The sequence below is a fragment of the Nipponia nippon genome, unplaced genomic scaffold, assembly GCF_047370975.1.
Source record: "Nipponia nippon isolate SJK-2023a ecotype South Korea unplaced genomic scaffold, ASM4737097v1 scaffold_4, whole genome shotgun sequence".
Lineage (NCBI taxonomy): Eukaryota > Metazoa > Chordata > Aves > Pelecaniformes > Threskiornithidae > Nipponia > Nipponia nippon.
The window spans coordinates 84645402-84717490 of record NW_028262358.1 but is presented as its reverse complement, the minus strand read 5'-3'; positions in this window follow the sequence as shown (position 1 = coordinate 84717490).

Genomic DNA, 72089 nt, shown 5'->3' with positions numbered 1-72089 from the left:
TGTTTTCTATCATTGCAATACACTACGATTGCAACTGGAAGTGCAAATATGAAGACACTGAATATTATGGCTTTTCCAATGTCTTGAATACCTCCATCTGTTCCTTTGTGAGACTGTAGTGCTCAGACCTGCTCATTCTGCATACATTGTATACTGGCCCACCAGGTACCCATGAATTTGCAAATATGTGCTACAAGATGTAAAAAATGAACCTATGATCTGCATCTTTTTTATTTTAACAGACGTATTTTTAATATTTCTCAGACATTGCTTGGAATCATATAGCTCAAATGTGAAATTCATAATCCTTTGTCATTGAGTAAAATACCCCCCATTGGAGAAAACTCAACACTGTAGATGAGAACACAGCAGATAGCTCTGTCTTGCAAAGGGGAAGAGAATAGCTCTCCATTAGTAGTATTTATTAGTAATTAAGTACTAGTTCATTATATTACTGGTGTCTGGAGAGTCCTGACAGAGGACACACATCAAAATCCGATGATTTAGAGAGCTGATGGGAACAATTCTGACCAAACTTTTATAATCTGGTGTAAGCAGACTTTAATATATTTTGCAGAAATGACTCTAAAAGGCTTTCAAGGTACAGTTTCCAAAATAGAAAGGCAGCCTCTTTCTCTCCCTGTCATAAATGCTTACACCCACTCTCTCTCACAGGTTCACATGCTTTCTATTCTTTATTTTTACAAACGTAAAAATACCCTGGACTTAATCTGAAAGTAATGTCTTATTTTGCAACCAAAACAATTCAGAAGATCTTCTTTCTTGTCTTGTCAAAAGCAACTGTTCAGCTTTCAAAAGTTTATACAAAGGAGAAGTGACCTCATATTCAGCATAAGTCACCTACATCAGATAGTTTGGATATAGTGACCTTTTAACTATTCCAATGGACGGAAAAGTGGCATGAAATCAGTCACCCGTTCTTTCTTTTCCAGATGTGTATGCTGTTGATGCAAAGGTTTGAAAATGCAACGTAAAAAAAAAGGAAAAACAAATACAAAAACCTTTGGAATAGAAAGGCAGCATTCTAATTATTTTCCAAATTCTGATATTTTAAATTTTATTTTCTTCTGTGTTCAACTTGGGCAACTGAACATGACTAATGAAGGAATATTATTTATCACTAAAACTGAAATTCAGGACATCTATTTACTTTTGCTATTTGCAGATCTTAAGAAGACACCCTGATACAGGTTTTAAAAGGGCATCATCCCTCTTGTCCTTGCATGCTTTTAAATGTGTAATCTCAAGCATGAAAATCAGCAAATTGATAGCCGTATGCACTATGATTATATGTTTTACGAACTTTCACATGCAAGTGGTTTTAGAGCTGTGATGTTGGCCAGGTCTTGTTTAACCCCTTTTTTTTGGTGGGGAAGATATTTATATCAGCTGGAGTGAACTCTGTTAGAAGTCCTAACTAACAGGTCAAGACTTTCTAAACTTTAACAAATAAGACACGCTTTCATCTTTAACTTGGGATTGATTTAGTAATGTTATAGATACTGCTTCCTTCTCAGGCCTTTTCTTTCTGTTGCAGGCATCTTTATGAAACACAGCTCAAATTCACAAAAGGATGCAAGGATAGCTCTGTTGACCATCATTGCATCCAAGTTATTTGTGCTCACCTGCCAGGGCACAGGTAGAGTCTACAGCTCCATATGTGGTTGATGAAGAGGGCAGAGTCAAAGCCTAGAAGTTGCAATCCATTTACACAGCAAGCATGTAAAACCATCAAAGGAAAATACCAAGTGAACATGACCCTCAATCCCCACCCAATCAGGCTCAGAGTTGTGTCACTGAAAAAACAAAACAAAACAAAAAAAGATTCACAACCCAAAATATTTCATTAAGTAGGAGTATCTGACACAGCCAAGCTAGGCTTAAATTTTCCCTCAAGCTGGAGTGGTACAGCTCCTGGAGTCAGGCAATGAAACATGTCCTACCTGGTAGACAAAGAACCAGGAGGAAATAGAAATCTTCTGCACTGGCGTCTGAAGCTGAGTATGTCAAATTAATTGTAAAAATCATGATGCCAAAGAAAGAATATGCAAGACAGAGAATTACATGAGAAAGAGAGCTCCAAGATGTAAGGCTTCATATGTGTTTTCATTCAAGGGTCACTCAAGGATGCTGCTTCTTGTTGCTGACCTTAAAACTTTGCATTGAATTGAAAACACGGTGCCAGGAGCATCAGAAGTTCAGGAAGATAATATCCCAGGACGCTGACTGTCATATGTCATTTCTTCCCACTTGCATTGCTTGGTTTTGGTATTTTTTTCTAATCGAGGCTTGAAAGAAGTGTTGCCTGTCATAAACTGAACCCCAGGGAAGTTTCATCTGTCTATTAGTATGCACCTATTTAACACAAGTAGCATGAGGCAATAGTTACCTATTTTCATCCTGAATTTTCACAAGTCTTGACAGTTTAACCTTGCATGAATATTTTAAAATGCATGTTGAACTTCTCCTTAGAAATTCTACTGGCCGTGGTATAAGCTTCAGTATTACAACTGCTCTGCTGTAATTAGGAAATAGATATCAAAATCCTAAGACAGGAACACCTGAGGTAGCATATTAAATATTTATTCAGAGTAACACATTAAGCACAATAATTTAGACAGTGAGTTATTCTAATTAGATGTCCACAATAACCAGCTTTTCAAATCTAAACATTAAGCACTTCATGTGGCACAAAGAATGTATTTATGAGGAAAAGAATGGGGCTTTTTTTCAGAGAAAGATTGAGAAAATTAATTTTCCCCTTTTTCCATTGGTAAACAATCTAATTTAGCTGGATCAAGGCACAGCAGCTTGCCAATTCGGGATAGTAAACCTTGTTCATGTGCCATGGCATGTTACTTTTTTAGATTTAAGTACTATGCAATTGATAAGAATCAGCCACCAGAGTTTCTATTACCTTCTATCAAGTTACTCTATTTTCTAGACACACAGAAGTTAGTTCTACCTCATATAATATTACTAATGACAGCAAATACGTTCTGTAATTTTTTTTTCATGTTCAGTTACTTAAGGTTCTTATTACCTACTGTAGATTTACAAGGTCCCTCTGTACCCTCAGAAGATAAAAAGAAAGTTTTAAGCAGACCTCAAATCCAGTAATGAAAAGTCTGTCCATTTTCAGGGCATCTCCATATACTTGCTACTCTGTGCAGATCCTTCCTCAAGTCTTTTGCTATCTGTGCCTTTTTGCATTGTAAGTCTTTATTGTCAAGGGAAAATTGGCTGTTTTTTCAGGCCTGTTTTTGATGAAGAGTTCAGAAAGTCCCTTGCGCAGCTTGCATCTTGATCCAAATAAATTCAATCTAAATGATAAATTAACCTTTGTCAGTACTCAAGTTAACTTTACTGCACTTTTTTGGTCAACAGCCATAGAGGGGACCTAATTTTCCCCAGGTTCCTTCAGAAATTTTCAAAAAAAGACACAACGTTTTGAAGTTCTCATCACAATACTTGTGTTTTAGAAGGAGAACAAAGACCATTGCCCCTCATCTCCCCCAGTGCACACACAAACTAGACCCTCAATTGTGGATAGTGTTCTGACAAGAAATTATATTTCAAAACGGTTTCATTAATGATACAAGCACAGACACAGGCATGGCAGAAATAGGCACTTGCTACATGCACTTTACTGAAGACCGAAATTGCCAACCGTTCAGGCTGCTGCTTCTGCTGTGCCTGAACTGAGAGAAGCCTCGTCATGGTATATGGGCTCATTATGGTGCACCATGACTGAACAGTTCACTGTACTTGTGGAAATGCCTGCCTTCCTTTTAAAGCTAAAATTGCAATTCACTCGCACACATCCATAAAATACTCATAATAATCCCATTTCTGTCCTTGTTTCAGCTGGGATAGACTTAATTTTCTTCTTAGTAGCTGGTATAGTGCTGTGTTTTGGGTTTAGGATGAGAACAATGTCGATAACACACTGATGTCTTGGTTCTTGCTAAGTAGTGCTAAGTTGTTGCTAAGTACTTGCTAAGTAGTGCTTACACTGGTCAAGGACTTTTCAGCTTCCCATGCTCTGCCCGGTGCACGGGGGGGCTGGGAGGGGGCACAGCCAGGACAGCTGACCCAGACTGGCCAAAGGGCTATTCCATACCATATGACGTCATGCTCAGCATATAAACTGGGGCAAGAAGAAGGAAGGGGGGGACGTTAGGCGTGATGGCGTTTGTCTTCCAAAGTAACCGTTATGCATGATGGAGCCTGGCTTTCCTGGGCATGGCTGAACACCTGCCTGCCCATGGGAAGCAGTGAATGAATTCCTTGTTTTGCTTTGTTTGCGTGCACAGTTTTTGCTTTATCTATTTAACTGTTCTACTTTATTTTACTTCAGTTATTAAACTGCTCTTATCTCAACCCACAAGTTCTCTCCCTTTTACCCTCCCAATTCTCTTCCCCATCCCGCTGCGGGGGAGTGAGTGAGCAGCTGTGTAGTGCTTAGTTGCTAGCTGGGGCTAAACCACGACAATTTCTTAATTAAAAAAATAAACCAGGAAAATGTTAAACTGTGATTTTTTTCTCCCATTACTTTTCCCATTACTGCACAGACTGGTACTTACTTTACCATCATATACTAGTTTATGCATTTCTGTATGCTCCATGATAGTTTGTTTGTGCATACATATTTGGCTAAATAAATAAAAAAATAATCACAAAGATTATATTTACTTTTAAATGGGGAAAGGAAACAATATGCAACATTAAAGTATTTTTTATTGCATATTAATCAGAAAAGCATTTTTTTTTATATTCTACTTTAAGATCCCATCCTCCTTTCCCAGAAACATGAGCCCTTGCACCAGCATCCAAAGGAGGAAAAGTAATAACCAACTGGGACAGAGACATTCTGTCATTCAACACTATATATCTGCATTAATCTGGTTTTAATTTGCTTATTGTTCAGTCTGAGCACTGGGGACTAAGAGTTTCAATTTTTCTTTTAAGGAATTCCAAATATGGTCAAAAGTCAGATGGAAAAAGTATCAAGGAATGTAGGTCATGGAAATTCTTAACTGGAAAATTCCTGTCATCTGTGAAAGCAAAGTATGTCATAGAACCACTGTATAAATACATTGATTATTTTGTCCTTCATTTGCTTCCTCTGTCCTCCTTTATCCTTAAATTAGAAGCTAGATGCTAAAAATTTCATCAGAAACTTAAGGACCAGACTTTGCTCTGTGAGGAAGTTTCTGAATAAGACATCAAGTTTCTAGCCATCAGAGGATAATTTATTGATACTTGTCAAAAGGAAGTATCAGTCTAACAGAAATCAAGACAAAAGGAATGCCTGGTGAATTTCCTTTGAAGTGCCTTTTATAAAAGTCCTTGGTAATACATATTGATGAACTCCAAATTGTCTTGCCTGAAGGGAAAAGAAAGTAGACTGCTTTACACTGTCTTATAAATATTCATCAAAAGAACAAGACTTATGTTTCCAGGCGTGAGGTGAATGATTACGGTTGTATGATTGCCTTGAAATCTGGATAATTAGTAAAACAGCCTATGACAGTGGGAAAATTTTAAACTTGGTATCTTGCCATCAGTCCTTTTGGATTTAAAGACAGTGCCTGCTATTCTGAAAGGGAGCAAATTTAGGGCTTGATGGATAGATATAATTAAGCTCTCCATTAGTTTCATCTACTGTTTGTTTGCCTGTTTGTTTAGCCAAAAATTAACGGCAAAGTTGTGTAGCATGTCTATTCTGACTGGAATGAAAGCACAGCATCTGCACTGTGAATGTCTTTCTGGAACAAGCTAGTGGAAAAGCCTCTTTAATTAAGAGAGGGAAATGCAAAGAAAAAGAAAAAAGCTATGTGGTTGACGTCTCAGCAGGTCTTTTGCAGAAATCTGCAGACTAGTATCTTTTTTGCTTAGCTCAACTCAATCTTGATTGTTTCATAACATAACAGAAAGTCAACAATTTACCTTTCATACTTACTTAGTGCATGTGATAAGGATATGAATTGTATGGGAAAGATTCACTGTGAGTTGTTTGGGAAAAAAATGTGCCGGTGCTCAGTGATCTGTGAATTTTCAGCTGTTACTCTAACTGTCTGTAGCTTTCTATTGACCCTTGTAACAGGCAGCTAGCCTTCTATTAGCAAAGACCCAAAAAAATGCCATTCTCAGGAAACATTATCCTTTACAGTGTTTAGCACTTAAATGCAATTAGGCAAATATAATATCCTCTTCGAAGGGAAATAGTTGCTCAGTTTAAGTAACTGAAACTAATTATCTCTGTTGAATGAAGGACACATTCTATGAGTATTTGAGTGGTGTGCTGTTTTTCAGAAGCTGAAGAGGGCAAATAGATTGTATTTCTGGGTGGAAAGCTGTAGGAGAATCTTACAGGAGATTTATACCAATTTATAGCCATATTTAAATGCAGAGTCCTATGAAGCAAGCCAAAATGAGGTGGCAGTCAGCCCAGAGCAAAGAAACTCAGCTTGTAAATAGCATTTTCCAAGAAACAATTTATTATGGAATAAATGGTGTAACTGCTTAAAGTACTGGCATTTGAAAAAGATTTTATTACCATGAAAATTGACTTGACCAGAAACATTTAGAAGGATTTAAAGAAATCATGTAAGGCTGAGTTAGGTTGAATACCTAGATGATGGTGGCATTACATTTGCACAGAAAACAGGATGATTTTGTTGGTATATTTTCCTTGTGGGATAGACTATGAACTACTTCCTTTTATTTTGTCCTGTTCTATTTAATGTTTTGTATGATTCATACTACTTATCTCATGAAAACTAGTTTGATAACTGGGCCTACTCAAAAATTAAAGAGTTAAGAATGTCTAAATATGCCACATAGAAACTCAAGAATTCAGCTGGCAATGAAACAAAATATAGCAACCTTGCAAATGTGGAGAAACACTGAGGAAATGGAATTTTTTCCCTTTTATCTGTAGGGCATTGCTGGAGATTTCCGTAAATGTTAAAATAGCATCATTTTTGTAACAACTTCCCAAATCTCTGTATGGGAACAGCACACTATTTAAATAGTAAAGGGTGCAAGATATACAGAGCAGAAAAAAGAATAGCAGTAAAACATCTCTGAAACTTTGCACTACATGTAGCATTAACCTGAATCTCTGTAATGTCAAACACTGAATTATTGCACTTTAAGAAAAGGGAGAAAAGACACACAGTGACATTACAGGTAGTGTAAATGACATTCAAAGTCTACTTATTTATACATGAAAAGCTTGATGTCAGAGCATACAAAATACAGCCATCAGCAGCAGAGAGAGACACATATGTCTGTAATTAATCAAATGACTGCTATACCTTTAAAGTAATACAAAAAAAGCAAGGTGCTGAACTGAAATATTCTGACTGTCAAAAATTGTTCACTGAAACACTGACATATCTACTTCACATGGTCTTTGCAAGATTTCTTGCTAAGAGGACAGGTAGTCAAATTATCTTTTCTCAATTATAATACCAGGCAACCATTTACTTTTAAGACTACTTGTCACCAGCCAGGCTTCTCTGCTCTCTCTTCTATAGTTGATTATTTCCATACAAGGGTTTCTGTTAAATAGTCAGCAGTTGCTAACAGTTACTACATTGTGATTCCCTCAGGAACCCTGGCTTCCACTGCACGAAAAAATATTGATCTGAGGAGATAACCACATGAGTTTGAATGGCTTTGTCTTTTTTGGATACTATGCAAACATGCTTTTTAAAACTCAAATCAAACCTTTGTTGTACTGCAATTGCACTATATTCTAGCTCTTATCCATGACCATAATAAGGCATTTCCATTACATTTTTCTTCCTGTGTATGAGTTTCAGTAACTCTGCAATGTTCATGGACAGAGCGTGAACAGAAGGGTAATGGTCAGGACCTGTGGAGTGCCCCATTTTGAGCTGGACACAGCTCAAATGCACATCTAGCGTATGTTCAAGTAGACTTCCCAGTCTCTTGATTCCTTTTTTCTGTTTCATGGAGAGAATGATTTCTCTGTCTTACTAATCAAGGCCTTCTCCTCCTTTAGTGTGTAATAGCCTGTTCAGAATTTGTATTTTTAACACCACTGTCACTGTATTGTCATATATGTTTCCTCACAGTTGAGTCATAAGGATTCTGTTGCCTTTTTGAGTCCAGTTTTGGAGAATTGTCTCATCCAAGAGGTCCTCTGTGCTGGAAACTCTATACAACTATTGTATAGTTGTTATAATTTTTGTTTCATTCTTGCTCTTCTTCACAACCCCATCTCCTGGTTTCATATTGCATGTATCCATGGCTTTCCTTAATCCTTTTTAGTTGTTGTCTTTGGCTTTAATGGCTGCCAGATTTTTTTTTTTTACCAATGCTTATCTTATTCAAAACACATCTAGTGAAACTAGCTATCAGGTCCAATATTCCTTATTTCTTTCTCATCTTACTATAGCGGTTTCAGGTTCAGAGCTGGTGGAGTCTCTGAATCTACTCAGACACTGCCAGGTCACAGATTTCACTAGACAGTTAGATCTGCCCCATCGAATTTCATCATAAGCTTTGTAGAATTCGATCATCTTCTGATGATACCACAGTTTTTCCAACTAATGTAGATGTGGAAAGGTCTATAAAACTGCTGATTTCTACCACTCTGACTTCTATGAGGAATGAACTCCATTATTTCCTGAATTTTATTCTTCAACTACAGAAACCTTTTCTGTTTCTCAGACCATTTAGTAATGTTTTGGAGAAAACATAGGAAGAAAGGTTGCATACTATTTTTGAGATAACATTTTAGAAGACAAAAGCTTGTAAGCTCCAGAATGGAATTTATCATTAAAAAAAACAGAAAGAAAGATTCCTGTTGAAACAGTCCCACGGTGAAACCTATACTGACCTGGAAAAATGTATTTTTTTTCCTATGTCTTTTTTGCTTTCTCCTGCTGCGGCTATACTCACATACTTACTGAAATAAGGCTTGAGAATAATTGCCAGTATATTAGAAAAATTAAATATCAAAAATATTCCACGGGACAGGTGAAAATATCTTATGCCAATTTTTATCCAGTCCAAATTTCCTTTTATAGGGAAAATAATTTTAAATGAGAATGGAATTTCTAACTACCCACTGCAACAAAGCGAGTTAAAATATAAAATAATCCAAACTCTTAAAATAATGCCAGTGAATATTATGGGGATAAAGAAAGGGCACAATATGTACATAGTTATAGATTTTGGGGTTTATATATTAAAAGGGCAAAGGGCTATTTAAGCAAAGATTATTTATTCAGGGAGTAGCTAAAGCAGGGAGGAGCTAAAGGTAGAGGCAATGATTAAAAAATATATTTATATATGGGAGGGTTATTCCTGGTTAGAACTAATTGCCAGGCATGGGAGAATCCCCAAATCTGTTGCTCATCTGTGACAGATGTAACTTGTGACTTGGATGTCCTTTCCCCCTCCTCCCAAACATTCCTTGCTCATTTAGATAAGTTGTAAATGTTTACTGTATGTTTGTGTAGTTACTAACACAGTATTTTTATAAATTTTTCTGTAGTAACACAGTCAACGGGAACTAAAGCTATCCACAGATTTTGATGTCTTTCATTCATATATTTCATGAAAGAACAAAGTAACGCCTTGGTGACGCCTTCAAATGGCATGTTTTAAAAGTTCGCTAGATATGAAAGAGATTTCTGAAGACTGAGAAGCGACAAATATAAGTCCATTATTAGAAAAAAAGGGTCTTAAGAGACAAACCCAGAAAATGTAGGCCATGTAGTTTAACATGAGATTTAGGGAAGAAAATCTTGATAGAGGTCAGTAAGAGAATACCTGTTAAAGTAGAGTTCATTAAAGGTGGCCAGAATAGCTTCAGTCAAGGAAGGTTGTGCTTACATAACCTATTAGAATTCTTTGAAGATAACACTGACATGACAGATAAGTGAAATTTTATAGATATAATACACTTGGATTTTCAAGAAGCATTTGGCAAAGTTCCACATCAGAGATTACTAACTAGGTAAAGAGTCACAGATAAGACAAGATGCTAGATAGAAAACCAGATAAAGAGCAAGAGACAAAATGTAGCCATGCATGGAAACGTATTAAATTGGAAAGGAATAATGAGCAGAGGACACAGGGGTCAGTTTTAAGACTACACTTAATTATGCAGTACATATTACTGGAAAGAGGATATTGAAAACAAGATCTCTAAGGGTCTGATCCAAAGGCCATTGAAGTTAATGCTTTTGGATCAGAAATCAAGCCTGAACACCAGTCTACCAATCTATAGCTGTACTCACAGTTTGGAAAGAAAAAGTCAGAGTCAAAAGATTCGCAGTTATTTAAATATTTGGACGAAGTAATGATAAGTAGTTACGGCAAAAAGTGTGTAAAGTTTGAAGTTCCATAGGTTTGGAGTAGTCTCAATTCCCAGTGCAATTAAGTGTTCATTAGGCTTAGTTTCCCTTCAGCTGTATCTTTATAATACTAAATATAAAACTACCCAAAATATTTACGATGAACTATATTTTGGATTTTTTCCCAAACTGAAACTGTTGTCCCGTGATGCTCACCCCCAAACCAAGTAACATTACGTCAGGTAAATTACAAACCAAAAGTGGTAATGCAACAAGAGTCTAGACCACTTATTGAACTGTGCCTGATTTGTAAAATTTAATCCCAGCTTCTGAAAAAAAAAAAAAAAAAAGAGGACTTCTAACTCACCAGTGGATTTCTGTTTGTCTTTATAACGGAAAGGTTTTGCAGGTGTATTAGAATGCTATTGCAGTAGTGGAAATACAATCACATTGCTGTTTACTAGAATGGACATATGTGGTACTATTAACAACAGTTACATACCAAAATCTATGTGTTCTCTTCTGTGGTTCAAATTACTTACCAGGTCAGAATATTTTTCTGTTTGCTTCTGCCATCTTGAGTGAAAGGACTATTACACGGATAGGTTGGAAATATGCCTGTCTTGAGTACCAAAATGTTGAAAGAGAGGATTCAGAAATTGGTTAACTTAAAAGGCTGATGCAGAAGAAATTCAGGGTAATAATAGAAGATTTCTAAGAAACCAAATGGTTTCTGCTAAGTTTTAGGCTCCTATTAACAGCCATTAAGAACACTGTTATCAAAGCAAAAGAAAGTTTGTGTGGGCCAACAGTAACACTGCTGAAGTTGAATTGATTTCCCCAGGAAAAAGATATTGTCTGAATGGTGGAAAACCATGAGAATCCCTTTTAGAATTTTCATCACAGTAGGGAAAAGGAATTCCAGACAGCTTGCATCTGAAAGTGATTTAACGAAATCACAACCATATATAATCTAGACTCACTACCACTGATTACCATGGTCAGAAATTGTGGGTGGTGTTGATTGCAGAGGTGATGGGTAATGCAAGGTATCTCAAAGACCTGTTAACTCTGAAGTTACAAGTGAAGGTTTTTGAGACACTGAAGGTTTTTTTATGAGTTTGTTTTTGTGTTTTTATTTTTCCTGAAATAAATAGTATAAACTGCTTCAAAACAGTTTTTCTCCATGGAAGCCACAGGGCCATTGTTCTGAAGCAGTAAGTGAGGAAAATTCACCAGGAGGACTGCTTTCCCTAACAACAGCTTCATCAAGTCTAAACATCAAGAGTATTAGAGTCGTACTGCTGTGATGATATTTGCTGAATTTCATTTCAACATTCTCAAAAGCCTGGGGATCGTGAGGATAAATGGAAATGCACATTTCAGGCCTAATGTCCAAAGGAAAAAGAAATGTTCCTGAGTATGTGAGAAGAACATGTATCAACCAAATAATTATGTAAGTGTCTGTATGGAAATGCAGACTGATTGCTCCACTCACAAAAAAATTCAGCCCAGAATCCTTGCTTGTGTAGAAAAAGCATTGATCTGAAATCCTCGTCAGAAAAGAGCTCACATCTAAGTATGTCTTGCTCCCTTTCCAACATTGAGTTTGAACTAGGAAAGTCACCTGTGCACATTTCTTGCTCTGACATCTGTTGAAGAAGCTAATTTTTACTCATCATCCATAGAGGTTTCAAGATCTACTGCTAGTAAGGATAAATGTAAAGTAGCAAGGTACATCAGAAAGTACCAGGCTGGGTCCTTGGCTGTATGATACCAAAGATCTACAGATGACTGTAACACATTCCTCCTCAGATTCTCAACCTGCTCTTGTTGGGGAAAGTTAGCAATCGAGTAAAGACTGTTGTATTGCTTTGAAGAGCTTAAAAAAGCTAATTTCTCTTCAATACAGTGAACAAAACAATTAAGCACTCTCAATGTAGGATAATCTACGACAGGTGTCAAGGTGTTGCAATAAGGATCATATTTGCTTGTGGCTTCTTCCATGGCTGGATACGTAGATAACGGATTTCTGTGGCAGTGTCGTTTCTCCTCTCTCATGTGACTGGAAGTGCATGTACTCCACAGTGTTGGTGGAGAGTGTTTGTGATTCTCTCTCCCATTTCTTTTAAATGAACCCATCCTTATCTGTTAACCTGACTATGATTCAAATATTGGTTCCACAGGTAATTTAATTGGTGCCAGGAGTTGCTGAGGGTTAGGTTAGAAATGATGGATTAATTGCTGCTGTTTATACTAGTTGTCTCTTGGATAACAGCACAGGTTTCTTCACTGTCATAGCAATAAATGTAAAGCTATGTAAGACCACGATATTAAATGTTATAGATGAGCTCAGTTGAGAACTGGTATCAGACTGAATACAGACTTACATTTATGAAGTGGATATTGATATGAATTTCCATTTGACTATAGATGTCTTAGTAAATTTCTTTGATTCCTTGCTTTGCTGGAAGGTTTCTTCCTCCTGAGCAGGCAGACCGTATACAAGCCTTGATATAACACATTCCTTGCATTCCATTTTCTTAGAGTTAGGACAGAATTTAAAATGGCTGGTGAGTTTTTGGGAAACCAGAGCACTAAATAAATAATTCAATCAAGTGGCAGTCTCTACGGCCACTTGGCTGATCTGATAAAGTCCCTACTGACCATATTAAGGAGATGCAGCTTCTCTCCAGCTTCCCTTTTCTTACAGCACTGTTCTGAGAACAAGCTGTGTTGTTGTGGTTTAACCCTAGCTAGCAACTAAGCATCACGCAGCCGCTCGCTCACTCCCCCACCAGTGGGATGGGGGAGAGGATCGGAAGGGCAAAAGGGGAAAGCTTGTGGGTTGAGATAAAAACAGTTTAATAACTAAAGTAAAATAAAAATAGAACAGTAGTAATAGTAATAATAACAATAATAATAAAAACAATAATAGTACAATAGTAATACAAAGCAAGCGATACACTTTACAATTGCTCACCACCTGCCGATCAATGCCCAGCACGACCCCCAGGCAGCGATCGTTGCCCCTCCCCCGGCCAACTCCCCCAGTTTATATACTGAGCATGACGTCATGTGGTATGGAATAGCCCCTTGGCCAGCCTGGGTCAGCTGTCCTGGCTGTGCCCCCTCCCATCTTCTTGTGCACCCGGCAGAGCATGGGAAGCTGAAAAGTCCTTGACCAGGGTAAGCGCCACTTAGCCACTACTTAGCACTACTTAGCAAGAACCAAAGCATCAGTGTATCATCGTCATTATTCTCATCCTAAACCCAAAACACAGCCCCATACCGGCTACGGAGAAGAAAATTAACTCTATCCCAGCTGAAACCGCAACACAACACGTGTGTTGAATAGGTTTCGGAAATCTGTGTCTGTTGTAGATTGAGCGAGTGTTTCTCTCCCGTTTAACATGGTAGAACAGAATTCAGCAGATTAAGCAACTAGTTTTCAGTCATTTTAGGCCTCTACACAGATGAAAAGAGGGTCTAATATCATAGAACTAACCAGTACCAGGAATTAAATAAATTAAATAATCTGCTTTGATTAAACAAGCTAAATCAAAATAGAGCGGGAGAGATGGACAGAGTGGGTGGGCAGGTAGAAATAAAGAAATAAAGAAAGAAAAAGAAGAATGCAAATAAGAGAGAGAGAAGGAAAGACAGACCATGATGAACTAAAAACTAAATAGTAAACTAAAGCACAGAAGAAAGAGGAAGAGGAAGAGGTGCTGCCTCAGAATCATAAGCATTAAAGAGTCCTTAATGGTGACTGGGGCCATCTGCCTCTGGAAGGATTGCAGGGCTTCCCACATAGAGGTAAGACTCTAAAAGAACATTATTTCATTCATGCTAGGCCAAGAATAGAGGCTCAATGGAAGATCAGTCACTGAAAGGTAACTTAGGATATTTCAGGGTTTGTTTTAAGTATAAATTATATTTTAAGAAAAAGCACTTGACTGTAAGTAATAGCTTAACAGAGTCAATGAAATAGCTTTCTTGTGTATGACGAAAAGTTCTATAACATACTTTTTGTTTTACAGTCTAATAACTTTGTTAGAATAATTTGAATCAGGTACTATGGTTTAGTAAAACAAAACATCAAAAAATATTTCTTTGCCTATTATGAGATGGGAGAAACTCAGGTGTTGGTCTGGATCACTGAAATTGATTTTAGTCATTATGTGCAATCTGTAGAAATAAAAGATGATCTGCATATGAAATATTTATGTCAGGATGACAGTTTTCAGAGTAGTTGTGCTAAATGTCTGATATAACACTTTTCTTATATATTTTGAAAGTGAGTATAGGTCTTTACATTTCCTCTGGGGGAAAAAGAAAAGGAGAAAAAGAAGGCAATATCCCCAAGGTCTAGCTCAACTTTTTCTTGTAAAATAAAAAGAAATAATTCATTACTACTGTATGCATCCAGAAATCTATTATAAAAAATGTGCTGAAAAAAAATTGTAAAGATTATAATTTAACCATTTAATTTTAACTTTTTAGAAATACACAGTGAATGCAAAATGATTGCAAATGTGAAGCAGAAATATCTTAACAACTCTTTTGCTTCATACAATATATATGATAAAAAATAAAAATCCACTTTCCCCTACATGTACTAACCTTGACATACTTTTTGAACTCCCTCATTCCTACCTGCTGCCTTCCAAGGGAAATAATCATATTCCTATGTCATGAATGGAAATGTCATATTACTGCATCTCAAGCCCTCCCTTCTTTTTCAAGGGGCACACAGCTTGGACCCTCAATGGGAAACACTGCCCTAGGATTTTAACAGACAGTAAAACAACTAGATATTTAAATATTTATTGATGTAAATGTTGACGTTATCATTGAGATAAATGAGTAAAACTGCTCTGACTGATAGTTCTTCCATTCTTCCTTACCTCAAACTAGACCCTTCACCCATCTGAGGAAAGTCCCCTGTGACTCACACTGGTGGGCATCTAATGTGATACTTTGCCCATTCCTTTTGATGGAATCTAACTGCTGTGCTGATATATATGAAGTATAAATTACTAACTTCTGCTGCCAATACATTCTGACTCGTTTGCCTGTATCTCCTATGGACACAAAATATCACTGTGCATGTTGGGTGCTTTGCACGGTTGTCACACGGCTACTGAGCCTTGTGTTATTAGCTCCTCATGTGGTTAAAACTTTCATTGTTCATTTCCTCATCGATATATTCATATAGGAGCAACGATGATTTTGATCTTAGCCTGAGAGGCAATCCTTCCCACCTCAATATATGTGTAGAGAGTTTAGAAAAAATTCACTGTGAAATGCAGGAAAGGAATTCATGGCTCACAGTATGTGGATCTTTATTGCTTTTGAATCTTTAAATTAAGAACTAATTATTACTTAATTGAACTCAATTTAACAAAAACTGATCACCATTAAAGACTCTAGGCCAGAATATTGTTGTTTGCATGGCTATAGTATGATGCACACCCACTATTTCAAGACAAAAATATAAGAAGATTACAGATGTATTTAAAAAACAAACATAAAACCTGTTTAGTCTGAGTTTAAGGCTGATTATAAAATGAGAAGTGTGTTTGCAGGACATTGAGATTACACAAATCTGAATTATTTTTTTTTAAACATTGATAGATGAAAAGCTTCAGTAATTCTACAAATGCTATAGATTAATTTTTATGCACTGGCAAAACAAGCTTGGGATTCATCCATGGCAGTACAAACAAAGCCATTTTATTCTACACAACCTGTATTACGCTTTGGAATGGAAATTCAGAGACTACTCGTCACCAGCAATACATTTATCAGCAAACAGATGATCTTCCTGCCTGTTTTATGTAGCTGGATAGAATGAAGATTTATTGGAGAAAATTATTGTTCACCATTTTTTTTACCATGTTACAAAATTCACTGAATATGCAAAAGTCAAAACAAAACCTGTATGCATATCAGTACAGTTTTTTGCTCTTTCCTATCAAGCCTAATTGACCAATTCTTGGATGCTCTCGATTTTGGCTTTGTGTGTAAGAATAAGACTTTATTTCTAATTCCTTGTGATTTGAAAGGAGGAGAAGTCATAACTAAGAATTTTCCCTGAGTTTAGAGTGAATACAGAAATGCTTTTCTCTCATTCTTTCAGAAGCTTTGATAAACTGACTTTTAGTAAAACGTCCTATTTTAAACACATACCACAATTTTTTCCCCACTTGTTTTTAAACAATTCAGCAAGTGAGCTTATTTAAAGAATAATTTTATTTTTATTGTTTATATTTATCACACAAAAATGTTTCCAAGCAAATGTTTACAATGTTTTATACACTATGCAGCTGGAATGCAAATGATTGGCACTGAATATTTCAGATCTGCTGCTTTGTTCCTGTCACCACATTTGCATGACTATTTTAAGATACTCTCATTGGACTACTGGAAAGCTGCTCCTTAAATGACAAGATGATGTCAGAAGGAGGAATGACACAAGTTTATAATGAACCACCAAGAAAGAATATAAATTAATTTACATTGTGAAATAGAGAACTTTATTAAAAAGCTGTGCCATCAACATTATTTTAGATCTTATTTCTGTCACGTTTTTCTCACTTACCTAGCATTTTCATTTCTTCCCTTCTGTGTGCAGAGGGATGTCTGAACCTGCACTGCTTGGCCTAATGATATGACCTGATGCAATTAACTATATTTCTTTCACGCTCTGCTCCTTTTTTAATTTAAGGCTCTTGGGCAATATCAGTGTTAGCTGGCTTTCATATCAGTGGGTATGCTCTGATTTATAGACAATAGCTAGGATAAATAAAAGCAATACAGAATTAAGTATAAGTTTTGACAAATGATTGTGTCTTTTCAAAGAAAGCAGACAAATCAGCAGACAGATCAACAGTTCCACTTTTTAAGAGGAGAATTTATGTAGAATTGGAGGTAATTTTGATGAAATTATGGGCAGTAAGAATAATAATTTTATGTAGATGAATCCCTAAAACATAAATTAAATAAGAAGTCAATAGTATTGCTGATCCATTATTCCTGCTCCTTTCCTAACTTCCAGCAATCCTGCTGATTTACTAGATACTTCCACAACCTAGAAATCAGACTCTGTTGTTCTTTTTGTCCTCATTCCCCCTCCAAATATGTAATAAAAGGCAGAGAGTAGGCAGAAATGATTGACATCCCTGCCTCTCAACGTTCCTAAGTAACATGTTCTGCAGCACGTGTGAATTTGACCTGTTCTTCAGTACCAGTTTATTGGTACTAATAGATTGAGCATAGGTTTTCTCATGATACACTATAGCTTATAGGAGAACATACTGAACTAGTAGACTATAAAGTCTAAATCTGTGTCTACCCTACCTCTTGTCCATTTCAAAACTGTTACTCTGTGCTTGCCCACAACATTCATGTTGCAGAAGAGAAGAAAGCAAAATTTCTTGCATTTTTTTGGAATACATTAACTGAGGTCACACAAGGTTACATCTGGGAACACATCCTAGTTTAATGCAACAGCTCCAAGTATCGCTCAGCCACTGTGCCTGTCAGAATTAATGTTCTAAACTGATGTCTGTTGCTGTCTCATCTGGCATAATCAGAAGATGCTATTCCGCTTTCACAAATCTTATTCCATGCCATTCAGGCAAAAAAAGTTTTCTAAACCTCTGGCAAAGCACATGTGTTGCTGCTAGATAATAACAATCCTTTGATCTGTGTAATGAACGTTTGATATGTCCAAGGAGCATTCTTTTGCAGTGCTATTTGCAGACTTTTTTTGTGCTTTCTTCTTCCCAGCCACATCTTTCAGCAGGTGAGTTACTTGTCTCATACAAAGAAACCACTTTTAAGATAAAATCCCCATTTAAAATAAAATTATGTCATCTGTGTCATAATGTGATACAAAACACCAGTACAGGTCTTTTGCCACATTTCAGTTGGTACTGACAGACACAAGTATTAAAAAATACAGCTGTCTGAGAAATGATTCAGATGCCTGACATGGCAGAGTGACAGAATTCAGGAGGTGAAAGCCAGAAGCACTCCTGCAGCCCAAGAACCACCTCCTGCTTGAGACACCAGATGTGTCTGCCTTGATCAGTACAGATAGTTCAGTCCTATAACGTGTCTAACCCTCACTTGGGTCTAGATATTAGTCATTCATCACTTAAGTTTATTACCAGGTTTCTTAGATGACGCAGAACATGGCTCAAACTTTTTCAGAATTGAATTGCAGTCCAAAACTTCATAGTATTTACAGTTTTCTCTTAAAACGTGCATGGAGGGATTCACCATGAAAACCTAGAGATTGTGTTAGTGCCATCCTGACTTTTTCTGGATTATGCTTCATTTCCTTATGTAGATATGCCTTTTTATGCCTAAATGCTAGGGAAGGACAGATTTTAACGCTGTTGTCTCCGGTGGTGTTGCATGGTACATCTCTGTCCATCATTACAGAAGATGAGTACCATGGACTGATGCTTAGATACTCTTAATGGCCATGCCAAAGGCCATACATGAAATGTGAGACAGAACTACAGCTTGAACCTAGAGTTCCCCCAGCCAAGGCTGTGATCCCACTTGCCAGGTCTTCCTCACTATAACAGTGTCAGAGGAGAGCTGACTGGCCTTTAATGTTTGATGGCCCTATAAAAATATAGTGCAGATTCTGACTTGAAGAGAACACACATTATTTAAGAGAATGAGGCAAATGATGCCCATTATTTAGCTATTGTGAAGATGAGGGAGCAATAGAAAAAGCAATTTCAATTAAGGAAAAAGGAGCCAAAAATTCAGAAATACATATGCACTAGAGGCAGAAGATCTGCTGCTCTCTGCATCCAGACATGAATGAATACATTAAAAAAAAAAATCCATGGTTGGTGGGGTGGGAATGGCTGCTATATTGACATGGGTTCTCTGCCACATAATATATTACAGAATTTGTGCTGTATATGTAGCTGCTTGAAGATGTATTATTTAATTCAGCAATGAACTGGGGCTAGACTTTGCATGATAAATGCTATGGCAACGAAGCTGTGTTGCGTGGAATATCTCTGTAGATTAAAGTGCTTTGATTCATGCGTTGCAGCTCATACAAATGGATACTAACAAACATACACATAATCAACATTTCGTGTATATGAGTCACATTCCTTGTAAACTCCCACCATCAGAAATATTTATATTCATTGCCACACGTACACATAACACATGCATAAACATGCACATATATAAGACACCTGCAAGCATATGTAAGAGTATTCAGGGAAGGAATGTGGATTTTCGTGCTTTTCTATTCATTTTAAAGACTAACTTCTGTTATTTTGACATATGCAAGTACAGATTAAGACAATGGAACATTGCATTGGAAGAAAAAATTAAATATGGGTCTCCCTGTAAATCATTCCAGATTAAACATTTGTGCTCCCTCATTCAATATATGCTTAGTCTGTTAAGCTGCTTCACTAATCTAATTACAAGTTACTTTTTAAAATAGCTTTTGTAAACAGTGAAAAATAATTGTTATGGCTGGGGGTGGCTGTCATACCTGACTTAGTAAGACAAAAATGTTTTTCATAATAAAAAAATAGCAATTTTTTTTTAAATGGGAATGTGTTAAACAAAATTTCACACCATCAAAGTTCCAGAATTTTAATTTTTTGGAACATATCACTCCAAAGAAAGAGAAGAGAACATATGCCCCCCTATTCCAGAAACACTTTCCCGGGGTGGAGGTGAGGGGGGAGAAAATGGAAAAAAAAGTATTTCTACACCAAATCCCCTCTTCTATCAAATTTTCGTTCTGTTTTTGGATCATGTGTATGTATGCTTGGGGGTGGTGGTGAATGACTGGACAAATACTTCTCTTTGTACAACTTTGATGTCTTTCTGCACTCAGGGTCTCTTTCTGCATGGGTGCCTAACTGTGCCTCCTTAAAAAGTGAAACTGCAGTTCAAAGAGCTGACATGGAGAGGTGGGAGGCTGGTGGGGAATGTTCATATGCAGCTGTGTGAGTGCTCAGAGGAACTGCTTCGGGGTCCAGAAGGCTCCTCCAAAGGTTTTTCCTGCCAAGAGGAAATCAGCATCTGGATCTTCATTTAAACAATGTAAAACTAGGAGCAGTGATGACTTGGTATCCTCACTCGTGAAGTTTAGCAACTTAAGTGTGCCAAGGCTGGATCCAATCCCACATCAGCAACAACTCAGGAGGAAAGGCGTGGTCGTTGTGGGGCTCAGGTTTAGAAAAGGTGCCAAGGAATTGTGATGATCAGTGCTGCAGTGCTTGAAAGCCAGGTGCTTCCTCTGGACTTGGAATTCGCAATCCTGACTTAGGGCCCTAAAGTTTCATCGGTCTTAAATGGAGGAGAGCCAGGGTCCTTGGCTGAGATTTACAGCAGACAGAATACTCACTGCTGGAACATTTAAAGCAGCCAAGAGGGAATGCCAATGAAGAGTATTTTTGAGAACACGGTTTTACAGTCACTTTGTTCTAGCATACATTTGTGCAGTTGTAAACAGAAGCAGTCCCCCTTTTCCTCATGTCCTCCTAAGGTTGCTTAACCTTTTTTTTTTTTTTTTAGAAGCACAAGTAAGTATGACTAGAGGAAGGAACTGATCCAGATGGAAACAAACATTTTTTTGTTTTGGTGTTGGATCCATGAACTCAAGTCATGGCTCCAGTTAAGGTGGTGAGCAGCTGGGGATACTGGTGATGAAAGCAAGACTATCCCCATCTGTCCAGTGGAAATCAGAACTTTTCTAAATAGCCTTATCACCTTCAATACTCAGCTCAGCAAAGAAATAAACTAATCATTCAGGATTAAATACACCTTATCTACCCTTATCCAACTGAAAGTAAGACAGCTGGTCCAAGCTAATCATCTATGCTAATCATCTTCACCTTATAGTCACTGGAGGAAAAAACCTTGCAGATGGTGTTTCATTCTTTGTCTCCTATATTTCAGGATGGGATGAACTGACATTTGGAGGTGCATATTTCTAGTGACTGTTTAACTCAGGTTAAAGCCATACTAAAAGTGCAAGTGTGACTACAGCATATATATTCAAAATCCACATACATTCAGCCATTCTAAGTCAAATATAAGTAGTAGGTAAAAAAGGTGGGCCAGTCATTTAAATAGCTAGTGGCTCGGGAGAACAAATACAGTCACTTCTGAAATGCTGCAGCATTTCTCTTGGTATTTGAGCCAGCCAGGGAAAAGCTACCGCAGGTATACTTATGTATGTAGGTGTCACAGTTCTGATTGCAATATAGATATGTCCTGAGAATATGACTGTACTGCACATAGTAAAGCAAGATCTAGACACCTGAGATAGCTCTAAATAATCTATGAAAGTCCAAGAAGGAAAGTTAGATTGGAGATATTGCCTACACTACTGAAGGATGTATGACACACAAGCTTGCAGATGCCAGGGATTTAAAAGCTTTTTGCTGGCCTAGCTTCACAAATCATGCCCTTAATTATAAGCCTTTGTGTCATACTTTCAGGTATGAAACAGATAATCCTTTGAGAAGTGCAATCTGTTCAAGAGAACTCTATAAAAACTGCCTGCTCGGCGAGTTGGAAGATCCAAAATGCTACTGCAAACAAATGAACAACAAATACAAGCAGAAAAATATTAATTTTGTTGCTTTAGCAAAGTGTTTACCCAGTTAATTGCTTAGACTTTGGATACGTGCAAGATATTTTGTGGTAAGTGTATAATTTCTCCTTAAAATAGAAAGAAAAATCTCAACTGGAACTATGTTTTGGCTCTCATGTTCTGGAAATTCCATGAGGTAACAAAAGCAGTGGGAAAAATCAATTTGTTGTGGTTTCTACAGCTTTATGCAAGCTTTCCTCTTTTTGCTTCGTTTAAACTGTCTTCAAACTGAAAAAGGGGAGCCAGTGCACTACAAGTGGTCAACAGCTTTTCTGCTTGTTTATGTTATTTACCACGGGAATACAATAAAGGTTCATGACCTACCTGACATAAATCTAGCTTACTAAAATGTTACATGTGTTTTCAACTGGGAAAGTTGCTGTTTGAGCTAATAATAGGTTTCTTTAGCTGACAGAAAGATGTGGACTGGAACAAATTGTCTATCTGGGTAAAAACCTTAACTTTCTCCTATGTGTGGATAGTTCACAAGCATAATAAAAAACCAGAGCGTTAATACTGAGCATATGAAGATGGCTTTGGCTTTACTTTTAGATCAAGGAATATCTGTTCATTTCCATGGCCTGACACAGACCTTGAAGTCTCTTCAGACATTTTCTTCATGCCTATTTGGAACCCTTTGAACTCCCTGTAAACCTGTTTTTCTGAGGCTGATGTCACAAGCTTGGCAAGAAAAATAACAGTGAAGCAATAGGCTTATGTGAGACAATGATTTGTTACATGAGCCTGTGTTTGGAAGTCTAGATCTGAAAGAGGCAGCAAGTTTATACAACTATTTAAAATATCTTAAAATTGTTATAGTTGAATATTTGACAACTGCATCCTTAGTGCTCTGTACTTTAATTTTCAAGTTTCTTTATATGGGACATTAATAATAGATTGTTAAATGAAACATATTCTAATCAATGCATTGTAATCATTATACCTCCATACATATTTACATGTGATAATTAAATTCTGTTTCATATTTGTTCGTTAATTTTTTTTATGGGAGAAACAGTACCTCATAAAAATTCATGTTAATTTTCAACGACTTTATAAAAGGAATTTGGTGTATAACTTTGATGTGGCTTTATTGAGCCCTGTCATACATAAACTTGGATTAACTTTAGCCTGCTTCTGGAGGTATCAAATATTCCTTGGTAATGGAGCCAGTGTATTCTGCTATGGAAAAAGATTTGGGGTCTAACTCTTCTCTGCTTGAAATTTTAGTCTCCTATACACTGATAAATAAGGGAGGATGACGGCTCCTGGAATCCTCTCTTTGTGCCAAATGAGAAGGATTAGACTAAATTATGAATTCTGGAAAAAAAAAAAAAAAAGGAAAAAGAAACAAAACAAAATAAAATAAAAAATTCTTGCCTTAGTAGTTTAATCAAAGCATTTAATCTAATTTTTGCTGCTGAGAACACATTAAACACAGCCTTTTACAAAGCTAAACAGGAGTAGAACATGAAGAAAGGCTGGATTTAAAATATTTACAATTATGATGAACCTCTTTCCTCATTGTGAATTTTCACCTTCAATAAACCTGGAGACTGAATATTGTGTTCAGCCTAGGGGTCCAAGAATGGAGAAGGACCTCACACTGCCGAACTGTACCTTGGAAATCAAATGAGTGGGAGAACTCATTGCCACATGATGCAATGGGGATAAACATTCACATCCACAGAAGTCATGTAGTTTCCGTCCCCTTGTAGAATGATCCCAAAAGCCTGCATGTATGAAATATTTCCCAGTTAACTTGAGAAACAAGAGAACAAGCAAGTGAGAACCCCTGCCCTGCCCAGTTTTATCACAGAAACAACACAGATTTTCTTCTGCCAGTCCTTGCAACCCAAAACACACTTACTGTTTTGCATCAAGCAGCCTCTGTCCCTAGTTGGGTCTTATGTTTTTCTGTTGTTCCCAGAGACCACTTATTCCAAAATTTCCTAGGTGAGAATCCAAATGGAAGCCTCCTGGAAGCTATAAGGAGAGCAGTACTAATCATAGACCCCGGTCTTAGAGAATGGCAACTCAGCCAGATAAGCCATGATCTGCAGCTGTGAATGACAGTTGGTGTCGTTTTACAACTCGTTTGACATTGTTTATCAAGAAACGAAGATAGTTCTATTAGGATGGTTGGTTTTCTATGGTTCTCTCTGGTGATAATGTAGAATACAATTAAGAAAACATATATCTGAAAGGAAGACTTTTTGTACATACTATTTATACTCATAACCTATAATTTCATCTTTAAGCCCAGTGGTTTAAACAGTTTTCCATTGTTTAAATCTTTATACTGTAAAACTATTTTCCTGTTGCTATAAATTCTATTTAATTATTAATCCCAAGAAAAGCTGATAACTTCTAACCCACCATAATGCAATCCTTTCATCTCCAAATAGTGTAGAGGAGGTAATATGCCACTCTTGAAAATCTTTCTTTAATCCTTTCTTCTTTTAGAATACAGAGCCATGAAGATTTATCACAGTTCTATAGATTTCAAAAGAAGACCACGGCTTTGTGATGTCAATCCATAGGACCGTAAAGATGCTACTTTGCCGGAGCTATATTGTACTTCTAAAGTGGAATGAGGAAATTGACTTGCACTAAAATATATCTTATTACCCAATTACCATATCAGGCAAGCAAAGTCGTCATTCTACTTTTTTTCTCATTTCAGATTTATAATCACTGAATTATTTTCAATAATGTAATTTTGAGTATTTCACAGTTTTATTTTCATGCAGCTAAGGTATAAGTTCTTTTTTCCCTTGATTTCCATTGTAAGTATACATTTTTCTTTACAAAATATCTTTGTATCCAGTTGTAACTGTTTACTTCAATTAACTCTTTCTTTTTTGCTTCAAGAATAATGTCATTAAAAAAAACAAAAAAACAAAAACAAGTCCCTAATGCTTTATCATGCTAACGTTCACTTAACTGAGCAACATTTTTTTTCATTTTTATTTCCAAGTATTACCATGACTGGCTTTTGACGGTTCCACAGTTACATGGATGTGGAGTAATGATGATGGAAAAATCCAGGTAGTCTCCCTGTACTCATCACATACCAACATGCTTTCAAAGGTCTTTGCTACCCCTGAATCAATAACTACTGTTTTGCAGTTTCACATTTACTTGTGTCTAACAAAAAGAGACCTCTTAAAAAAACAGAAAAAATAACTAAATAAAAATACCACACATCAATAGTACATTGCATGCTAAACATACGTTCAAAAACAACTGAAAGAAAAGAAATCAAGTGTTTGCACCTGAGGAAGGACTGCCCACTTAAATAAGCTTAGGTGAGATGTAAGCTTCTTTCAAAGATGAGTTATTTGCCTTGGATGACTAAACTCATATAATGTCAGGTAACACGAAGATTGTTGCTCTTTGGAATTCCCTATGTGATCCATGAAACAACAGATCCCTGTAAGAACAACAGCAGAATTATCTGGCTCTGCTGTTGATACAAACAAATTTATTGCTGTTGAGACAAGGCTTACAGAAATATTACTCCAATACCTTCGAGCTGCAGATTTCTTAAAAAAAAAAAAAAATCAATCCACAGACAACAAAACCAGATAGTGTCTCTTTTTCTTCTCAGCCTGGGAAGTCTCTCCCTCTCTCTGTCTCTCCCTCTCTCTGCAAGACCGCCTTGCTCATACAGTTCCGATGCAGTGGAGCATGGCGTCATGAGATACTTATTCCTGAATTTAAATGGAGTGTAACGATAGCAATCCTCTGCGAAAATAAGAACAAGGTCCCGATCGGGCTTGGGCCACCTTCAATGTCATCAGAAGGTGAATTAAGAGGATTTGGCAATTCCATGGTCAGCTTCAGTACAGATCTTCCCAGTTGCAGCTGTTGTGACCAGCTGAGTACCGCACAGTGCTCCACACAAGCACATACGCATAGACATACATAAGATACAGACGCACGTACAACTTCCTTGCATGCTGAAGCAAACTCCTCCCACGCTCTATGCCTGATGCACATCTAAATGGCTGTTTTATACATATTAACCCTGTGAAAAGCTGTAAGACTTTGCTATTCACCTCCCAGATAATAAACTATCCGTTTGCAAGCCTGTCACACAGTTCACAGATCAAAGAATCAAGGTGTCACCAGCCTTCTTTAGTATAGATATCACTGGTTCTTTACTGCCTAGTTATGCTTGCATAGCCCTTAGACATTTTTGTCTTGAGGTTACTTACCCCATTCAAGTACTCTATTTTCCTTTTCACTGCATCTGTGCCACAAGCTTGCTGGGTGAAGAAATATCGCACAAAAAATGCAACAGTGACCCCCTCCCCCCCATTATTTAACTCACTTTCCTCCCATCCCGCCTGTCTGCTTTTGAACATAGTCGGTTTTCCGATTAAAAAATAAAGGGGGGGGGGGGGGGGAAGGGAAAAAAACACAAAAAAAAAAGAAGAAATATAATTATAAATTTCAGATTAAAACGTAATAAGGGGATCTTTATTTAAAAAAACAGTTTTAGAGAGACTTATGTTCTTTTACTGTATATTCAATAGTTTTTATGACATAATCCAGATTCCATGCCTCTCAGAAAAAAAAAAAAAAGCGGGGGGGGAGACAGGGAGATAGGGAACCTGGGAACCTGGTTGAGGGTAATGTTTATACCTCTTTAGTAGAACAAGAAATTCCCTTAGTTTTCTCTCTGCGCTCTTTAGACTTGGTCTCCATCCCTTACTTAAAAAGTAAGCATGATGAACAAGTTCTTGTACAACTCTATCTGCCAAGATAGTGCCTGTGCCAGTAATTTACGAGTAATGGGCTACAGCTGTGATCTCCAGTTCTTCGTCTGTTTTGGTATTTCAGTAATTACAACAGTTTCATTAACATTTAAAGGGAATAGTCAGCTCAATATCAGTAAGAGACTATTTTGTACAGCGTTGATCCATTTTACATTTGCATTTGACATTTGATAATCTCTACACATAAGCTCTGAGCCATAGAAATGAGATGTCACACACAGGAAAAATTAACCTAGATGTAACTTCTTAGTAAATCTGTGAAACTGTAGAATAAATGTCCAAGACTGGTAGTGGTATGAAGAGCACCTCTTTCTCAGTCTTAGATTTGTTCGAAACATGAAACATCATTTTTAAATCTTTATTTTGTACTTGTGACATCTGTGGATATTTAAAAGAAATAGAAGTGGGAAGCCGAATGAGTAGTAAAATAATCTACAGTTCAGACACGTGAATATATTGTCTATATATATCAAATAAAATCAAACATGTTTCTGAGATGTCAACTTTTCATTTTATAGCAGTTTTCATTTTAGGCTATCATTCTCCTTAGCAACTGCATCTCTACCTTGCACAGCTGAAGCAATTAACTAGACTCAACAAAGCAGCATCATTGGCATTAGCATAGTAGTAATAGAGAGTAAGCAGTAAACGGTAAATAAAATTCAGTGTAGACAGGTTTAAATTGATGAACTTGGGAATAAACAGTCTTAAATTCTGCATACCCTATGAACTTAGGAACTAGACTGTTCTATAAAAATGCTAGCTCAATGTTCAGCAGCAGTGAAATAAAGCAAATTAAATGTTAGGAACTACTGGAAAAGGAGTAAGGAACAAAGCATAAAATATCACTGTCTGATTGCATAAAGCCATAGTTCTCCCATATCCTGAACACCGTACAGTTCTGATCCCCCATCACTGAGGAATATGGCAGAAATGGAGAGGGATCAATGGAAGGTGACCAAAGAAATCAAACGCACAGAGTCATTTCATAATGAGGAAGAATCAAATAGATGAGGACTCCTCATCCTAGGGAACTAGAACTAGTTACTGAGGAATGATGTAATAGAGGTGTGTGCAGTGATGAGTGACCTTGCAAACAAAGTGGGGCTACCAGGTCTAAAATAAACAAGATGTGTTACCTACTTCTTCGCACACCATGCAGTTCAACTTGAAAATTTATTGCCATAGGGTATGTGGATGCCAAAACCTTTTATGTGTTCAAAAACAAGGTCCTCAGAAAATAAAATTAAGTTCTTATTAGGTGAGGAACACCTCCCCTCTAGCTGAGGAAATTCCTGAGTAGTGAATTTGCTGGAGATGGAGGCTGGCAGAATATTCTTAAGAACATTCACTATATTCCTTGTAATGTTTGTATATTCTTTCCTAAGTATCTACTATTGACTACTGTCAGAAATAATATGGATACTGTGAAGATGGTCGGTTGGTCTGACCAATCTCGTATTCTTCTGAAACAGTCTTGTCAATCCCCTGAGGGAACCAGAAAACTTATGTGTCTTTACTGGTAATGCAAACAGAGCTTCCTGTTCCTTCCTAGGCTTCTTTTATACCAAGAAAACCACCGCACACAAACACTTCAGAATGTGTGAAAGACAAAATAGTTAATTTGTATTATCTTCTAAGAAATCATCTTAGAAATTCAAACTCTTCTTTGAAAACCTTCTCACTGAAGCCTGGTGAAAACGTCAAGGCACTGGCACCAACCTGGTAATAGTTAGGCAAGAATGGTTTGAAACAATGCCATCTCCCACCAGATTTAGCAGTTAATGTTTCAATGTTATTGGACAATTCAATACAAGAAGCCATCTGATAGCTCAGTTCTAATAAGAGCTTGAATCGTATTAACATTCTGAAAACTGGGAGGAAAGTTTAGAAGTAAAACATTGCCCTGTGCTGTATCCCCTATGCTGCATTCATTTCAAAAAAATGTGTTTCCTGCAGGAGCCGTAGCTTGTAGAGGTCTGGCAAGATTCTTGCAGTCAGTGGAGCTTTGAAAATTCAGACTAACTGATGATCTGATCTGAGTTTTTGGTTAAAATAATTTTGATTTCTAAATTAAAAAAACACTATTTGTAACTGTTCTCTGATACTAACTGAACATTTTTTATTTTCACAATCATTGAAAGAAAGGAACACAGTCTTTGTGTTATAGACAACAAAAATTTCTTCAAATCCAATTAAAGAAGCATTTAAGTCCTTTTTCACAACAAATTGTGGAATATATTTTTAGTGCAAGCATCAGCCCAATATTATAATGCTATTTTAAAAATCAGTTTATATAAAAAACAAATGTAAAACAAAACTGAAAACACTGGTTTGTTTTTCTAGCAAATAGAGATGTTTAAAAACTATACTCATCAAGACAGATTTGGAATTGGAAAAGAATTAATATCAAATTACTGATCATCTATGGGTGCTGTCTTTTAATATATGTATCCCCCTACCGTGACACTGGGCGACCCTACTAGCTGAAGATGGTGTACTGTAATTTTGTACAGAAATAAAGGAATTCTGAACTTAAGTCACTCTACTAGTGCAAGTTAAATTATTTTTCCATTCCTTTATAGTACTAAAAGTCCTTTCACAACATTGTAATGTCTGAGGTGTAATTAATTTCTAGATTTTAAAATTTCTGATAAGTTCTGTTGCTCATTGTCTTTGTGCAGCTGATTTTCCATCCACGTAGTCTTTTTTAGAGAGCTGTGAAAATAGTCCTGTGTTTGTCTTATGACACAAGGGCAATTGAGCTCCAATCTCATCCAAAGAATTTGATCAGAGATCTAAAACACTTTGTTGAATATATGTTGCATGGACATTAAAGTGCAGCATCAGCCTACAAACAAAGTATTCACAATTTCCATGTATTTTAAGTAGGCTGAAAGTTCTAGTCTTAGTTCTCATTGATTGACAAATGAGGTTGCACAAACTACATATCTTACTATGGTGTCATAGAATGACTTTAATATATTTTCCAGATGAGAAGAATTTCTGGCTACTGTACAAAAAAATGAATGAATAAATGTGTAACGTTCTACGCATCAATTAACATAGAGTGGTTGTGGATAATATTAGAGACCAGTTGTCTGACTGGAGCACAAAATGGTAACACATACCCTCTTGTCAGAATTTATTTACAAAATAGACATGAGGTTCTACAACTGTGGTAGTAAAGAGGAGAGATGCAATTGTCTGCAGCAGAAACCTCTCTTTTTCTGTTCTCCTTCTAAAAAATACTATGAATTCTCAGCATAAGTTGAAAGTTTGTTTTAGGCCTGGATTCATAGCACCAGACTAAGGCAAATAGCTTAGATATGTTCAGCTGGAGCGTTAGCCACTGTGAGCTCTCCTGTCATTGAAGAAAGAAAATTACCATCTCCCTTGATGAGGTTTGGTGGGCTGGCAACTGGTTTTTTGAATGTGTCCCTCAGTTCCACTGTGGGAAACTCAGATGTTAGCCTAAGTCTGCTAAGGCATAACAGAGATCTCACACAAGCAAGTGAGAGTCTAAACTGATCATAAAAATCCAGTAATCCACAGAAAGTGTCCCAAGATCCAGTCTGGCTCATCCCAGCAATCTGATCACACTTGCACTTCATGGAGACTTTTGAGATCTCAGGCAAGGAGAACAGTAGCCTCATCTGGGGATGTTAGTTGTAACAACAGTCCCATAGCTATGGTTGACTCAATTTGGAGCTGCACATGCAGTCTAGACCTACCTTTAGTTTCTCTTCTTAATCAGAAAGTCATTTAAGGGATGCAGTTGCAGTGCAGTTGCAGTGCGTAAATTGGTAGCAAACCATAACATATTAAGCAAATACAGGGGGCAATCCACAGCAGATCATTCTGCATTTCACCTCATCGCATAGATTTCAGATGAGACCCATCACTGTTTCTATATGGCTGAACAAAAGAATTCCAAGAATTCCATCAGAAATTAGTAAAGCACAAGTCTATTGGAGAGATGATGTGTGATCATTTTTAGAACAACTACAACAAATTAGACTTTCATTCTGGAGTGTCATTGTAAACAGTTGTTTTTTTTTTTTTCTTTTGGAGTTGAAATATTTAATGATTTCTTATCAGCTGCAAAATTGTTTCACTTGTGGCTTTTTAGAGACCTTTCTGAAAACTGGTTTAAGGCTTTCTGAAATTGCTTTAATTTTTCAGTTCAAAAATGCAATTAATTTACTTTATCTTTTGTTACATTGAAGAAAAAATATAAGCTAAAACCTCAAAATGTTCTATTTTATATAAACAAATATATTGCTTACTATTAACATTTTTCTTCTGGCTTCCCAAAATATTTTTTTTAATCCAAAATGAATTTCCTCTCTTTTTCTGTTTGATACTACAAACAATAAAAACATAGTTATTCATGAATGTTTTTTTCTTTCAGAAATGAAAATTCTGTTCTTGCTCTGCCACAGGCTCCATGTGTATAATTCTGAAAGGCTTGCAGAATGCATTTAATGCTAATGAATGTAATAAAGATGGCCTTTGGTCATCAAAAAAGATAAAATTGTAGGAAAAGTAAAGGTGAATGCTTTCAGATTTTTCCCCTCATTGGCATTTTATAAAACATTACACCAAAACACATTTTTTAAAAAATGAGAGTATTTTAATCTACAGTCTTTCTTTCTGCCTTGAGAAAATTTTTTTTTAATGAATTAAAAAATGCAGTCCTTAATTTGATACATGGTTTGCAAAATAGGAACGTTGTAATAGTGGGCCAAATGTCCAATACTCAAATTTCTTCTTAGTAAAAGCAGGTTCAGAGGCAAACGGCTGCTACAGAAGCTGGAAGTTTGTGTACTACTTCCTTCTTTGCCTTCTCCATCTTACTTTCTGCCTTATGCATAGACCCATTTAGAGCTCACTAAGGCTTTCCTGCTATCTGGAGACAGGGATCAATGCTATAGAAGTCTTTCACTAATTTCAAGTCTAGTAGTCTTAAGGAACGGGCCCTTACAAACATGTTTGAAGTCTAATGTATTCTCCGTTTCCATTACTAAAGTGTTATAAACCCAAGTTTTTGATAACAGATGGAGATTTATTGAGGTAACCATATTTCATTAGTAGATGAAGATATTTGTATTGTTTGCATTTAATTTTAAATTAGTACAGTATAAGAAATTGTTCTGAGTGGAACAAATATATGAATACATCACACTGTTCATAAAGTAGTAATATGAGTAATAATTAAGAATAGTGACAGAGAGCTTAAAATAAACGAGAACTGCCAAAGTAGTTGACATTGTCTTTTTCCTCATGTATGTGAAGTTAGAATACATTCTTTAATACATTTTAAAATAAAATTATCTTTGTCTTATATTTTCAGTGAAACATGTTTAAAAGCAAACAGAAAATAAATAAAATAATAGAAACAGCAAGATTTGCCACTGGAAATTTCTGGAAAGAGAAACAGAGCTCTGAGATAGAAAACCCCTGGTGATACTGAGTTGTGTCATTAGTTGTGCTATTAATATTGTATCATCATTAATATGGAGTCATCTTCTAAAGAAACATTGAAATTTTTTGCAGAACAAGTTCTTGAGATCTGTTGAAAGAGCTGTTGGTTTGAGCTTAACTGAAGTCTGTATTAAATCCTGATTGTAGCATGTTTTCTCCACTGAGCTTATGCTGTATCTAGTCACCTTTGAACAATGCCTGATATTTTTCTGTTTCTGTTTTTGGTTTAATCAATTTAAGCTTCAGTGAGAATCACAGGAACATTTCCCAGAATAGGTTTCTTGGGCAGATCAAAGTTGCCATTATCAAAGAAAATAAGACTTGCTATACTGGATTTGACCACATATCTATTGGTTCTTGCCTTGGGCAGCAGATTCATAGTTCAGAGAAAAATGACACCTTTAAAGTACATTTTGCCAGTTGAGAAAAGGTGAAAGAACAGAAAACAATTTGGAAAGGCAGTGCAAAATTTTTACTTTCCCAGCCTTATACTTGAAGACTAATGAATGTTATATTGACTCAGTTCATAAAGCTACACATTTTAAATCATTAAAATTAATAATAAATATTTTAAAAACCCTTATCTGGTAAACTATCATCCATAGTATATATAGTGTTTGTGACTTTTTGAAATATCAATTCCATGTGTTAAATATATGCATTTGAAACTAAGATTTTATCCTTGTTTGAAGTGTACAGCTCTTTAATTGTGTATCAGCTTGTTTTCATCTTCAGCACAAGTTCTGCCTGACTAGAGAACATAAAGTGTGTACATTACATCCATTGCATTCAAAATTATGCACACCCTGATGAATGCATCAGAGTGCTGAGAAAAAGTCATAAGGGATAACTCATCACCTTTCTATCCAAGTGGCTGAACTGAAGACGAAAACTCTTCTACAGAGAAACAGACAAGAGTAATTGTGTAAAAGAAAAAAAAAAAAATCTAATTTTTCAAGTGCAAAATAGCACTAAATAAAGAAAATAAAACAACCAAAAATTAGAAAGTGCAAGCAAAACCCTAACATCTGAAAGTCAGCTGTTCTATCTTTTGTTCTTCTTGTACTGAAATTACTTTGCTATAAATAAAGAAAGAAAGAAAGAAGTAGACTCATTTTTTGTTCCTCACTACAAAGCTGTTTAAATCCAAGATCAAATTTTCTATCTGCTGAAATGGATAAAGAGAAGGTTCATTATCACATCAGCTCTAACAAAATAAACTTTTCTACAAACTAATGCTACTACAATTTAAAACTCTTCTCGCTGATGTAACAGTCTGCCAGGATTTGATTAGCAACAGCAAGGGCTGGGTTCAATTTCAAGGAGTCACATCAAATTGAGCCCCCATCTAAAAACCTGAGAAAATTAAATTAAACTGTCTGGGTGCTCACTGAGCTGTACTTCTCCACTCTCAAATGATGAATCAACTGGCTTAATGAAATAGTAAGATGTTGAAGGGAGGTGTAAAAAGTGGAAAACAGACATATAAACAGCACTGCAGACAATCGTTGGCTATCTCTTTGCTAAACAAGAGACAGCACTATCTTTTGTTGATGAAAGAACTATTGTGGTAGCTGATCTCCTTGCAGCCTTTTCCCATAACACCCAAATATTTACTGTGTTTGCAAAATTTGGTGGCTGTATCACCTACTCTGGTAGGTAGCCAGAGCTCAGCTAGGATCCAGCTGTCTCAGTCCTGCAAGCTGTGCACTAGCCACTCCTGTGGCCTAAGGAGCTGCTTTTCTTCTGCAGTGCTTTCTGCTCCTTACCAGGAGGACACATAGTACACAGAATGTGATGCCTTCATAAGCCATCTGAGACTATTGGTCTGGCAACTAGAACACTTTTCAGGAAGATGGGGAAAGCGGATTTGAAAATCTGCAGACAGAGGGAGAGATCAAACTCAGGTCTCCTGGGTTCAGGGTACTTGTTGGTACTATCCAGTTGTCTATTGTACAAAAGAAGCAGTCACACCCTACTGCTCCAGGTTTAAAAAAAGTGAGGAAGGAACTCCACTGGGGAAAGTTTTGGACTATGGCCAACAGAGTCAGCAAAAAAAGGTTCTCCTTTGTCCGGAGTAGTGCAACCAGGTACTCCTTTTCAGCCTTTTGCATGAGCCAGCTTTAGGGAGCTCATAGCGAGCTCTTCATTGTGCTGGTTCTTACGATCCCCAGTGTAAAGCACCAAACTTTCTTCAGGCATCACCCAAGTAACAAAAGCATCTAGTGCAGAGTCTGAATGCCACCTTGAGTGCCAGAAACCCAGAGGCTTACATTGCAAAGACTAGCATGAAACCTCTTTGTAGAACTAACCTTAGGTTCATATCATTTAAGGATCCCTATTAATCCAAAATCCTTAAAAGAGCTTCTAATCTGCTCAGTCAGTAGTGTATTGGACTCTTTCATCTGAAGGCATTGAACTCCATAGGCAATTACTAGCCCAGGGAGCTATTTATCTCCCTTATCAATGAAGATATGAAATGTTAACGAACAATGTATGTCAAATAGCCATTTGAAATCAGTAGGTCATTGTGAAAAAAAGAGCTTCCAGCCCACACCTCTAAAGAAAAGAAAACCAGTGCACCCTGAGTGATTCTGGTAACTAATCAAATATATCACACATGCTATAGTAAGATCTATAGCGAGATCTCTATTTTATAAGGCCACACATTGAAAGGCAATATCAGGTTTATCCTAGGTGGCAGCTGTATTTATCAAAGCCAATGTCTGCAGAGTCAGAAACTATTTTTATTCTGCAAAAGCAATTATTCATTTATTCATTTGGGTCCTGACTGTATTTTATCGCTAACACATTTGCCTGCATGCAATGTGATAGTTAGATCTAAAGCATTCTGAAGTGCTGGCAAAGAAGTCCCAACTATTAATACTACTTTAAAGCATTGCCTAATCTTACCAGACCTTCAAAATTTTAATGATAAATGTGATGGCATTATTAGAAATATAACAAACTCCAACGTGTGGCACATTCAGAAAAATAAGGGTCTCGGTGTTAGAGCTGTTTGATACTGGTTCCTTCTCTGACCTCTACATAAGTGAAGCTTTTCTTCATGGGAGTAAGGCCTGCCACTGGTAAGGGAAATTTTAATTTATGATAAATAGGCACAATAAATATTTTTACTATCTCAATTCTGTATGCCTTTGTCTATCAGATTAAAATATAAGTTTCATATTTTTATTTTTTTTTTTCCTAACTAGCCCCTCAGAGAGTAAGATGCGTAGTTACAGTTGTCTGGACATCCAAGCTGAACTTGCTTGACTTTTGTTGTTGCTGAAGAGACACAATGAAAAAAAACCCATTTCTATTGGGTGTGGTTCTTTTCATCCTAAAGATGCCTACAATATGATATATGAAACTTCTGAAAATGTGATATTATCCAAGAGGAATATGTGCAAGATTCTTTCTTTAGGTATGACTAAACAGGAGAGAGAGTAAGGAACCACTGTACAGACACATATCTATAGAAAAGGTATAGGAATTAAAATGGATTGCTAAAAAATTGTTTTGGTACCCAGCCTCAACTCAAATTTTCAACAAAACTGCAAGAAAAACCCTGCTTTCTCTTTGAAGACTAGGATAAGAAGGGGCTTTCCTAACATCTCTGTGATATTAATGAATTATCAAGTCAGACCACCATTTGTAGGAGGTGCAATAGAACATGAACAGTCACCTATGGGGATTCACAGACTGGTCCTCAAAGTGCTGTGCATGTTCCACTGAAGAGGAAATCTTTGAAAAAGATCAATGGAAAACCAAAAATTGAAGAAATCTCTACTGAGCATATAAGAATGTTAAGATATCACTTTGTAAATAGGGGGCATTTTCAGATGGGTGGCAAAAAGCATATCCATGACCCTAAAAATACACCTATCTAAATTTCAAGTTTGAGTATGCTACCATGAGAAAAATTTACTAGAATGTTTTTACCTGGCTAAATAAATTATACTTCCCTATTATGAAGAGGAAAAATTATGAATTTTTTTTTTTTTTCCGTTTCTGGAGCATTAAGATATTTCTCTGTAGACTGTATAGGAGTACTTTTCAAAGTATGCATCCTAGCTTTGCCACTCTTCTTGTCCCATGGAACTGGGAGCAAGTCTGATGTAGCGAGTAGTGGCTCAGATGTATGCCCCAAGTTTTGTTTACAGTACTATAGCCAGAACTTAATTTGCAGGGAATAAATAAACTGTTGACACCAAAGAGAAAAAAGAAGAAAGAAAAAAAAAAAAGGTGAGAGGAGAATTCTACACACTTATAACAACATCTGAAACCAAGTAATGTTGTGGGGAGCAAGCGAAAAGTAACAAGTTTTCAAACTTTTTAGTATGAATGAAATTCTCTCCGAGAGTTCATGGGCAATGGACAAGGTTCTGGAAGAAAGGCAAAGGAGAAACACAGTCTTACCTTAAAAACAGAGAAAAGGAAAGGCTTTTTTTAAAGACTGAGGCAGCTTAATTTTAATTCTTTAGTAAACAGGGAAACAAATAATAATTAAAAAAAAAAGAAGAGCCTAGATGAAAACATAGCAAGCAGCCGACAAAATCTTTTCAAGAATAAATCATGTTAAGCCTCTCTACTTTCCTTGTAGGAGAGGGTAACAGGCCTTGTAGATAGAGGAGAAGCAGTAAATTTATATATTTTGACTTCAGTAAGGCTTTTGACACTGCTTTACAAGACATCTCACAAGCTGACTGTGAAAACATGGTTTAGATAACAGAAACAGAAGACGGAGCAGAAACCTGTACTAAGGGTGTGTTTATCAATGACTCCTAGAACAGAAGGATGTAGCAAATGCACCTGTTTAGGTCCAGTAGGTCCTGAATAATACAGTAGTTCCACTAACAGTCTGGAAAATGAAATCAAGAGCTTGCTAATGACATCTACAGAGAACACCAGGTTCCGTCTGGCTATAAGCAGATTGGGGAACAGCTTTCAAACTCAGAGTGACTGTGACACACAGGTTTTGCTCCACCGAAGGCAGGTGCAAGTTCTTCTACCTAGGCAAGAGTAATGAACTAAATGATCCTGCATGGGGAAGAACTGGAAGAGAGGGCAGACAGCCAGACCTGAACCAGAGGTGAAAAAGGTGAACGTAAACTCTGACACTTAAGTAAAAGTATAATCCATGAGATATGTGAGGTAGCTTGTTCTGAATCTGTTGGAGTTGTTGAAACCTCACCAGCTCACAGAAGACATTTGCGTATTGGAAAAAGATCCAGAGACTATGAGAACGACCAGCAGTCTCAACAGGGTGACTTACAAGGAAAGATGGAAAGATCTGGAATTGTTTAATGTTTACATTTTAGAGAAAATTTCTGAAATTCACATATACATTTGGTGTTTTAGATGAATAATTTTGGTAGATATGGTGAGGGCATTTCTAATAGCACAAAGTACAGCAATTTTCATATTATTACTAACCTTTTCTCCTTTTCTTCTTAATATACTTTTTTTAGTTGTGCCAAAATATGTGAATACTCTGTCACAAAAGATTAAAACAAAGATGGCAAGCAAAAATAGCTGAGGTATATTTGCATATCTCAGAATTAATAAGTATCACTTTTTTGACAGTCTGAGATTCACTCTGCCGGAAAAAGCATTTATTCCACTTCTTAGAATATATGGGCCGAGTTCTTTGGTTAGTACAAACTCTTGTAGCTCCATTGCATTAACCTAGTAGAAAGAACATGACAAATAACATGTTTTTCATTCCTTAACGTTCCTTGCTTGCCAGTTGAATGAATAAATAGGTACCACAGCATGAGGAAAAGCTTTATATAATTAAGATCCTTGTAAATTTTTTATATACATTTTTGTATATAAAAATGTACATTTTTTTTGTACATAACAATATAAAATTAAGGATACTTGGGTAAGCACACAGAAGGAACCACTGAACTATATTTGGGATCTGGTAGCTTAGAAGAACATAATTCCATATCCTCCTGAGGAAGGAATTTCCAAATCATAGAATCATAGAATCATAGAATCGTTAAGGTTGGAAAAGACCCTTAAGATCATCGAGTCCAACCGTTAACCTAGCACTGCCAAGTCCACCACTAAACCATGTCCTCAAGCACCACATCTACCTGTCTTTTAGATACCTGCAGGGATGGAGATTCAACCACTTCCCTGGGCAGACTGTTCCAATGCTTGACCACCCTTTCGGTGAAGAAGTTTTTCCTAATATCCAACCTAAACTTCCCCTGGCGCAGCTTGAGGCCATTTCCTCTCATCCTATTGCCTGTTACTAGGGAGAAGAGACTGACCCCTACCTCACTACAACCTCTTTTCAGGCAGTTGTAGAGAGCAATAAGGTCTCCCCTCAGCCTCCTCTTCTCCAGACTAAACATCCCCAGCTCCCTCAGCTGCTCCTCATAAGACTTGTGCTCTAGACCCTTCACCAACTTTGGTGCCCTTCTTTGGACATGCTCCAGCACCTCGATGTCCTTCTTGTAGTGAGGGGCCCAAAACTGAACACAGTACTCGAGGTGCAGCCTCACCAGTGCCGAGTACAGGGGCACTATCACCTCCCTGGTCCTGCTGGCCACACTATTCCTGATACAAGCCAGGATGCCATTGGCCTTCTTGGCCACCTGAGCACACTGCTGGCTCATGTTCAGCTGGCTGTCAACCAACACCTCCAGGTCCTTTCCCACCAGGCAACTCTCCATCCACTCCTCCCCCAGCCTGTAACATTGCATGGGGTTGTTGTCACTGAAGTGCAGGACCCGGCACTTAGCCTTATTGAGTCTCATACAGTTGGCCCTGGCTCAACGATCCAGCCTGTCCCGATCCCTCTGCAGGGCCTTCCTACCCTCCAGCAGATCGACACTTCCACCCAACTTGGTGTCATCTGCAAACTTACTGAGGGTGCACTCAATCCCCTCATCCAGGTCATCAATGAAGATATTGAACAGGACTGGCCCCAACACTGAGCCCTGGGGAACACCACTCGTGACTGGCCATGAACTGGATTTGTCTCCATTCACTACCACTCTCTGGGCTCGGCCATCCAGCCAATTTTTAACCCAGTGCAAAGTGCACTTATCCAAGCCAGCAGCCAGCTTCTCCAGGAGAATGCTGTGGGAGACAGTGTCAAAGGTCTTACTAAAGTCCATGATTACCACTAAACTGAGATAAATAACTTCTGCTCTTCTAGGACTTACAGAAGGGAGCAGGAACATTAGGGACAGGTCTTTTTACCTTGTGCAGAACCCATGAGGATCTTGGTTCTTGCATTTATACCTTAGCAGATTTTGTCATGCCAATAAAATTTTATTGCTTGAGTTGCACTGAGCCATGGACTTTGCCTTCCACAAAGAAGTAAGTAAGTACAGAGTGTTTACGAAGACACTCAGTGTGTTACTGGAGCCCAGCTGTGCAGGAGATTCCCTAAATATTATGGAACAGGTGGAATGTGGGAGCAGGCTTCAGGCAGAAGCAGTAGGTCTTCTGTTATTAAGATCTGGTTGCAGTTCCTTTGCAGTACATGATTTCCTCTGATGATTCTTCAGCAGCGGGAAGAGAATGCGGCTGAACAGATAGTGTGTATATTCCCAGAACTACATTAATTTCCAAGCCCTGGGTCTGTACACCCACATATGTCCTTAGAATGAGAAAAGACATGCACTCACCTTTCCCTTTCTACTTTCTGTACCCCAGGTTCCACAAGAAAAGATGCAGACTCAACAGAGGTGGCATTCAGAATTGATGCCTGATCTGGGTCTAAGGATCTGTTGTGATAGAGTCCTGCAGGACTAGCCCAATTCAAGTTTGCTTCCCCAAGAAGACTTAAAAAAAGTCCCATTAATTTTCTTGGTGGAAAACTATGGTTACAAGTGTATAAGTTGAGTAAAAAAACCAATACAATCTCTTAGAGAGTTATTTATATATCTCCTAATTTACATAAGATTATAAAATTCTTACGAGATAGAGAACAAATGCAATTGTTACAGGCCATCAAAATGCTCAGAATTGAAATAAATCTTAATCAGTGTGAAAACACAGAATATTGTAGCAGAGTAGAATATATGGTAAAGTCAGCAGTCCCATGTTTTTTAATGCATAAGCTATCTGACACTTTGTGCTGTGCAGATGCTTTTTCAAAATAGTAATTGTGGCTTTCTCTGTACTGACTAAATTAATCTTCCTAATCTGATGGCTGTTCTGATCCTGTGAGGAGAGGACTAGATTAATAAAATCACTCCTCTGGTGTTTTCCTGTTATTCATGCAATCCAGCTGACTGATTTTAGGGATCAAACAAGAGAAAACAAGGCTCCAAATTAGTACAACTGAGTGTTTCTCTGAAGGTCCTTTGCTGTCTGTTAAATTCTTCCCTGATTCTTACAATTAGCACGAAACCAGGTGCAAGAATCACTGTGATTTCTGTTTTTCTGTTATATTCCATTCATAAATTCTGTCGCTCACGTAACTGTGACTTCTCTGGAAATGCTTCCTTGGTCAAGACATCCATGATCCACACCACCAGCACATTGTAGAAGATCAATCTTTACTAATGGAGATGTGAGGATAATTAATTGATTATTCATGACCTGCTTCAGTAAGGACTTTATGGACACATTTCTCCATTAAGTGAATGGATTCATGGTTCATTTGGATTAGACATGTAACTCCATCCTTATTAAACTGGTTTGCTTCTCTCTGCCTGCCTTTTCTTCATGAATTCAGAAAACCCACATATACTTTTACATTTTAGTTTTTTTCCCACTCCCATGCTCCCTCTGTTCATCAGACAGATTCCCCTTCTTTCTCTTCATCTGTCTTTCTCACCACTGTCCATTTATATCTAAACTTAACATTATCCCTGGACACTTGTATTCTTGTAATATTTCCCATAAAATTAATATTTTCTGCATCTCCACCTCAATACTTGCATCTTTCCCTGTTAATTGTTCCATTTCACCTCCCACTCTTCTACTTTTTGCTCTGTGGCTCTATTCATACCTACATTTCTTCATCTCTAGAATAATTTATTTATTTTAGCAGCACAAACATTCAACACAACCTGCCATTTCATGTTTTCCTCAGTGACCAGGTTCTCAGTTCAGTTCCTGACTCTTCATATGATTCATGAACATGCCTTGCTCCCAGCTCAAAAGTGGGAAAACACGTTCCTTCTTATACATGTATACCATATCCAGCTTTCATGCTCAGAGTTCCTCCCTCCTTCATGCATTATTCTGTGCCAGTCTGTACCATCTCTTCTTTCCACATTTTTCTCATTTCCTGGTTGCACAAATCTTTCTAGATGCCTCCTTCAGTTTTGTGCCCCCTAATTCCCTTTTTTTTTTTTGGCCAAAATATTATCTCCTTACTGTCAGAGACTTAATATTGTCAGACACTTCAGGTGTTCACCAGCTTTTTTATATCTTCAGCAATGGATCAGTGCCTCTGCTTTCCAAAAAGTCTAGGTATTTCAGCTTATTTTTGTTATCCCTATGTTTACTCCTGTGTCTTGGTTTCAAGATAATTAGCACCTCAACTCTCCATACCTTTGCTTATTTGTCTTTTAGCCCTGTTTCCCACCTTATTGCTTCCAGACTAACACTAGGGGTTCTCTGTTATATTAATACATCTCATCTTCCTCTCTCACATTTATAGATCGATTTTAAATTCTTCCATCATCATCTCCTGTGTACTGTTCTTTGCACTCCTTTTGCTATCACAGATTGTATTTCCTTGACTCCCAGCTCTAGTTAACTGAAACTACATATTTATTTCTGTGTATTAAATCCTAACTCTTTTTCTCACTACATTTAATTTTTTTCCTATATCTTTATCCAATTAACATCCTGCTAATTAGATGAGTTTGACATCAGGTTAAGCTTTTAAAATGCTGGTAAATATGAAACACTTATATTTCCTTACTTGAGTTTCAATCCTCTGAACTCTTGCTTTCTAGGTGATACATTGATATAGGTGATATATATTCTCTGATATATTTACTTTACATCTTTAAGAATAAATTATGCAAAATAACAGTGAATACTGCTAGTTACAAAGATCAGTCATCCCTAATGACTGTCCACAAGCACATATTTATTGATTACTCAAGCTGTAGCCACTTCACTTGGGCTGTAACATAAGAATGGCATTGTCCAACATCTGAGTTGGACATGTCTATGGCACATGTAAAGTAATATAATCCTCATCATAATGGGAAATATGTGCATGTTCTACATAGATGGTTAAATCTGCTTATTATATATGCTTATTATGTATATGCTTATAAACCTATGATAATTGAAGAGAAAGAGGTACCTCTAGACAGGATTCAGAACAACTGAGTTAGTCTTGACTCTGAATTACCTATTAAATTAGATTCCTAAAATTAGTTCGGGTAAACACTATGAACAGGATTTCCAGAAGACAATTGTACTCATGAACATTCAGAGAAGAATATTTAAAAGCCTTCAGGGAGAATCATAATTAGAAACTTACTAGATCTGAAGGACTATGAGACAATTTGCTGAAAAAAGCGATGCTACTAAAGAAGACAATCTCTTGTCTTAGGATATCCTACTCCTAGTGATGTATGTCAAAAAATTAAAGTAAAAGCAGTCTTCAAACTTGCCTTCTGTAATACCTCTTGAGTGAAAATAACAAATTAACTATTTAATGCTATCAAAGTTCATGAGTTTAAGAAATCTTAGTTAATGTCAGCAGAAAACTTTCCAACAGAAAAATGTCAACACTTTCATTCATTGCTGTTGAATTGATCTCACTCTCATACAGGAAATATCAGAGTATCTAAATATAATTATATAAATATTGAGTTTTCAGGTGTTTTTTTTTTTTCATCCTACACCTCATGAAGGTGAATGACAGTGAGCTCATGAGTTCTAAGCAAGCCTAGAGGGGCTTTCTCGTCTCTGATGAGTAACTTGGTGAAGCTCTAATGTTTACAAAATGTATCAAATGGATAATGTTCTCTCATGAACTCCCGTATATTAAAGAATGTCAAGTCTTCCAAATTTTATGTTACCTTAATGATACCTGTAATATGAGTGCTGAATAAATATATCATTAATAAATACATATCCAATGCTATTATTAGTAAATAGTTTTGCAAAATAAAATATGATATGTATATCTAATAAACACTTCAAAAAGTGATGGATGTATTTAAGTTGAAATAGAATTGACATTATTTTTCTCCAAAGGATTATGACTATTTGTCCTTTAATTATTTTGTTAAATAATTTCCATTCATGTGCCACCCCTTTACGAGAAACAGTATTTGATGAGAAAAACTAGAAACACTTGCTTGAAATTTACTTACACATAATTAAAAAGCAAAAAACTACTTATGATTCAAAGATAAGCTGGCAACTGTCACAGTAAAACTCACAGCTTCACAATTTTTTTGGCATTTGATATAAAACTTTCCTCCTTCAGAAAACTACTCAGGTCAGAACCCCTTAAAAAATGTTTCTGACCTTGAGGCTGCAGAGCAGAGCCTGAATACCAGAAGGCCTGGATGTACCTTTAAGATTCAAAGTTAGAAAGCCAGGGCAAAGGATCCTGAATTTATTTGGTCTTTATCATTCTAAGCTTATCCTCTCTGACTGGTGTTAACACAGCACATCTATGTCCCCTAAAGCATGACCACTGACAGTGACACTGTATCTGGCTGCATGGCTTCAGTCTTGAATCTGGACACTTACAGTCAGACTTTGAAGTAGACTAAATGCTTGCTTGAGAATTTGAGGGAAATTGCATTTCCAGTTAAACACTGCAGGAAAATAGGTAGGAATGTGCTCTGCTTAAACAGAAGAGTGAGCTGGGTAGGGAATGGCAAGAGCCTTGTCTTTTGCACTTGTTGCCCAGTAGAGCTGGCTGTGTTGAGCAGGTTCTGGGAATGCACTGGTAGGATTTAATAGTCCAAAAACCTTTAAAAGGGATTCTCTCTTTAAAGAACACTTTTCCTCTTTCCCTGAAATAGTGACCTTCTGGTTATGGTGCAGGCAGCCATAGTGGTGGGGATCAGGGCACTTGATAAATATTATTTTTATCATTTAAATTCTGAAAGTTTGAGCTTTGTTTTCAAATATTGTCATGTTCTATTTGATGTCTTTCAGACACATTTGGTACAGAGATATTATGCAAAAGAAAAAAAATTTAGTCTGAGTGAAATGTGTTTTGAAAAGCTATGCTGACATGCATAGTATTCATGTTTAGAAATTACTCTAATTTGAATAGACTGTCTAGATACTACATCAGTAAAAAGTAACACTGAAGAGACATAACAATGTTACTGTACCAAGTGTCAGAAAAAAAATGCAAGCAATCTGTTTCCCAACAGAACACATAGATATTAATTAGCTGTGCAACTATTTCTGTGCATTTTTCCTAAACTGTTGTCTTGACATTTCCTAGAGGAATCATACTGAGGATCTACAAAGTTTGTAGATCATTTATTTTGGAGAAGTCATTCTATGATTCAGTAAAATGCTACTGAAGTTCTCTGCATTCAATAACACACTGTTATAAATGTCCGCAGCCTGTATATCTTCAAAATTAGGGGAATGGTCTTCCTCATTCACAGTCTTTCTTATTATCTCGCTTACAGTCTCTCTTTATATATATGCTTATATAAGTATTACATGCATAATTATGCATGCGTCTATATATGTGGGGGTATATATATATATGCATGTATAGGTATGTGTATGTGTATATACACACATACACACATGTATCATACATATGGAAGATGCTCAATGAAAAGTCCAGACAAGAATAGCAAATATGGAGCAAATAAGTCAAATAATGAAAGAAATCATGCAGCAGATGACAGTGGGTTATATTATCAACTTATAGACGATGTGTTGTATATGAATCCTTTCATCTAATATTTGTAAGCTCACAGCAGGCACATCCTCTAGTCTACTGCAGAAAGTTTTATTGATTCACAGAGGAATAGCAAATTCTACCTGAGGCAGCAGTTCTTCCAAAATATTGTTGGCATCAGAAGAAAATAAAGAAAATCTCATTGTTAGATATGATTTGTGATACAATTCCTCTCATGTGCTGAGTATTAAGGTCTTTTAAAGGAAGAGATCTTTACTGTCCACACAAAAGATATAAGGAACACTTCTTGTAACAAAATCAGTTTTGAAAATTTGAGATTTCACAGTCCATTAACCTGCTATTAAAGACCAATGACAGGATTTCTTTCAGAAATGAGCTTTGCATTGTGTGAGAAGTTAGCTGTGATATCAGAAGAGAGAAGAGGAAAAAAACCCCACCCAAAATAACAAAAAATAAGGCCCACAACATGATTCTTATCAAAGTCCATGCTATTAAAGAAATGAAATTGCAGCTATACAAAGCTGAAGATACCGATTATGTGTAATGGTGCAGAACCAGGTTACATCAGCATTGAGTTTCAGGCAGTTCACATTCCATTTTACCTGCATTTGCAGAAAGTTGAGTTAGTGTCAACTCCCACTTAGGATGCAGTTGATCATAGTTTTACAGAAAGTCAAACTGACAGTTAAGAGGAAGCAAAAGGTTCTGGGTCATGTCTCTGATGGGTTTTAATTCATTTTCATTAGGAACAATAATACAAGAGCGCGTGTTCGATTCTGAAACTGAAAAGCATGCATATGTATGGAATATGGTTAAATTGTTTGTATAGAGGAAAGGCAAGTGAAAGATTTTTTTGATTAATTTCAGTAAGAAGTGTGTGCTTTTCCCTGCTCAAACTGAGTCACTTTAGCATTAGGTAACATATTGTATGGGCTATGTGGACAAGGCATGATAATACCATCAGGTATGCTGTCTCTTTTAATTGTGTTCATTTCTGAGGGAGCAATAAACATTAGGATGCTTTAATTCAGTTCATTTCAATGGGAGCAATAAACGTTAGAGGCCCTTTAGTACCCCTTTCTGAAGTGTCCCACTTGACTAATTTTGGTTTAATTTAAACAGGAAAGACAGGATACAAGATTAATTTAACTCTTTGCCTGGTAAACCATTCATTTTGAAGTTGTTGCCCCAAAAGAAAGCACTAGTTACAGTAATAAAAAGTTAGTATTAATTGCCATTCTAGATATGACACTGTAGCACCAAAGGCTCCTGCCAATGTGGGCTGAGGAACTCACTGAAAGAATACAGCACACAAGGGATACTTACTTAGGTATTTAAGTGACCAGTTTCATAGATCTTAAAATATTCTGCACATCCATAGACCAGATGCAAGACTGCAAGCATATTAAAATTAGCACTTTCATATGGGTTGTATAAAGAAGTCATGATAAAACAGATTACACAATATCTGATACTGAGATGATCTATTTTGAAAATATGAGACTTTTCTTCCTATTCTATCCTTAGGCACTTTTTGGGTTGACCCTGGCCAGCAGCTAAGCACCCACACAGCCACTCGCTTGGTCCCCACCCCCGGTGGGACAGGTGAGAGAATCAGAAGAGCAAAATTGAGAAAACTCGTGGGCTGAGATAAAAACAGTTTAATAAGTGAAGAAAAGACATTTAAAAAAGCAAGTGATGCAGAGACAATCACTCACCGTATCCCACAAGCAGACTGATGTCCAGTCAGTCTCATAGCAACTGCTACCTTGGAAGACAACCTCCACTGCCACGTCAGTTTTTATTGCTGAGGATGATGCCATATGATATGGAATAGCCCTTTGGATAATTTGGATTAGCTCTCCTGGCTGTGTCCCCTCCCAGCTTCTCTCCCACCCCCAGCCTATTTGTTGAGGGTGCAGAGTGAGAAAACCAGAAAGCTTGAGTCCATGCAAGCACTACTCAGCAATAGTACCTACTCAGCACTGGTAAGGCCACATCTGGAGCCCTGTGTCCAGTTCTGGGCTCCCCAGTACAAAAGAGACATGGATATACTGGAGAGAGTCCAGCAAAGGGCCACAAAGATGACTGAAGGACTGCAGCATCTCTCCTATGAGGGAAGGTTGAGAGAGCTGGGGCTGTTCAGCCTGGAGAAGAGAAGGCTCATGGGGATCTTATCGATGTACAGAAATATCTGAAGGGAGGGTGCAAAGAGGACAGGGCCAGGCTCTCTTCAGTGGTGCCCAGTGACAGGGCAAGAGGCACAGGGCACGAACTGGAACACAGGAGGTTCCCTCTGAACAAGGAAACACTGTTACTTGAGACTGATGGAGTACTGTCACAGGTTGCCCAAGGATGTTGTGGAGTCTCCATCCGTGGAGATACTCAGAAGCTGTCTGGACATGGTCCTGGGTAGCTGGCTGTAAGTGGCCCTGCTCCAAAACACAACACCATCCCACAGGAGCCCCCAGTGGGCTGCTATGAAGAAAGTTAACTCCATTCCAACCAGACCCAGTAAAATGCTGGAAGCAAACTTAATCCAAAGTACAGAAATTTAGGTACAGAAATCTTAAATTGCAATAGCAATGTTTATAAGAAGGACAGATGGACGGACGGAAGGAGGAAAGGAGAGAAGGAAAGAAAGAAGGAAGGAAAGAGGGAAGGAGCGAAGGAGGGAGGGAGGAAGAAAAAGGGACTGTTAAGTACTGCAATTCATGAAAAGCTACCTGTTTTAAACGATGTAATATTCATCCTGCTAGGAAAAACACCCCAACCCCTCCAAACAACAAGAAACTTAATCTAACCCTCCTAATAACTTTTTCCTGATAACTTAATCAACAGTTTGCAAGAGTTTTGTTGTTTTAGTTATATAAGGCTAACAGATCTAGATAAATATAGTAAAATTCTCATAGTTTTAGATATTTCTATTTTGTTTTGTGTTCTGTTATTTTTTTAAAGCCTTCTCCAGGTGACAGTGATTTATTATGGACTCATTTTAGCTCCTGTTGAAGTTAATGGTTAACTTTTGGGGATTACAGCAGTACCACGACCTAGTATGCTCTAATTTAAGAGAGTCCTAATATTATTTCTATTGTCAAAAATACCAAGCAGCTGTTCTGTCTTTTTTACGTAACAGACATGGTATCTCATATTTAACATAATGTACTTAATAGGTATCTGGTAGAGTTAATCTCCTTAAAGTTAATGGGAATCTTCTCACCAGTTTACCTTGGATCTGGTTTTAATCTCACATCCTTTTATTCCTTATTTTAATTTCATAGTGCATTAATATTACTTGGTCAAACACATCCTATCTATTTACCTATCAATTAATTCAATCCATCTGGGCTCTATTAACATAATACCTCAGCACATCACAATATTGCATGAATGTTATCTTTAAAATTTTGTGGCAAGAAGTCAACTTAGAACAATATCCTGCTTCTACTTTTTTTCTCCTAGGTCAGGAATTTTTAACGAGTTTTACAGGGAGTTGCAAATGTTTGTATCCGAGAAATGCGTTTTTTCATTTATGTTTGAGTCATTTTCAGTAACATTTTCATTCATTTTTCAGTATACATATACATCTTGACTATATTCCTTCAAGAATATGTGTATGCTCTCTCTCATGTTGTGACTGCTGACCTTGAGCTTCTGATTTCTAGGAAAATATATGAAATCACATTGGTATATATTAGTATATATAACATCTCTAGACAAACATTTTAACTCAAGTAGACTGTGTATCCTTAGGTAGAAGAATAAATACCTTGGTATGCTGTGATAAACTGTTTAATAAAATAAAATAATAATGAAACCCTTCTTTTCAGTCCAGGCTGCTATGCTGCCATACATTTTATTGGTCTGAAAGGTAGAATTCTTGGCAGAGAAACAGTCCCATGGGCCACATAAAGGGCACATGGTATAATTCAGCATAGTCTAACTATAAATGATCAGAATAGAGTCCGAAAGGTCTATTCAATTCAATATCTGATTTATGTTTTGTGCCAGGGTGAGGAGATTTTGAAACTGACCCAGACAGAAGGTGAGCTTCGTGCTGCAGCTGTAACTGTCCAGGTGAGAAAGGGTATAGGCAGCAGGAGCGTTTCCCAGTGATTAATTCACGCAACACTATTCTCCTCCTGGTAAGACATTTATTTTAAAAGTTCTTCAGGTAGTCATATGTGCTAGACATTTACAGATATGCATGCTATCTGTTATCTTTTGATTGAAAGTGTATTTTTCTTTGGTAACATTTATCTGTGGAATTCCTTATAAAAGCAAGGGGAAGGTCAAGTCTGTTGAAAGTGTGGTTAATGACAAACTCTGCAAATGGGGTAGAATGGAGGGAAGTTTTGTCTTTTTTTACACACTAGCAGGAGCTATTGCACAAATGATCTGACTTTACTGGACTTGGTTAGCAGATTCTCACCTCATTCTTGAACTGCCCCTGGTTTCAGAGTATGTTCTCTATGTAACATCTAAGCACATACAGACATATGCAGAATATACACTTCATAACATATATAATATAGACCTTATACAGTTCTAACTTATAACAACTACTGATCAGAAGAAAAAAAAAAAAAAAAGGAAATTTTGATATTTCCTGAAAACCAAAAGTTGTTTCTGCCTCACAGTACAATGGAGAGAGAGAGAGAGCAAGAGAGAGAGGTAGAAATTACTAAGAGCTGCAGAATCTTTCTGTAAACATTTTCATTTATTCAGAGAACATGACTGCACTTGATATAATAAAATTATTTTATAGGGAAAATATCCATCTTTTCCCACTTTTGACTGATTTTATAGCAAATATTCAAACCTCATGGGGAATACAGATTTTTCTAGAAACTGCATTTTTCCTAAGTTTAGACAGAGAGCTAGGAGAATTTCTGATCAGATCAGTAGAACTTCTCATTTCTTAGTATTTTCCAGAAAGAAATTTTTTAACCCTTAGAAATATACTTTTACTTTTCTAGACAGAAAAATAGTATTTTGGAAACATAAGCTGGTTATTAAAATTGTCAAAAGAAAAAGTTCTATTAAAGTAATTCTTTCCTATGACAAACATATCTCTATTTGAATCATGTATAAACTGTTTTCTTGTAGAAACATTTAATAGTATACAAAATAACTAAATATTCAGTTCTTGAATTTTCAGTAAGTCACTGTATCTTGACAGCAAATACAGGCCGTAGAATAATATATGCTTAGACGAAAGAATAACTGGATTATTTTAATATATAGAAATGCAGTAAGCTTGACAAATAATGAGCTGTTTGAAAAGCAGAAAAAATACTTCAACACTTTTTCCTGGAAAAATTAGTTTGGATGGACATTTTCCAGCAGGCTATTCTGAGCAATGATGTTGTATTGGAAGACACTCCAAAATGATTGCACGCTGCCAATCATTTTACTTTTTACATGGTGTTTATTCATGTATTTTAGCAATCTGTTTTATTTGCATCTTTCCTTGTACTTGAGCATCTAAGTTGTCATGAATTGTAAGGCTTATCTGAAGGGGACTGAAATGACAAAGTTTGGATCTTTTCTGAGTTGTGTATCAAGTTTAATGCAAGCACAGAGGATAGACTGGTTTTGTTTAAGTTTTGGTGTGGTTGGTTGGTTGTTTTTCAGTTTCCCAGACTCCTATTTTTATTGCTGATGGATATTCTTAATTAAAAAAACCCCAAACCTGTTTCTGTTTCTCAAATAAATCAAGATTTCTCTAGCTTCCTACAAAGTTTTGAACAGTTCCTGTGCATCCCGTCATCCTGAACAGTGAATTGTGTTGTAAAATAATTGGTTCAAACATTTGTTGTGAACAACTCCTTACTATAAAAGGTTCTAAAACTCCTATTATTTGATAAGGTTAAGTATGACATAAAATCTTTATTTTCCTTTTGATGATGACATTTTGCCTGAGAAATTTCAACTTTTATTTAGATGTGACAGATGTCTTAAAAATTCCTGTGATTTCTTGATGCTTATTGGGTCTGCAAACACCAACACAACACAGAATGATCCATTCTACTTAGTTCTCTTAATTCCTTTTTTGTGACCATTTCAGTGGAGACTTACCGGTGTATACTGTCAGTGGTCAATGGACCATGCTGATGTTGAACTTTTGCTTTAGGAGACTGACAACCAGAGGGTTAATTAGGTTTGCAAGACATTTGTGCATTTGCCATTTTTTTAAAGCACTGAAGAAGAACTAAGAGAATACTATTTAAATTTTGGCAATAAACATACCTAATGGAGTTTTAAATGGTATTTAAATTATGTTTAAGTAGATCTCTAAACTCATTTAGCAAACAAATGACTACAAATGCTTTAGATAAAAAGACTGCTGTATTGGGTAATGATCTTTGAAGGGAAAGTAATACGGGTCAACAGTATATTCTCTATCATATTAGTTAACAATTTATGGTTTATTTTATTTTAAACATTTTGAGGGTGTACTGCTTATTGTGTACTTTCTTCATCCAGAAATAGGAGCTGCAGAAAACATTGTGTAGACTTCACAGCAAGAAACATCGCACTGATGATTATGTTTCTAGCAGGAAAAAAAAATATGCACAGGTCTTTTCAGGAGTCTCATTTCATTAAATGCTTCACTAAAAATAAAAAATTAATGATAATAATTTTGTGGATGGACTCATGCAGTTAGAGATATCATTAACATTTGCTCTGTGTAAATGTTTCTGGAAGGAATACAAGGCACATCATGGTCTTGATTTTGGATGATTGTAGTATTTTTGCATATCTTCCCAGAAGAGCAGCAGAAATAAGAACTTAGAAAACTGATCACAGATAATTGATTAAGATGGGAAAATGTGAAGTTTTTTTACCAGTTTCATCCATCTATCCGGATAATACACCACATGTAATTCATTTTATCTAACTTTATCCATCTGGAAATTACTTATCTAATTCTCACTTTATGTTAGCTATTTACAACAGAGGTATCTAAATCAGAGCTAAATGATACAGTCTTTCTGTATAGTCAATAGAAATCTAACTAACACTCTCACTTAAGTTGAGTATGCAAGTCATCTCACTTAAAGAAAGAAATGTATATTAGATCAGATAAATTGTACCCTACACTGTTAGCAGGTAGAGATTGCTCTCCAGTGGGTATAAATAAAAGCTTGATGACTGCCTTAAACTTGATGCCTGAGTTCTGGGTGAAGAAGAATTTTAACACAAACTATTAGCCACAGCAGGGGGAGTCTCTTTGCAGAACAGACAGAAACATTTCACTAGCTCCTTTGTAAGCGCTAATAAAGGCAAAAAACCCAAATTAGCTGCTAGACTAGAGAAGAGAATATGCTAGGTAGCATATGGTTCAGTATATACTTGACTAACAGTTCCAGTAGTGTACAAACAATTTTGTTTAAATAGGAAAAAATTTACCACATCATCACCATTACAACAGTTTCAGAGAAGATATTAAAGTAACATTCACCTTTTCTAATTGTTCCTTTGTTCAGTTTTGGAACACTTTGTCAGTTTGTTGTTTAAAAATGCTCAGAGAGCACCATTATCACAATCCTTAGAAAAGTGTACGTATTTAGGTGGCTCTATTTTTTCTGCCATGTACTCTTTATAATTGCCTTTGCAAACATGGTAACTATGGCTGCAAACAGCAGGTTAAACATTCCAGTCATGACCTTTACTCATTATCTTCTGCTAAATTTATTGCATTTCACCAGGAAATTTCTATGTATGTTTTTTCTGTCTCTTATTCTCTTCCTCCTCACACCCCTGCAACCTGTTTGCCAAAAAGAAGGAACAATAATGTGCCTAGGCACAACCGTGTGGACACAAACTTTGGCGTGCATGGACTAGATGATAGCTACATATCTTGTTCTCCTTTCCACTGCTCTCTTTTATGTGGAAACACTTAAATAATAGGTTCTTGTTCACCTTAACTGTTTACCATAGTAGGAAACTTACTATGAAAAGGACAGGTTTCTATTTGTGTTTATATTTATTGTGAAAAACAAAGTAGGCCAATAATGCTCTCTTGACGATACTTTCCTTCATGTTATCTGAGACTCAGAAGATGGATGAATATATGTGTGATTATGTGTTTGAAAGTGACTTATTATGAATATAACACTGGCAAAACATAAAAAGAGTACAAAAGAATAAGCAGCAGAACATGTTTGTAAAGGAGCAGTGAGTTCTATTGCAATAAGACAGAGAAATTTAGAAGAAGTATTCCAGAGGGATCTGCCAAGATCCCGTAGTGGAGCAGTAATATTCCTACCTCCAGGGGAGAGTGGTCAGGTGAGAGCATTGTTATCTACAGAAGACCTCTAGCAGGTAGGTGTAAGTTGCATTGCAGCAGGATGAGGTGAAATATGCCATTGACGTCAGGACTTCAGTATAAATTGTTAAGCAAGTGGTCAAATATTGCCAACAAATTATGAGCAAAACAGAAGTGACTTGGAAATGGCACATGCTCCCAAGCCCAGGTGAAGGGAGCAACTAAACATTTTTTTACAGTTTTGTATCACAGAAGGTATGTGTTACCAATGCAAGATCTCCGCAGGAGTCATGGCTAAAGAAGAGAGAAGATTGTGCCTGAAGTTTGTGTGGACACAGGACAAAAAATGAATTTTTTTAAGAGGTAGCAAAATTCACACTGAAAACCCAAAGGAAGAATAATATCTGATTACATTTGAAAACTGCTAACCTTGATGTTTGTTGAGAGTGCAGCCTACAACAGCAAGGTGACGTCACAGCAAATGTTCCTCAGGGTGCTGAATCTCTACATTGCTATCTACAGTCGGTGTGAGGAACATGCTGAAAAGCAAGCAGTGAGCTGAGTTGCTAAAGCTGTCTTTGGCTGGAATGCCTGGATGTTTAACTTATGCATATTTTTTTAAAATGTGTGTCAAAATACATCAAAATACGAAGCACAGCAGTACAGCTCAGCCATATGTGAGTGGTCATGAAACTGGAAAAATGGATGCTCTGTTGTGTCCTTTGCAATGGGAATGTTACTCTTCTGCTTTTGTTGTCAGCCCTACCAGCTCATATATTGTTGCTACAGGGAATCACTTGTGTTCTTTAGTTTCAGACATGCTAGGTAAAATCCTGCCCTGCTAAAAGCAACAGGAGTTTAACTATTGATTTCAGTGGTTTTCTCTAAATTGGTTGACCAAGGAGTGCTTCTGTGTGCTGGGTAGAGCTGTTTGTGCTGGCTGCATGCTGACCTTTTTTCCCAGCGAGGGAAAGCCAGGAGTGCTACCAGCCTCTCCTTTCTTAGCTTTACTTTTTTTAGAAATTAGTTCTACATGTGCAGCCGTTGCACTCCTTGGCTAGGTCTCTGATTTTCTGCTTGGTCAAGATGTGACCGAGGGGGTTAAACTTTTGCCATGGGATTAAATCCTCTAAGTGCTGTCTTATGTCTGTCTCCAGACACTTGCAATGCACATACATACTTGCATTGTCTGATTCTGTGACTATTTGCTATGCAATTTCCTAATCTCTTTCTAATTCACACACAGAAAATAACAAAGTTTGCTATAAGAAGAAAGCCCTCCAACTTTCCTCCTAGGAAAAGGATGTGAAAAACTGAAACCAAATGCTTTAGGTTTTCTTCCATTTACCAGCATGACAACCTCACCTCTGAGATGCTGCATTGCCACTTCTTTTAACTCTGGGTCAATGAGCTCCTTCTTTGGTCAGACACCTGACAACACACTGCATGCTCCTTTGGCAGAAAGACCCGTGCTGTACCTAAAAGTAAGAGTAGACCAGAACAGAAAGAATGATGGATAAGTTGGAGGAAATTTTCAGACTTACAAGTCTGAAGGGGAAATGAGAAAAGTCAAAACAGTGTTTGTGAAATGATGTAAAGACAGTGATGTAAATCTGTTTTTCACATCTTTCACAAGGTGTAAGACTGAAAAAATACAGAACTATATTGTGGCTATAATGCTTTGGCCCAGCAGAGGCAGCCCAGTATAGGATTTTAGTTTTCCAGGTTAAGTGGCCTAGAAAAATTAAGCTTTGGAATCAGAAAAAGGAAAGGTCACAGATTATTAGAGGACTGAGAAAGTATGCATGCCTAGATCCACCTGGAAAAGATTGAAAATGCTGTTCCTAACATATACAGATATGTACTCACTGTATTTTCAAAAAAGACAGAGGCAGTTAAGCAATATTTTGTTAAGTCAAGATATCTAAAAGATTCTAAACATTTTCTTCTCAGTGTGAATAAATCGTTTTGGTACATTATGTTCCATGATCATCATTATTTATTTTTATTGTTTCCACTCAGAAAAGCTAAATGTATTGGAGCAGATTCCTCCTGCTGTGTTTGGCTCCTTTGAATTGTTGGACAGGTCTGAAAAGAAACTGGAAGCTGGCTGCTGTTGCCCATTCAAGATTTCCCCTGAGGTGAGAAGAAAGGAAAATCTTGGAAAAGACAACATAGTTGCTCTTACATTTCCATGTCAGCTTAGCAATGATGTTAGAAGTAGTAAAGACTTGCCTGCTCTCACTCGCACCATGATGAGGGCCCCCACATCTTAAGAGCAGAGAAGTCTGCTCTTAAGGACTCAGCTGGGTCACCAACAGATTTCCTTACTCAGGCATTATCCCATGAGGACCAGATGTCATATTATGTGCAAAAGGGTAGGACTGAAAGATTAAATTAAGACTTACAAACCAATAGGGAAAATTATATGTTAATGATTTCAACGCTGGCCACCTCTAAGCTTACTTGGTTTTACTTTCATAAATATATTTGTGAACTTGAATAGTGCACATGCATTTAGAATAAGGACTTTTATATCACATTGATCTGCATTGCATGAGAACTAAGAAAAAAAAAACATGAAATGAAATGGATCAGTGCCACAGTTGTGGCAGTCACTATAAATGTCCTTTTAAAAATGCCTTTGCAGATTTTATAACAATGATATCAGACTATGGATAGACATAGCATTACATATGGATAAACAACAAAAAATGAAACCTGAATCAACTCCCCAGATATCTAATCTACCTCTTACTTGCACATCTGTTTTCTTTTAGGTAAGACAAAAAAAATCTTACCATATCACATTGCAGCCCTGTAATAATGGAATTAATTATTTTAAAGAAGATATTAATTTGAATGTATTTGTTATGTCAACCTAACAACCAGTCTTCAAAAAGTTGGACAAAAATGCTTTTCCTGAAAGACAGATGGGTAGAATTTGAATATACTGCTCAGCTTCTTAATGAAGAAAGAGCTAGTATATAATATAGCAGTGCCTCCAGTATAAGATTAAATTACATTCAATGTAACAGAAAGAGCCTAATTTAATACTCCTGTTGCATTCAATGACCAACCATCTAATGAGCAACCTTATATGTAAGAGCTGATTTGGGCCCAAAGAATACGATTGGCTTCCATTCTTCTGTTTAAATACTTAGCAAAACTGTATGATAATTGCCTGGGAGTTGTGTCTATGGGTCAATACACCTTATTTGAGATTGTCTTAATATTTAAATCTTTTAAGGTTATGGTGATATTATTTTTGCTTTTCAAATAGTAAATGCATGTAAAAAGGGCTCCATCTATCGTAATAGCTATTTCTAAATAGAAAATAATATGGCAGAAGCAAAGGATGACATCTACCATGGACAATAAAACTTTAAAGCCAGACATTGTCAAATTGTCATTGGGTTTGGAAAAAGTTTTCTTTGGAACTATAGCAGGAATGTAAATATTAAGAAGATGATAGGCAAAGTTATCAGTAGCTTTTCCTTCTCTGCATTTCTAAGATACTTTTTACAGAAGTGCTTGGCTATTACGAGCAGGCCGAGAAGTGAGCTCTCTTCTGTGTCATGGGAAGAAGAATTTTTCAGCATTTAAATCTGATTTTTAATAAAACATTTGGTGGGAATCATAAGGCATCTCCCTCTGGAGGAAATACAAATGCTCTTGTTTGGTTTGGACTTCCAGTGCTCTGATTTTCTTTCACAAACTACTAATTAAGCTTTCACAACTCCAGAAAGTTTAGAGTTTCACTTCAGTGTGACCTCAGAGAGGTACTTTGGTAAGTCATTGTCTAGGAAACCATGCAGTACAAGCTTATTCTTAATATGTTACATCAAGTGATGATATCCCACTCTGATTTTAATTTCAAACTTAGTTTAAGAAAAAAACAAAAGGGGTAAAAAAAACGTCAACCCTTACCTCATTCTGGATCACCATTTCATTAATAATTTGAACCAGATGTTCTCCCTCAAAATTATTGTTTTGAATCAAAGGAAGAAGAACACTCAAGAAAAAAATTATATTCTTTTTGCCACTGTTTATCAGGCAGATGGAAAATGTGACCGCTCAGTGGCATACCACTTCAGTTACTGGACCACACAAAGCCTTTCAAGGCTTGAACTGCATGATTACTAATACCTTATAAAGCTTAATATTATATGTCTCCTTTGATAATCAGAACTCAGTTAAAAATATGTGCCAGCCTCGTAAGAAATGAATAAAGCTGATGCAAAACCTATTTCAAGTGGGTATATCCAATATGAAATGTCACATTTTACTGGTTGACACACATTTATCACTTCATTTCACAGTACAGTAAACAACTCATAAGTCACTGGCTAATTTGATTGACAGTAGCCTTGGGCATTCTTTAGCAATCATGTAGTATACTGCACTAAGTCAGACTTTTAGGGTAATTGACTTCAACAATATGAAAAATAAAATTCCTGTAGTCTGCTTAACACGAAGGGGAAGGGGGAAATAAAAAATGCGAGAACAATAAATTATAGAAATTTCTCATTTGAGTAAGTAACAGCTTTAATAGCTTTCTCTAAGTATTGAGTGCACTCAATTGAACATCTGCTTTCCAGCTGTGTATATTGATATATTACCAGGGTTTTATTCTCTTTTACTTTAAATATATCCATAAGTTTTTCAGAGCTCCACTACCTGACTTTCTGACAATGCCTTGATTGTGAAAGATATAAAAATGTCAAAAATTCTGTAGGCCATTTTATGCCCAGGATATTATTTTTCAATTGAATCCAAAGACAGATGTCTATGAACAATTAAACCATTCTCCAATCACACCTTGTTCCAGCTGGGATCATAGAATTAAAAGGAAATAAGCCATCATGATTCACTTATTGCCGGAGTACCTAGTGTTTCCTGTACTGCTGATAGATTCTTATTAAACAATTCTGTCGATGGAAAATGAATATTGTCCGCTGCTTGAACTTCTAAAGTTAGTTCTTTGATATTAAATTTGGTTTTCTTCTCTTATAATAATTCATACACTTAGTGACTGGCTTCAAAATTTCCCATTAGATGGAGATTATGTTATCTAAAGCTGACTAAATCCCACGTCAGGTCTCAGGGAGTTTAGCTGTAAAGTAGAACACTGAAAAGATCTGTAGTGAAAAGAGGAACTTGCTAATCAAAAAAATGTAGCCCGGTGTCTCTTCTGTTAAAGGAGATGTGGAAAATATTTTCTTCTATTCCCCACCTTAATATGAAGTTACCTTTTTCAACTCCCTTTGCCACTGTTTCTTGCTTGGCAACCATGCAGCTCAGAGTTATGCCTTTAGCAAGGGGCCATATAACATGTGCATATGAACGAAAATATCATCAGTATGTTTATGTTTTAGTGATTCACAACAGCTATACTCCCATTCACGTGGGGAACATTTAATTTCCAGACTGTGCCCAGAAAGGTTGTTAATAAAATATTTCTGCGCTTTGTAGATAGACAGTTTATGATCTTAGGTTATATATTCTGAAAGAAATATATACTCTCACCATTTTCCCTGGACACAATAGAGCAGACACAAGCAGCCTTTGTTTCCAAAAGCTAATATAAAATTGAAGGAGAAAACTACTGATTGATTTGTTTAATTTTATTAAACAGCACCAAAGAAACATGATTGTGTCTTTCAGAAACACTAGCAATTAAGAGGAAACATTAACGTGTGTAAGTTAAATCTGTCTTAGTCTTGATAAGTTTTTGCAAAAGGTTGTCACATATTAAACTTCTGACTATGGAAATTGCAATCTAGTGAGAAGCCATTTCCCTTAAAATGTTGAGATTCTCAAAACGTCAAAGACAATGATTGAAAGATACATCCAAAAGGCAGAAAGTTGACACAACTGTGTTTCTCTGTATCATTGCAAGCCTGTATTAGGTGCACTGGTTTACATTACACACTTCTTGCATATGTCTATGCACACTTAACTTGAAAAAAATAGAAGGTCAGCTTCTCCTCACAGGCCCCAGCCAAGCAAATCCTTTAAGCATGTGCTTAAATTCAGCAGAGGAATAATACCATCGACATCAATGAAACTCCACACATGTTTAAGTGATTTAAATGTTCACAAGTTCAGGGTAGTTTTATTTAGGATTTATTCTGTTGTAGCAGTGAGCACTAACATGTCTTTTACTTTCTTTCCTGTCTGCCCACTGTTTATAGTAGAGAAGAAATTTGTAGGGACAGGTAACTATCTTTTTTAGAACAACTGATGTGTAGAACAAAGGACTGCACCAGCCTTGCTTCAGGCTGGAAACAGAAACAGCAAACTTTGCATAGGTAGAACTTTATACAACGGCAGTTATCCCTTGTGTCTGCCCCTCCCCACCTCCCCTTTTTATTGTATTTTACCTAAAAATACTGGGACACACAGGCTCAGGCATGCTTAAAAATCAAGAATAAAAAACATATTAAAAAACATTTTAATTGACTAAATTTATGAGAAAAAGGTGGTAAATGTCTGTCTGGCACAGAGAGGTGCTGAAGTAGCACTATAAGCAAAATTAGATTCCTATACAATTACTATCATCTTTTCTGTAGAGTTTATTAGAGGAGTTAATATTTTTTCTTTTTAGCCTGAAACAGCCATACTCCAGTTTCAAAAAGGAAAAACCCTAACTTTCTTCGTATGTAGTTACAAAAGTTGCAAAATTTCTTTTTATTGTTGAGTTAAATATAAGATTTTGAAGGAAAAAAACCACTGGAACCAAACCTTCCAATTCTTTCTGCCCACCTCTTTCCCACCTGGATCCAGCTAGGAGCATGCCATTTAGCATTCACGATGTTGCTTGACAAAAACCTCTCAAACTCAAATGAGAGGACATTATAATGATATTGAATACTTCCATCCAGAGGTCCTTGCATTTATTATGGGCCGGGAGCGGGGGGGACTTGACATACAGAAAATGAAAGCAAAACATCCACATTCACACAACCTATAAATGGCAGGAAAATTGCACAATTCCTGAGATTTTGACACATGCTAAACCTCAGACCCTGCTTCAGCTCCAGCAATTCACCTGCTTGAGAGATTACAACTGGTTATCCAACTGATTAAAAGTTGTTTTCTGCTGACATAACACATCTAAAGTCTTCTGCTAAATGTGGACTAAATCTTGTTGACTAATGTACAAAATGATATTTCTTTAAGCAATTGCTTATTCTTTTCTCCAGACCAGTTAGGCATGGAGAAAAGTCACATGGTATTTGTTGTTTTCTCTTCAATCTACCGCATTACCTTTCAGGGATTTTTTTTATTTATCATGAAAAATAAAATCTGAGATATGCTTAAAAATGAAGTCCTTTATAAGACTTTCAAATGCTAATAATTTGTGCCTAGTAATGGATCTTATTCCAAAGTTATACAAATTGCATTGTTTGTATTTTACAAAGTGTGACTTGAGGCACACGGATGGAGCACAAATGTTTGAGCCTAAATTGCCCTAAGCTTTGTCTGCAGTGAAGTTTTTTCAGTGGAGCAAGACAAGTTTCCCTATCGGTTCACTGAGAGCTTAGATATACTCACTCTCCCCCTGGAAATGCCTAAGTCCCTGCACTGGTTGTAACATCATATTAAGGTGGTGAACTTAGTGACTTCACTAAAGTACCTGTACAAAGCAGAAGCTTTTTGTCTTATTTTACATATTCTACATTTTCTATGTATTTATTGAATCTTAAACAACTAATAGCAAGTAAAGTAATTTATCCTAGTTCAGGATTAAAATGCTCAGAAACTTCAAAATTAGTGTCACTGAATTATATTGTGGATCAGAATGGACAAGAACTGATAAGAAATCATACTTGTTATTGGCTTGGATCATTGATAAACTGAAAGTATTTGAAAAAAATAGATAAGCCTTTATGTGACTGAAAAGAGAGAGTCTAATAAATTGTTTCTAGTTTAATATCTGAAATCAGAATGGTGACAGCCTAATTAACATTCAAAGGGATACTGAGATAGAAAAGTCTTGCTGCAGGAGTGAATGTTAACAGTGTGAAAGATTTACACTTACATCTGGGAAAGTCACAGCACATTGGATGAGCTCCAGCAGGTAAGAAACCATTGTGTAGGAAAGGCGAGTAATTGTATGTCACAGGATCAAAGGAGTGCTTGAAATGTTAAAGGAAATTACTACACGAGTTTAGAAGAAAGGTTTTCTCCCTCATGCAAAACATGCACTGGTTGTCATATGGGGCCAGTGAAAGAGACAACTGCATGTCCTAAGGTAGAAGACAAGTAAAAATGTCAGGAGCTTATTGCCAAAGTGATTAGGGAAGCAGGTTGTGACATACGGATCACACTGCTCTTTGACATATGAGGGATACTTACAATGTGGGGTTTCAAACCAGGGACCAAGGGAAATTCCCACAAGAGGTGAGGGCTAAAGAAAGATTTATTTATTTTGCATAGTGGTTGGATGGGTTTTGTTTTGGCAAGTAGTTCCAGGTTTGGATGTAAGCATCAAAGCAGCTTTTTGTAAACGGTGTAGAAGGATGTAGTTTACTTTCCTACTGATTTTCTGCAAATAAAATTGGATTTGTTTAAGATACTTCTGTTTCATGGTCCATTGTTTCATACCCTGAAGAAACTTTTTAAAAAAATTAAATAAATGTGTTAAAAGAAACTAACTGTTTTCTACTCTGAGATAGTTCAAAGGCTGATTAAACTGCCTTCAACCCACCTCTTCAGGTGTTAAATTTAGGGTCTTCAGTAAAAGCCAAATGACAAACTCTTCCTGCCTCCAAAGGTACGAGTTTGCCAAGATACTTATCAAGGTAGCAAAAGTCAGGCGAGGAAGAACTTGAATAAAAACTGAATACTGACTTCAGGATTTGAAGTTTTGAAGATCCTTTCTTGGTTTCCCTTGAAATTAATGATGGCAACAGAATTGATTTTGATGAGAATGTAGTGATCTTAACCAAGAGCAAATCTGCAAATCCTACTCTATGAGCACCTAATCCTGATAGATTAAGTTGCAAAAAGCATTTGTAGGATTCTTTTTTCAGCTTTCTTCCCATGGAGCTATAACCTAATGAAACAAACAAGCATTTTGCAAGAATGAACTTGTGAAAGGAAAACCAGTCTCATTTTCTGTTCTGCAAATTAGTCACATACTCTAAATCTGTGTTTTACATAATGATTGTATGTGTTAATAAACAACTAGTTCATAGTTGTGTGTGAATATGTGTGTGTGAGAGAGAGAGGGTGTGCAAGGTAACATGCACATACTCACTGGAACAGAAGATGCTAATCATCCACCTTAATGAACTCCTGTTGTTTTCAGGGGAATTGCAGATAATAAGTCAAAATAAAAGATTCTGTCTGTGAACTCATTTATTTGTTGCAAAATATGAATATTAATTATTACCCAGCTAATATTCCTCAATGAATTTATGTCATGACCACAAAAGTCAATGGCTTAGTGATCATATGTAATTTAAAATACATTTGAAAACTAATGTTGACCCATGCCTCCATTTATCACACTGTGTAGGGTATTCAAATGAGAAAGCTGGAACTAAGAAGCCTCAGAGTTTTTTGAGAGTGTGACAAACTCTGAGGATACACATGCCATGTGCTGGCCCTTGTCCTCAGGGCAAAGGATGGGCACCAATTTGTTTTATCTATTGATATAGATTACATTTCCTTCCAGAGCTTTTATATCCCTTAATGAATTGCCAGTGACTGGAGAACTTCTCCTTATTCACGACATTTTTGCATAAAGGGAATCTATAACTCCCCTGCTACAATCTGTTGTGGTTTGAGGGTGAGAAGGATGATGAATACAGTTGATCGTGCTGTCTATCTAAATGCCACACACTGCTTCATTGAAGTTGTTTAGTACTCGCTGCTTTTATCAGAAGTTTTTCTTTTTTTTTTTTTTCTTTAAATAGACATCCTGATTATGAAGACAAAATATTGTAAATGCAGGGGCAGAACAAAGTTTTTCTCTGGTCACACTTTTTCCCTTTATCTCAAATAAGGTTTCTAAATTCAAAAGTAGCATTGTCTGTTTTGGCAAGGGTATCATGCTTAGGGTTACTACTTCATCTGCCTGGTAACATTAGTCTTTACACTTCTTAAACTTTTTTTTTCAATTTTTATTTCTAACTTTCATTTGCTTTCTCTTTTTTTAATCTGCAAGTTCATATCTAAAAAGGATATTCTGACTGAAGAAAAGACTCTGAAACCGCATGGAATATCACTAACACAAAATAGATTTTAATGTACTAGAGGATAACAAACTAAATCTGCCTTCTTCCTTTCCTTTAAGAAATCAAACTACCTTGATATTCAGCATTTATTAGATAGCACTTATTCAAGTTTTTTAGTTAAGCAAAGTAGGTGCATTCTAGTTACATCACACTGGAAAAGGGTTTTGCTGCTACTTATAAATTTCTGAGAAACTGTAAGACATGTTCATTAACTGTAGAGGTTTCTGCAGTTCAGACAACCATACTTTTTCATTCGCTAGAAATGAGAAGTGAATCTTTTGTCTGTATCACTTTCTTGTTTACTTGGTTTTCATTATATCTGGTTCTTTAACCTAGTGAGAATGATTTGAAGCAGGGATTCTGTTAAGTTATTGTTTCCTTAGCAATTAAGACTGAAAATGGGACTAATGGGAGGAACCCAAAATAAAAACGGAACTTTAATATGAATAGATAAATTTGCTCTCCACTATTCATGTAACTAAGAAAATGAGAAAAAAAGAGACATAAAATGGGAAACAGAAAGAAATGAAATGCTAAACAGCATTTTCTATGTACTCCTATTAATTGGGAGTAGAAGTCTATCTCCAGTATAACCTACCTTTAGTTTTATCTGAAAGGAAGAAGTATAAAAGAAGCAGTAGAAATGACAAAAAAAGTGTAATCTGGGCTTGCTGTCAGAAATTTCTAGTGTTTGTAGGAGCATGGGCAAAGGAGCTGTGCTATGTAATTACCCCACAGCAGTTAATAAAGAATTTAAAGGGAAAAAACTTTCAGTCTCCCTTATTCTCACTCCCTGAAGTTGTAAAATAGGAAGTTTCTACTCTTTTGCCCTGTGATTTTTCAAAGCAAGTACAATTCAATATACCAAAAATCACAGTGGAAAACACATTCTCTCAAAGTTTTCAGCTATTTACAGAGTCAACAGATTTGGATAATTCATAGAAACATTCTTTATTCGTGTTAATAGCTTAAATGTACAAATGGCTCAACTGCTTAGCTTGTAAAGTCTCCTTTTCTCTGGCAAACCTTTTCAACACAGCTACAGCATAGATAAATAAGCATGAATGAATACAGAAGGGTTAATTTGGAGCCAGTGAACATATTTTGGTTTGAGACTCACAGTACAAAATTAAAAATGGTTTTCATTTCTGTCCCAATTATAGCATAATCCTAGAAAAGCTAGGACTAGATTTCTCATACTAATATAATAAAGCATTTTCTTTTTCTTTTTTTTTTTTTTTTTTTTTCAATTTACAGGGTGTTTGTTTACAAATACCATCCATAGGAGCCATTCTTTATGTTTCTAACTGCACTTTCACCTCTCTGTTCACACATCCAAGACTATAAAACAAGCCCTTTATAAACAGGGCTAATTGATGCTAAAATGATTATATAATATTATCAACAGTTTAGTCTCTAAATCTTATCGGTACTTGAATGCTCTACATAACATATATTAGAGCGAATGAGACATTCCATTTTAAATCTTATTATGCTTTAAAATTAGAGAAGAACCATATAAACTTTTCCCCTTTACCCTAGTTCTCAGCTAAAGGCACAGAGTAAATTAAGTATGGTTTCTTTATCTTTTTCCCTATGAAGTGCCAAAAAAGTGTTTAAAACTGTTTGAACTCTTGTGAACACCTCCATAGCCCTTACCCAATTCACTTCAAATATGGTCAAAAAACGTGCAACAGCATTAGCTGTGACCTGCCAAGTTTGAGGTCAGCATTCCTTTACTTGCAATCACAACTCCAAAATAAAATGCAATTAAGCAGAGTTACGTTGCTTTACAAAGTATTCTGATCTGTCCCTGTTGTGTAATGTGTTAGGCCAGTGCTTCATGTATATTTCAAAAGACAGCTGTGACAACACATGAAATGTATCTGATATTTTTAGATCTACCTACCTCTTGTTTTCTTCTATGTAAACACTTTCTACTTCTTCTGAGATCATAATCTTCATATTTTACATGCACCATATCACCTCCTGCTTTGGGTAATTACATGGTAGAGTTCCTGAAAAGCTTGTCCTGCTTATTAAAGCCTACAATATCTTCCAGCCATCATTTTGCAAAGCGTCCTCTGCCTGTGGAGTCTTGATGACATAATTCAGATCTGCTTGCAAGACCCTCACCTTAGGCCAATTACATTCTAATTGCATGACTTTATGGCTTCTTAGGAAAGGAGAAGGAAAGCACTTCATATTATATTTTTTAATAGTTTGGTGGGGGGAGGTGACATGCAGAAGATATAAGCATTACACACTAAAATTGTGTGGACATTTTCTTTAAATAAAATGTGACAGCACAAAATCAAGGTGTCGTAGGCATAATGGATACACGGTGACTCTGTGTTAAGGATTTTTTAAAGTGTTTTATTAATTTAAGCATTTTATTACTTTTTCCCAGGATCTAGGTTTGGGAAACTGTTACTACAATTAAAAATATGATTATTTTTTGTTTTATTTTCACCTTATTTTAGGCCATTGATTTTATAAAGGTCAAGGTTTAAAAGTAACTTAATGGTCAGCAAGGAAATACTGAGAGACAATTTGTAAAGGTAGATAGGTAGAAGGCAAAGACAAGTCCTAATCCTGGAAGAGGAAACAAACAGATTTAGTCTGCAAATAAGGTGACAACTGTTAACAATAAAGGTTATAAGTGTAATAAATCTTCAGAGCAGTTTTAAGAGCATGGTAGACTGTTCATCATCTGAAGTTTTTATGTTGTTATTAAGGGTCCTTATAATTACCTTCAGTTTACCGTTGGAACAACTGAGATAGAGCTGTGCTGACTTTGCAAACAGTGGCAGGAATAAGTTTCATGCCTTCAAACATTTTCCCCAATTATTAAAAATCCTTACCTTTTCTGTGAACCCACCAAATATATAAATGTAACAATTTATAGAAACAACAGAAGAAACAGAAGAGAAAAACATCCAAGCTGTTTAAAAGAAACTGCAGTTTTGTACATCTACCCGTATGAGCATAACTTCTGCTCATTATGCTTCTCGGTGCATAAAACAAGACCCTGTTTATAATTTTAAGTGGTTGCTTAGAAACACAGTTGCCTTGTTCCTGTCTTTAAAGATATCCAAAATATTAAAAATAACATTTTTAAATGCCTATTTATTTTCCCAGTTGTTAAAATTCATCAGCATTCAAAAATGTATTAGAAATTGTCAAAAAACAACCCTACACTACCTTTAAAAATGGTTCAAGTGAGTTGTCTCCCTGGATCATGAAAAAGAAAAATTTTCATCTCTTCATTATTATGAAGGCAAAGTAAATGTCTTCATTTCAGAATGCAAAACTTGAAAAGTTCCTTTAATTAATGCTTTAAGGACAGCTGGGAAAACCAATACCTAGTCTATTTAGTTTAAATACAAATAATATTAATAAGAAAATGCTTGCAACAAATATCCCAGAAGTTATACCATGATAAGCACTGCACTGTCTATCCTTACTGCTCATTTTCTTAGAGATCTTTGAGAAGGGATGCATTAAGATTTCTGTATTAAGTGTGGAACATGAGATTAAGCCTTTTCCAGTGAGTTTTTTGAGCAAGTACACAGCATCATGTAGAAACAGTAAAAAGACTAGTATAAAGAATGTATACTGAATTTCAATTTGAATTTGCATATATGAAATGAGAGCCAATCAAACAAGTGTGTATATGTGTATCTGCATACAGACACATATACGTCACATTTCAAACCTAACATGAGATGACAGGAATAATTTTATGCAAATTTGTGAGTTTTTCTAAAAGTCAAAAGGCTTCATCCATGAGGGAAGAAAAATCAATTAAAACCCCAACAAACGAAACACCTCCACCTTCCTTCCCCCCCAATTACATATCTTCAGTACAGTATATTCTCAATGTTGTTAGGCAAAAGCTTTTTTGCCAGTGTATATTTCCAGCTCAGGTGGCCTAACCTCTTATTGACCTTACAGAAATTTTTCTCCATTTTTAAATGTTACAGAAAGTCACCTGGATATATAGGTCTGTTAAAATCTCCATATTAACATTCTTCCTCCTTTCTCAGAGAATATACACAGCATATTCCTTATATAACTTCCTGAATTTCAGTGGGTCTATGCCTAGGGTGAAAGTGGCCTGAAAGCTTCCCACTTGTAAGCACAATTCATGGAGTAGCTGAAGAGCTAATCAAACTGAAAATTATAACCTCTATGTGAAATCCAACCTCTAGAGGTAGACCCCCCTCTATCTCTAGTCAATGAAGAAAGACAGTGACCTTTAGAAAATAGTTCATCCTTCCTGGTATCTTAGAGACTAGTCTTAATTGAGCATAAGTGAATAATACAGACAAGAAAAATATATATTGAATATACAGGTAAAGTTAACAGATTATAGTAAATTCACATTCATCCTTAATTAAGGTTATTGCTTATAATTTTAGTTTGAATCTTGTTTCAGCAATAAAAATGTACGAAGCCAAACACTATATATATTTATATTTCTTCAGCCAGTTACCTGACCTGAACTGAGTGAAGTTGTTCAACTTTATTACAGTTCAAATTATGAAATCTCATTACTTTAACTTTTTCCTTTTTTTATCACTGGGCACTCTATTATTTATCATGACATTTTAAGATCCAGAACAGGGGATATTTTAACTTCTCATGAATGTGGGACAAAAATATTAGTTCTGCTAAAACAGGTAATGTTCAGGTCCTAATTACATTACTGATCACTGTTTTCTGACATACCTTATTCTCAGTGGATGCTTGAAAGAGAGTGGCTGAGGATTCTTATATTATTTTTTTTTCTTTGCTATGTTTGTTCTTATACTGAAGAGAGACCTCAGTCTAGACTGGGTCTGTATCACATCGATTGTTAAATGTGCCAAATTAAAGGCCCTGCTTGTCTAGATAAGATCACTGCATGATTGGAGGCAAGAAGGGAAACTCAAAGAAAAATGAAAATTGTTATTAAAATAAGATCCTGGGGCCATGTGTTTAGCTTGATGACTACTGAAGTTACCTTTAAAGTGAGTTTTAAGTGGATAATGTCTTGCAAGTAAAGAACAAAAATTACTCTAATGAGGATATACAGAGGAGAAAGAATTGACTCCATTAATTAAGGAAATTTTCCTAACCAGAAAGGACTGCTTAGAAGAAAATATAATGATTGTGGAATAAGGGCATAAGATTAAAACTATTGAGAAATTGTCAGTAGCGTGATAAAAGTGAGAAGGAAAGAAGGAAGAAGAGGCAGAACTGAAAATTAGAAGAAGCCACTTCCAGTTCATGTGATGAATGAAGGTGAATTACTGGTGGAATCTAGAGAATGGATAATTCATTAAAAAAAGATGCTAAAATGTCCAGAGTTTGAATTGGAAGGGGAGAATGTGTATGTGCTAAGAAAACCCAATCAAGACAGCAATGACAATAAGTAATGGCAAGAGGTTGAATTAGATGTTTTACAGTATAGGTCTGTGACTGGATTAGAAATAACACTAATACAGATTTGCTGCATGATGTTACCTATGCAGCAGGTCTGCAAAATGGATAGAATGATATTCAAATCTTGCCAAACACTCAAATTAATATGTTAATGATTTATGAATTTTTTTTATGACAATGAAATATGAAAAAGCTATCAGAAAGCTCTAGGTCTGTAATGACACAGGATGGAGAAAATCCAGTGTTTAAGGTCCTCAGATTCACACTGCTCTCAGGTGTGATCATCTAGGATTAGGACCATGCCTTCTGGCTGTCTGGAGACTTTTTAAAAGTATTCCTTAGGCTTTGTTTGCACCTCCTTATTCATTAGACAGTGTTTCTTTTAAATTACATATTTAAAGCAGTGGGGGAGGGATGTGGGGTTTGCAATTACCTTTGAACTTTAGGTGTCCTGATGTATACTCTCTGTATGCCATTAGGGCAGTTGTACAGACCACAAAGGCAAAGGAAACCAGCATCACTGCATTATGAAAGTTTATAATGTAATTAATTATTCACCCCTAAAGTGCACATGTACCTCTATTACAAAAATGGATGTTTCACTCACAGTTTTATGGTGCTTTAGACATATTATGGATCATATACCTACCTACATTCATTATATACACAGGTATATAAATAAGTCACCAAGTATTAGAAAGATTCAGAACTAATTTGTTAAAACTTTTGTGCATTACAGTTTATTGCTGGATGTTAATTTTTTCTAAGAAAATTAAGGGAGTAATTCAGTTGTCCAAATATTAGCATCTACAGACATCTTAAATGCTGCAAGGCATCCAAGACATAAGCATGGAGTGCTTATGCATTTACTATGAATAAAACAACATAATTTCCAAAGGATTTCTTAGTCTGAGATAAACGGACAAACATTAATATATACAAAACATGTATTTCTTGTTGGGTAGGTTTACCTACTGATTTGGCTTATAAGTGAAAATAGTTGATCTAATGTTAGATATATTACTCTGGGAAAGAAAATTTCTAACATAGGAAGTGTTGAGTAGAAAAACAAGAATATGCTGAGATATCAAGGTCTCTACCAATATGATAGCTGCTGAGTGGATAATCAGAAGAGAATAATATAGTGAGCATCATTAAAAATTCAATATCCAATACTCCATGGATCTGCAGGGCCTGCTATTGGCCACTACTTCAAAAAAGACATGCTGCAGTGCCATTTTGAAGTAACATTTACCGAGGTTTTAATAGAACTCACTGTTCCTGAACATTTTCAAATTTAGTTTTTGCATAGCTTCAAATGCAGTTATTCTTTCAGTGGTTTTTAGCACCAGTCCTTCATGCCTTCCTGAAATCCATAATCTAAAAGAGATTGATTTTATTTTTAACTGACATCTAGAAGTGGCAAAGCTTCTTCTACAAATTGCTTGTCACTTAAAATAGATTGTTGATACTCTGTCATCAAGAGATAATGCAGGATATAATTAGTCCTTTTCAAAATTTTATGCCTTTAAATACAAAAATTATACACATTAGGCATGCTTCTCAAAAAAATATGATATATCAATGCATGCAAATCACTGTGTCTCTATAAATATTTTCTTAGGAAGCAGAACATCCTATTAATACAGAACCAATCAGAAAGCACTGATCAGCTTTCACAGGGTCAATTTTTGAGTCATCCTAAATTTTCAGGTGAAATCTGGAAGGATGAAATATCAAATAGAGTCAGAATGTTAAAACAAATGAAAACCTGATATTTTTTATAAAACTGCTAATAATTATTTGAATTTATTAAGATGAAAACTACTTTACTATGAAATTGTGAGAAAATTAGTGGAAACCAGTAAGCTCATTCTCTGAAAAAAAAGGCAATATATTATTTCTCATTACGTTTTTTAAAGTGCATTTCAGTTTGAATTCAGACTTCTAATATGTGATAAAACCTTCTTTATGTTGGTGTTATGCAGATATAACTAATTTAAAAAGGGGAAAATGATTTTGTAAAATAGTTCATTATTTTTACATGTGTAAGGCATAATAGATTTGAGTAAGACATTGATCATAAATCTAATTCTAGGGGAACAACATCCATAACTCATTCAGTATTCAGTTATCATGCGTTTCTTGTCTCCTGCCTTTGTGGAAATCAAGGGTTTCATTCAAACCACTGATTGCATCAGAAGTTTATAAACTCATTATAGAAAACTATATATTGAAATATATGTGAAAACTTAAATTTTTATACTGTTTTGTAACTCATTTCTTCCATCTGTATATTCATTGCATATATAAACATACATGTATATTCATATGTGTGTTCATATGAATGCGTGTCTCCAATATCCTCTAAAGTACAAGCACTGGTATCTATCTAAGACCACCTTTTGCAGCTGACACCTTCTCATAAAAAGAGAAATGCACTGTAAAATGAGCTAGTCCTAAAATGACAGCTAAAAAAGAACGACAAATAGGGCCTTCAGCTTGCACATTTTAAGATTCTGACAGAATGACCTCTATTTCTGTCACTTCATAACTTTCATACAATAGTTGTCACAAAAATAGCAGAAAGATATTGTCATGATAATCTCTGGGTCCTGGTTCTGTAATCAGATCTTTATGCTTTTCCTGTGCAAAGTCCCAGAGATGGCTTTTTAGGGCTGGGCACATTTCTTTTATTTTGAGCAATCTAGAAGTCAATCAGCTAGACCAAGCTGTGGCTTCTGTGTACTGTCTGTGTAGGGGGAAAGGATCCACTAAAGTTTAATTCATTTCACCAGTTTCAGAACATGGTGAATCCCAATGTAAAGACTAGCTTAGATATGCAGAATGACGATAGTCTTGGATATCCCACTTTCCAGAGCTACATAACATAAATCCCGCCATAAGAGATTGCCTGAGGTAAATCACAGATTGGACATTGATGACTGAATTTGTAACTAAATTCAGGCTTC